The sequence below is a fragment of the Triticum aestivum genome, chromosome 3B, assembly GCF_018294505.1.
Source record: "Triticum aestivum cultivar Chinese Spring chromosome 3B, IWGSC CS RefSeq v2.1, whole genome shotgun sequence".
In the NCBI taxonomy this organism is placed as follows: Eukaryota; Viridiplantae; Streptophyta; class Magnoliopsida; order Poales; family Poaceae; genus Triticum; species Triticum aestivum.
The window spans coordinates 815,108,527-815,180,262 of NC_057801.1; the positions used below are offsets into that span (position 1 = coordinate 815,108,527).

Consider the following 71,736-nt stretch of genomic DNA (forward strand, 5'->3'; position numbering starts at 1 on the left):
CCCTCCTTCCACTTTGGAACAACCCAAACATTCTGTCCAAACTAATAAAATCCATTTTTGGATTTTATTCCATTTATTTCTTTTCCCAAAACAATTCTGTCCTTTATTTTGAGCCTAGGTAATTTGCAAAGCAAGTACCTTAATGCCCTTGAGCTTTGGTATCAAATCAACTCCTCTGGATGGTCCTTGGTAACCACAACCTAGAACCATCAAGATCCACTCTTCTTCTTTTCAAAATTTTCAAATTTCACCCTCTGCAAGTTTGGACCAGATTTGTCAAATTTGGTGAAATTCATATCTCCACTTCTCCAAAAATTCCACCAAATTCAGGCAACCTCTAGTTGCAGTGAGAGACCACTCCACCAAAAATCAGCTCAAGGAGAAACTCCGACATACCAAAATCATTCTGTCGAACACCTGGCCTGCACTGTTTCTTTGCACTTTCAGAGAGATTCAGAAGTTCAAAGAGATTCAGTGTCGTTTTCTTCGTCGGAGTTCAGTCACGCGTCAACACTGCGCCTGGCGCATTGCGCATAGCCCCTCCTCCTTGTCTAGAGCGCCACACACGCACTTGGCCGATTCCTGGCGTCGGCAGCACCCTGGCCCACCCTCGCCGGCGTCTTCTGCAGCGTTGGGACCTCCCGTGGCGACCGACAGGAGGCAACCCTGCGGCACAACGCCGTTCTGCGCCGCCCTTTGCTCTCTAGCCCTCCGCGTGGCTCATGCATGCCAGCGCACCCCCGCAGCACCGTCGCCGTCGTCCGACAAGCACAGGGCGCGCCCTCTACCGCTGACGGGCCTGCGCCGCCCCGTTCTGTCGAAACCAGCCAGCACGCCCGATCCAACCTAGGTTAGATGCTAAACGGAGCCCGTGGACCTCCACGTCGATGATCAACTGCCTAAACCTCCCCAACAAATCGCTGCGCCGCCGTAACCATCGCCGGAGAACTCCGTTCGCGGCCACCACGTCGGATCGCCTATAAAAAGGAGCCCCGAGCTCGCTCTCGTGCACACACCACCACTGCACCTCACCAACACCATGGCAAGCCTCTAGGAGGACCTCGAGGAGGTCTCCTCCCCCGACTCCGGCCGCCCCGTTCCGCCTCGGCCTCCACCTCGATTAACTCCGGTGAGGCCGTCCCCGGCACCCAAACCTTGTCAGCAACCCCCTCAAGCTACCAGAGGTCTAACCCCCTCCTCAATTTGTCCTCCGCAGCACTCTCCGACGAGGCCCACGACCACCCAAACCACCGTCCGCCGGAGCAAGGGCCGCCGTCGACGTGGGGCTCGCCGGTGACCTCTACCACCACCCACCGACACGTAAAGGTGCACTGAACACGGAGGTAACCCCCGATCCCCCTGCCTCACCGTGGATCGCCGCCGGCGACCACCGCGGCTCTCGGGCACCGTCGAGCGCTGCCGCCTCTTTTGAATATTCAAACCTGACGGGTGGAGCCCGCCTGTCAGCCTCTCAGTTCTTTTCTTTTAAACAAACCGTTTTCTGGACTTTTCTGCAGAACCCCCTGGGAGTTTTCTATTTCATTATAGAAAGGTCCCTGAATCAAAACCCTTATATCTTTTAAACAGAATAGTATTTTTGTTTGATTCTTTTTTTGTTCTCTTTAAAATTTTGTCTAGTTGTTTACAGATTTATTTTTAAATTATTTGGATTACTTTTTGTGCAGCCCGCGGTATTTACATTGCGTGCGTATTTTCTTATATCGTAGATACCGGAGGAGGTGACGGAGCCGCGAACTTCACCTAGTTAAACTCCGACTACTCCGAACCAGGCAAGCATGTTTGAACTCTTGATATGATGAGTGTTTGTTGCATGTTTGCATCTAGGAGTTTCATGGCATGTCTATGAACATATCTTTGAATGTTATATTTCATGCACAGAAGTGGAAAGTAAGTTTCGGATGGCCATATGTTGTTGGATACATATTTGCATGGCCATGTGATGGCATGAGGATGGGTAAGATGGCAGTGTTGTGGCATGCCAGTCTTATGCCAGTCTATTTGACTTCAGTGTCATCGTGAATCAAATTCACATTCCCATTCATTTCCTTCCTGTACTGCCACTTGTTTTCCGCAAGGAATACGGCTTAGTAAGTTGCAAACCATTTTCCCTAGTACACATCAAGTAGAGAGGCCGGGATGAGGGTTCCATGGCCCTGGATTAAAGCTCGTCATCCGGTCAGGGGGCATGGGTGTTTCTGGTTGGGACCGAGAGGGGGGACCCCTTAGAGCGCGCGTATAGAAATTTGATCCCATGCTATTCGAGGTTGTGACCTCCACGTCTCAAAGTTTTTCTTGAACATTGTCTAGGGTGATTCCTGGCATCGTGAGGTGGAATGGGTGTGTACTGGTTAAATGTGTTTCTACCGAAATACCATAAACGGAACTAGCCCTTCGTGACTACAGAAATCCGTTGGCTGTGGTCAGTTAGTACAGACTCTGCAGAGTCACAAATTCTTTAAATCATCTTGTACATGTCCAAGTACTGTATTCATCTTATCTTGTCAGATATCAGCCTCAGTGACAAAACTCCGGTGGACTACACATGTGCGAATCTGGTTAAAAGTTTATTCTTGTGGATGGACTAACCTGTTGGTTACCTTTGTCATAAAGCCCTTTCTGTGATGTCGCTCAGACATCCGACTATGGCATACTTGTTATTTACATTTGATATAAGCCCTTTCTGTGTGTCGCTCAGACATCCGACTGTGGCATACTTGTTATTTACATTTGATATAAGCCCTTTCTGTGATGTCGCTCAGACATCCGACTGTGGCATACTTGTTATATACTTTTGTTATCAAGCCCTTTCTGTGACGTCACTCAGATGTCCGACTGTGGCATTTCTTTTACAAGCCCTGTCTGTGATGTCGCTCAGATGTCCGACTGTGGCATTTCTTTTATGAGCCCTTTCTGTGACGTCGCTCAGACGTCCGACTGTGGTATTTCTTTTAAAGCCCTTTATGTGGCGTCGCTAAGACGCCCGACTGCGGCGTTTCTTTTAAGCCCTTTATGTGGTGTCGCTAAGACGCCCGACTGCGACATTTTTTTATAAGCCCTTTATGTGGTGTCTCTTAGACGCCCGACTGCGGCATGAACTTTATTTGTTTACCTTTCGAGGCGTCGCTCCAGACACCCGATCGGTTTTCAGTTATTTATTTATTTATCAAGTCATGCAATAATATTATTATTGGGATGAGCATCATTATTTTTGTTCATGACGCATTCATGCATACATTTATTATGTCTTTTGTCCGAACTGTCTTGCGAGTACTTTCAAAGTACTCACCTGGCTTGTTGATTTGGCCAGATGTTGATGAAGGCGATCTCATGGATGAAGAGTTCGATAGCGAGTCCAATGCCTAGAGGAGTTCCAGTCAGTCCCGTGTGATCCTGCTTTGGTCACTGTATTATATCCGCTTCCACCACCCCAGAAACAAATACATCGAGCCTCACCTCGACACTCGATGAACCGCCAGATAGGAGTCAAGTTATCCACCACCACTTTTATCTCGAGCTAGTAGCATGTCACCACACCCCTGTGTCATAACTGCCCTTATGTAAGATATTGGCGAGTTTGTAATAATTGTTGAGCAGCCTCAGCTCAACCCTGTAATATATTTAATGCTACAGGTCCTCTGTTTATCAAGTATTTGTCTACAAGTGAGGATAACTTTTCCTATACTGGGATCTAAAGATCGATTTTCTCAATAAATATTTTATTGAAAAACCGGTCGTGACAGTTACCCGAGATGGGCTTGCCCTCTGGATCACGCTGGGTCCTTGCTTGTTCCAACGTCATGCTAGGAATGTATCACGTGCCCATGCAAACCAAAGGAAAGCAGATACAACTATTATAGATCCTAGTCCTATTTCCCATCAGAACATAAGGGAGTGGGCTTCCTTTGTAACAGCTCTGTTCTGGTCGTGGCTCACCTCACTGGACCAACGCTTCTGGTCGGAAGCTGGTCGATCGCCTGGTCGGCAACCGGCACAACACCTTTCCCAGTGGGATTTCTGTTGGTTTTCATACTATGCGCAATGAAAGTTTCCAAAAAAGGAGAGCTCTAAAAACAGCATTCTACGGGGAGAATGTGAATTTTTGTATACTTTGACCCCATACTGGCATGAAACTAATCGGAAAAAGGACCTCAAAAACACCCATTTATTAGGGGAATCTGAAAATTGATGGTTTTCGCCCATACTGGCATGAAACTTTCTCTTTTATTGAGCTCAAAAACAGGCAGAGGGAGATCAGAAAAAGTGTCAAATCCAATAGAACAGAGAACGATGGCCCAAACAGAATAGCTTACTTCCTCTATCCGAGTTGGCAATCAATATCAAGATCAGAGCGCGAGAGCAATGAAACAACAAGTCCACCGTCCCTTCACCAGCCAAAGAAAGGAGAAGACTAAGCAGCTCAATAGGGTCTCGAGTACGACTATAGTACCAAAGCTTGGTGCTTCTACCAGTCAAGCAATTACCACGGGTGGATATTCAATAGAAAGCCTACTTGAGTAGGTCAAACAGCGGGGATCTCTCAGTTCCAATGGCTGGATCTCAGAATCGCGTAGATGGGTAGAAGTAATGGGCAAACGCACCTAAGTTAGAGATTTCAACTACTACGGTAGTGATGGGGTGCCTGTTTACCTATGTAGGCCTAGTTCTTTCTATAATGAGCATTCACGTCCGGGGACTTTGATCCAACTTCAGCCGATGGGGAAACGACAAGGGATGCACCAGTATCTGGACAGGTGATGGACCCAGTAGTAAATATTCCTTTGTGGAAGGCTTTGGTTATACCTGGGTAGCAAAGCGAAGTTTCTGGTGGGTAGGTGTCTAAAACAACCCTCTACAAGGAAGCACGCCCGTATCAATCCTTTAATCGGAGACTAGACTAGCGTTAGGAAGGACAAAGGAGACAGACAGAATTTACATCAGAAAAAAGGACTTTTTGAAGTTTGAGTGAGGATAATTGTCTTAAATTTCGGAGAATCGGCTGAAAAAACGCGGAATTGTCTTCGCCTTTGTAAGCGAAAATGTGCAGTAAAGCCTATCTCGCTTTTAGCCTTCATGGTGAATGGCCCACCCTTTCTTTGAACCTTGTCAATGATCGAACGAACTTACAGATATGAACTGAGTGCCATTTGATGAGTAAGATCGAACAAGGGAAAGGGATATGGAAAGGATGAAGTAATGAAAGAGGAAGTCATTGCTAGTAGTAACGACTTGTCACGATCCATTGGTTCATATAGAATCCGTGTCCTAGGTCTATCAAAAAACATTCTTTTCGCTAAGCGTATATAATAAAATAGAGTGAAAGGGTCCACCCCGAAACCAAGGGGTACTAACTAACAGCTGAGTCCTCTCCAAACCGCAGGAGATAGTTGCCCATCATACGGCTCACCAACTTCACTTGCCTCTAAGGGGGGCTCGCTCCAGGCAGGTTCGGATCACTTACTATACATGGCCCTACGAAGGGGTTAGGAGCATTTTCAAGATGGTTCTTTCTTTGTCGAGACGAAAAGGGAACCCATCTTTTCGATTAAAAAATGTGAGTCTGTTTTGCCCACTTTATCCATCCCCCTCTATCAAAATGATCAAAAAGGCATTTCAAATGCTTCTTATTCCCGTGTTTGATCTTATCCATCTCTGCCCCGCTTCCATGTGGGCAGAGACCCCTGTAGAGAATGAAGAGGAGCCAAGGATCTTACTCTCAAGAGTGCTTCAATAGGCTCCACTCTCTCCCCTGAATAAGTCAGGCTCCGTTAGCCTGGGCTAAGATGGGGATAACGAGTCGACGATTGAAGCCCCCAACGTTCTGCCAGACACTGGACAGGGGTAAGCTCTATAAATGTGTAGAGCCAAGTGTGGTGTAGTAGTAGGCACTTCTAGGCCCCTTCCCGGCTACTGGATCACTCCAGTGCTTCGGGTACTATGGATCCTCTGCCATCCATTACAGCAGAGCCGTTTCATGAGCGGTGGGGGCTAAGCGCAGTTCTTTGAATCAAAGGTTTCATGAAATCGAAATCAATTCTTTTTTAGATATCTGGATAGATGGATGGATCTATCTTTCTATTCAGATATCTTTTGCAATCAGCCCCAAATCCTTGATTTGGCCAGGAAACAAAGCACTGCTTTGGGCCCAGGAAGCGAAGGGAATGAGCTCGGCTGCTTCTCCCCCACACTTCTTCATTTCTTCGTGCCCCTTCCGCATGCTCTTCGCGCGCCATTGGCGCTTTGCTCTCCTCTTATTTCTTCATTGGAGGGTTCGGATGGACTTCGTCGTTCTTTCCCAACGAAAATGGAAAGGGATGTATCACATCGAGATGTCGATTCGTTTTCCGCCCCAAATGAGATGGGGAATTAGTCACCTCTGTCCCTTCATCTTTTTGAAAGGAATCGAGGCCCGGCCCGGCTCGCGTCATTCCAACAACCGACGGGGAGCACCTTAGTATACGATCGCGCGCAGTAACTGGGAGTCCTATTACACCTAAGGCCAACTTCCATTCACCAAACCCAGGTTCATCTCGTGTAGTGATTGTGGACTCGTACAAGGATATGGAGTCGACGGTTGATGTATCAGACTCGACCCTGTCTTTCGTAGCATGCATTCCCATCTGTGTTGCAACTGATTCGGTAAGCTACGTGTCCGGTGCACGGAAAACTGCCTTCGGTCTCCCAACCTTACTCATGGAAACCTTCCGGCCACCCAATGACCTATAACGCTAGTCACTACTCCCACTACGGCTAGGAAGTAAGCCCCATAACCCAAAGCGGCAAAGAACAAATAGAATTTGCTACAAAAGCCGGCTAACGGGGGTATTCCCGCGTATGAGAACATTGTAATGGAGAAGGTCATAGCCGAAATAGGATTCGTTTTGGCTAGAGCGCCCAAATCCGCTATATATTTGACACGGGTTTGCCGTAATGCTGGAACTATGGCGAATGCATCTATCGTCATTGATGCATAAATAAATATACCAATTAGTAGTGATTGAATTCCTTCTATGGTTCCACATGAGAAACCAGTACGAATATAACCTACATGTCCAATCGAACTATGAGCTAGAGGTCTTTTGACTTTCATTTGGGCCATGGCGGCCAGTGCTCCTAAGATCATAGAAGCAATGCTGCAGAAAAAGAAGATTTTTTGTAATGTACCCCCATAGGAAGCAACAATAGAAACACGTGACATATTTGCAGAAATAGAGATTTTAGGCGCAATAGAAAGGAATGCTGTCACCGAGGTGGGTGAACCCTCATAGATATCAGGTGCCCACATATATAGAGTCAAAAGAGAGGTTGAGTCCGAGGGAGAGGGGGGTTTTCTTGGGGCTCGAGAGATTGAATAGATAGGGCCCCACAAGTTGTTAATTCGCCGCTGGGGAATTCACACAAAAGGGAAGGACTTATTCTCAACGAAAAAGTGCTCTCTGAACCGAACATGAACATTGTTTTCCATTAGACGACTGTTCACGTAACTCCACTCTCGGCTTGGATTATAGATCCATTTGGTCCGCTCTCGGCCATTCCACACGCTGCCTAGCAGAGACGTGGTTATCTGAAGTGGATTCTCTCTATTGTAGTATATGCCGAACCTGCTGCTCAGTGGGCGGGCACAACAGCTACATGGACCCCTTTCTTTATGTTGTTGCCAGTGCTTTCCCGGGCCGAGCCGGAATTCTTTATTAGAACGCCGACAGGCAAAGCCCGAAGGAAGGCTGCTATCCGCTCGGCCTTCTTCCTTTTTGATGAAAAACAAATCGACATCTCAATCTCCGAAAGTGTTTTCCTTACCCAGCTAATATCCCCCCCTTCGTCGAGCCTTTCCTTTAGTGGTAAGGGATATGCACCTTATCTGAACGTCGGCAGGCATTCCGGAATTCTCCTTTTTTGGCCCCGGGTGAACATAGGCTCAAACATGATTGGAGGGGTCCAAGCTACGCCATGCGTTCAATAAAAAAGCAAGCCTCTAGGAAGCTGCAGGGATTACAAAAAGAGGGTGCTTTCCTGTGTTGCACTGAAAAAAGGACAAAGGAGAAGACGCTCTTCGACTTTCTTTCTTCCTCCCGTGCCCACCTAAGCCCGGCCCGCGTTAGAGGGGAAGATTAGCAAAGCGGAAAAAGACAGAGGGAGGGGGAGCTGCATCTTATTCTCTTCGCGAGAACTTCAGGATCGGAGAAGCATTCGGAAGGGGCGAGGCCTTCTTTTCGTTGGTAGAAGCAGAAATGATCCAATCCATTCAGGGCTTCGGGGAACCCAAAAACGAACTCTGTTTACTTTTTTCATAGATAGATGATATATATAGGAATAATATATACATCCCTTTACTTTAGATGTCTATGTATCTATTTTGGAATCATCTCCCGATTCTCTTTTTTTCTAATTCGCACTGCTCTTTCTCTCTAAATTGCATCAAAGAAAATAGAGAGAGAGAGAGAGAGCAGATGGATCCTATCCCCTATGACGAACACTCATTCCTATCTATTGATAGAAAAGAAAGATCTTCGTCACAGACTTTTTCTTTGTTTTGTTTAGATTGGAGGAATTCCTCATATCCAAGGCAGCTCCCCACAAACACCCCACCCATATGACTATGCCCCCTTTTGAATCGACAGTATAGATTGGGATTCATAGATACTTTCATTCTAAAGACGAATATTAGTCAATAGGCAGGCTTCTTTCAGTAGCAAACATATTCATTTTCACCGGGCTCCGCGCACCTTTGGTACTTCTGGAGGGCAAGCTATTTTATAGTGACTTCTTTCTTAGGGTAGGGCGACGAATACTTCCAATTCCGGAAAGGTCATTGGGTCGCCTTTGGAAGCTAAAGCGAAAGTTGTAGAAAGCCGGGAGAAAAAGCGAAAGCTTGCTCGAAACGTCCTATACCCTAACCCTCGGAAGCGAAGACGCAAAGCGTCACTTTTTTCAAAAGGAAGGAGTTTTTTCTGACTGAATCCATCCATAAAGCCACCAAGGAAACAAAGTTCGTTCCCTTTCATCAAGTGGGGAAGGTAGGCAAACCACTTAAGCTTTGCCTTAGACTGACGGAACAAAGCTAAGAAGTAGGCTGAATGGAAAAATGAAAGGGACAAGGGCGGTCGTCGCTTGGCGCGAAAGCTGCTGGTTCGGTACGGTACTAAAGGTCCTCGGACTTCCAGGCGGTTTTTCTTTTGGGCTGCTGTGAACCCTTGGATCTCGCCAATACAACCTCCTATGGTTTTCGTTACCGAGATATCTTTTCTTTTTTCCCAGGGATTTTTTGGGTAATCAGCTCCCATGCTGCAAACGGTCAAATCTGAACCTTGTCGCTCTTCTTTCCTCGTGGGTAGGAAGCACACCAGCAGGGTGCGTTGCGTGATTCCACTGTGTTTTTTGCACTTGACTGGGTGGACAATTGACCGGAAGATAACTTCGATTCGCCTGGCCAGCAGGCGTGCGGCGTGCTTATCTTGTGTGACAACACTACAGAGCGAGTAGCTCTTCTAGTCGGGCAGCTGTGTGACAACACTCCTGAGAAAGTGGCGCTTTTGTGTAACATGCTATGGTCTCAATGCCCTTACGAGGTAGTGATGAGTTTCACGCACTCTAAGCTCGGCCCGCGCGCAGTTAGGAGGATTGGTCGCTATATGAGCGATACCACCCACCCTACCCTACTACCTATAGGGGGCCGTCCGTCCTACAGCCGCTCGAAAAGGAACTGCAGTAATCTTGAATAGGAATCCTACAGCGATAAAAAGAATCCCCATAAAAATACCACTAGATCAAGCACCAGTGATTTCGTATCCGTTCAAAATCTTGGCTAATTGATCGAAGTGGGTAGCTCCAGTAGACCCATAGATCATGGAACAAATAGGGTGGGTAGGCGCAACCACCACACTACACGTATAGACGCGAACCCCCCTCCTTACCGTACGTGCGACTCTCACCGCATACGGCTCGCACAAAGACTCCAAAATCCATCCCGAGCTTTTTATTCCACCTCTCCCTCCTCTCCAATCCTCGACCAAACTAGCCTTCCCCAGCAAGAAAATGTATCCACTTTAGCAACAAAGCGATCATCCCTTGCTTGTTCTTGAGCGCGCAAGGCGCTCAAGACGGTGATTCTTGCTTAAAAAAGGGCTAAAGCACTCCAGCTTCGAAGCTGGAGTTTGCAACATCAAAACTACAGGTTTTAGCCCTCCTGCTGGGTGGGCACTTCCTTCGTCTATCGTATGTCTCGCTTGGCTTCATTCCGAACCAAGGAGGCATGATGGCGGGCGCGTGCGTGTGCCGACTGCAGATACTACAAGTCGACGCCGGAAGCGACTCGCTTCTATTCTCGATTGGATATAGATGGGGAATCTCTATAGATCGTCTTTTTTCGACAACCTCTCTAAAACGCATACGAGAAAATTGCACTTCACGGCACGACAAAAAAAAATACTTCGCTCGGTTGGCCCTCCTAGGCTTCCGCCTACTTTCTCTTCTCTTAAGTCTACAACAAGTGGGAGAGGCAGGATTCGAACCTACGTAGAAAACCTTCAACAGATTTACAGTCTGTCGCTTTTGACCGCTCGGCCACTCTCCCCTTCTCGGGGATACGCCCTCCTCAAACAAAGGGTTCCTGAATAAGAAGGATGGCGGCCTTTGTTCTTAATTTAAGAAGAGCAGATGAAACTATTGGATTTGCTAGAGTTCCGGGAGAATAAATAAGGTCATTTAGTAAGTTCATAACAATCCATTTATGTAAAGCAAGGGGCAAAGCTTCTACGACAGCTTCCCCCTCATTGACATCGTCGGCCTTCCCCAGCTCCCCTCCTTCGTCGCTTCTGGCTAAGCATCTTTCGGCAGAGGAAAGGAGGCGACTAGTCGCTTCTGGCGAAGCAGCGAGTTCATGAGCAAGTGAATGAACGAGCAGCGAGTGAAGTGCAACAGTCGTAAGTAAGGCTCGCCATGTTCCTAAAAGGAGTGACCATCTTTTCTTCCCTTCTACTGACACTGAGCGAGCAGCAAGCATAGGCAATAGTTTCCGCAGGGGTGGGGCGCAAGCAAGCGTTTTCAGGCTGCGCTAGCTAGCGTACTCTTCTGCTATCAATGAAACCGAAAGAAAAAACCAGTGCCCTTTCGTATAGATCGAGACGCAGTACTTTTTATTTACTTCTTCCATACTAGGAAGAATGGAAGGAAATCCTTCGATAACACTTCTTCCTTATTTGAAGAAATGATATCCGACGCCCGTGGAAACTCTTTCATTTCAAAAAAGTTCTTCTTCTTAAGAAGCAAATAGCATTTCCTATTGATTTGTCCCCTGGACTAGACGTATGTAGATTCGGAATTATCTGTCACTACACTGTTCCCAAGAACTAGCAAAATCGAAATAGCGAAATTCTTGGGTCATCTCAATGGGTTTAGAAACCACACGTTTCTCTGGATCATCATAGCGTACTTCCACATATCCACTCAGAGGAAAGTCTTTTTGTAATGGATGACCCTCGAAACCATAATCTGTTGATATACGGCGTAAATCCGGATGATTGATGGAAGAAACACCAGACATATCCCATACTTCTCGCTCCCACCGGCCGGCTGATGGAAATAGATTGACTACTGGAGATATTCGTGTTACTTCGTCTGCACTTGTTTGTACACGAATGTGTGAGTTATACCGAGTACTCAGTAAATTATGGACAACTTCAAATCTTTGTTTTTGAGAGGGATGATCCACTCTGCAAATATCGATCGAAACTTGAACCCTTGTATAGGTATGCCATTTTAGAAAGCACAACAATGGAAATGGGTAGTCAGTATTGGTATAAGATCTATTCCCATGTTCCGATCTTTTCATGTTATGTACCCATTTCTTGGGTAAAATCTCCCAACTATATTGGAAAATGGATTGGTTATCCATAAATGAAAATAGAGAAAGCTTTATTTTGGTTCCGCTTCTTACTCTAAGCAGAAAGACTTGTTGGAAATCGCCGGTTGGGTTGGTCCGACCAAGAAAGGCATGGGAGTGGAGAGGCAGAAGTGAAAGACTGGCTACCAATAAAGATCCAAAACACTTTTTAGAGTTATGTATCCAGGATCGGCTGCATGCTCTAGTGTTGAATCTGGTATAGAACCCAGGATGCTTGGTTACAATTCCGAATCCGCTAAACCATCGCTCAGGGAAAAGTATTATACAGAGCATTAGTACTTATTCTGATCCTTTCCTTATATTTAGATTCTAGTAGTTTATTCCAGTCGTATTCATATCCTTACTGCGGTTTTTTAAGGGTAACAAATAAAAGTATGCATGTTCTATTTTATTGTTCCGAGACATATGATGATAGCATTGAGAATGAGAAATCTTTGAAAAATGCACGTATTATTAAGGAGTTCTGGAATGATTACTATGCTAAGCTATTGGATATTGACAAAACGAAAAAGACTTCTAATGTTGATATGTATCAGGATGATGTTAGAAAGTTGTTGATTAATGAAAAGAAGAATCAAAATGGTGTGTTTTTCGATACTGAATTAATATATTTACAGAATCAAACTGCAAATTGCACAATGAAGTTCGATGAGGATAATCTATTTAAAGTAACTCCTAACATAGTAAAGTTCTTGATTAATAAAGATCAGCCTAACGCTAAGCAATATCTAAAGGGTTGCCTACCAAGTAGCTTACCTATGCTTAAGATGTTTGGTATCTATACGCTTGAGGCTATCATGATTCATGTACTAGGCTTGGTATTCAACACTCTTCAGGAATCATCCGCAGTTAAGGCAGCTAGATTTATAGATCAACTTAATTCAACTGTACGAGAACAAGCAAGGTTTCTACAATACAAAGCACCAGGTAGTGGTAAGGTGGAAGCAGTACTCACTAGTAAGGTAGAATCAGTTAAGGATGTTGTTCAGCCCAAAGGTGCTAGCAAAAAAGAGAAAAAGAAAAAATGCAGTGTCATTATGATATCGGGAAATACTTGCTCCAATTCATGATTCAAAGAAATGTTCTACATATATCAACAAATAGGGGAGTAACAAAAGAAGATCCAGTGCTGGTTCTTAAGAAAGGTCAAGGGTATATAGAGAATTCTTGTTATGTTATGTGCAATTTGAACATAAATCTGCTCCCTATCAAACTCAATCTTCCGATGCTTTGCAAACCCTTGGATTGGCAACCAGCAGAGAGGGGGTCTGATCTTGATACATTATCGAATCTGATAGGAGGTTACTTATGCAAACCCACGGGGGATATCTAGAATCACTTTGGGCTATTAACTTCCCATGACTTAAACCACTTCTATATAAAGTTACATAAAAAAGAATACAAGCAGATGTGTGATATTTTGAATGGGCTTCAGTCTCAAGCGTTTGAAATAAACAAAAGGCTCTTGAGATTTCTGGAAAAGAATCATCAATGTTTAGTTGAGTGTGGGCTTCTTTTACCAAATGCTCTGGCTCGCGCGAATCCGACAGAAGCCTCAGACATATTGAGGAAGTGCTACTTCAATAACATCAAAGGTGTTAAGAATGCTTGTAGCTATAACATACTGTTAAATAAATTATGAAAACAGGTGAGCAGGCTAGTTATGAAGATTTTGTAATAAGACTTGTGTCAGCATACGAAGGTTATCAATTCTATTTGCCAGCATTCGTGGACTTCCGTGGTAGAATCTACCGTTCAGGTGTATTGCATTTTCATGAGGGTGATTTGTCAAAAAGTTTATTACTCTTTTCTGCCGATCATCCTCAACCTCAAGCACAAAACCACCTGCCGGAAAAAAAGAATCTCAGTCAACACTTAGCATGTGCTGCAGCCTTTAAGTATCCAAAGTTCTCGAACTTAGATGATGCCTCCAATGGTATAACGAACACCAGACTGAAATGTTTACTTCGGACAAGTTTCATTCAATTTGCTGCGCAAGCTAGTGATCCATTTTTTTCATAGCCAAGATCCTTTCTCAGGATGAAGGAGTGAGTAATTATCATCAGGTTCCAGTGACCCAAGATGCGAGTGCGAGTGCATATCAAATTATGAGTTATCTCTTGCTTAACTTTGAAATGGGTAGGAGAACGAATCTTCTTCCATCTTAAGACGGTCAAATCCAAGATGTGTATATGTGCTTGCGGGATGAGCTTAATAAATTGTTTTTTACCAGATTGAATAATGTTAGTAGTAGTAATTAGAAGAAAAAACTCATAGATTCTATGTTAACCAGAAAGTTCGTCAAAGGATTGTTTATGCCATCTCCACAGGGGTCCGTCCGGTTCTTCCTCAAATGGGTTGCCTCAATCTTTATCAAAGTTTTGGTATCTAGCTTATCCAGCTACAGTATAGTATACTCCTTCCTTGCTCGATAGAGCTTTTTGAATCCGCTTCAACTAAATGCATAAAATAGAGTAATTTCTTCAAAAGCCAGTTTCTTTCGAGAAGGCAGGAGGCCCATAGCGAGTTACAATAGTGCCAGTTCTTGTACGGAAGGCCGTAATTCCGGTAACCTCGACTGCTCTAAGAATGATCCGGGCTAGCCGGGCACATCACATCAAAGTTAGGTCATTTGTCAAAAACATCGCAAGTAGCTCAGTTGGTTTGCTAAGGGAGCTATTCTCTCACTTAAACCACTTCCATATTAGGTATTCTATCTCGTCTTAAAGTTCCCCCGCATTACCCATAACTTACCACCTCTATCTCCGGAACTCAAATCGCAAAATGACAATGCTTTCGATAGTCTGTACTAAATTACTTTGTACGAATGCACATCTCGGCCGTCGGGTAGCTGATCACCATTTCAAAGTCTATATTCGTGGTTCAAGAAATGGAATTGCTATTCTCGATTCAGACAAGACACTGATTTGTTTACGAAACACTCTTCATTTTATAGGATCTCCCAATCGTCAAAAAGGTCGTTCCTTCTTTTTAAAGACCAATCATTTATTTATTTATGAGATAACGAAAGAAATGGCGAGCTATTTAAGAAGCTATTTAAGAAATGTGAATTCTGATTGTTTCGATGATTCTCAATGGAAGATCGGGTCGTTTTTGACCAATTCTTTTGCAAATAAAAAAAATTCCGTTCAAGAAAGAAGAAGATCAATTTTGGGTTGAACCAACAACCTGATTGTGTGGTTATTCTGAATGCAGATAGAAAGTCTTCGGTCATACTGGAAGCTAATCGATCACAAATACCTATTCCATCCTTAGTTGATTCTACGATCCCATGGGAATCCTATAAAAGAATCACTTATCCCATCCCAACGAATGATCCTATATAGCTCGTATATCTATTTCGTCATTCGATCATGAAAACAGTGACTCTTGAACAGAATGCAATTAGTAGAGAAGCGCAATCTCTCAGAGTCACTTTGAGTACGGGGAAGTCCGCAGGAGGGATGAGATCCGCCTGCTACTCCACCTCCTCTTCTTCCCCAATAGACGAAGAAGAAAATAGGGCCAAGGCGCTATTGGAGATGCGCAAAAAATATCCATCGGGAGATGGCGCTGACGCTGACGCTAACGCTCGCAAGGCGGTTTTGCAGGCAATTTCACAAAATAGTTTTTTTTCGTTGAGCTCATAACCCGGTTTGGGCCGATTGACTCTGAGAGCGATCGAGGGGTCGCGGGCTCACACCTTGCTTTTGCGCATAGGATCAAAGAGATCCTAGAATTTCATGGAAAGAGCAGCGGCTCTCTGAAAGACCTCATTGATCTGAAATTGGATTTGGAAGACGCCTCTAAAAGAGAGTAGATTCTACTTCCATATTTTTCCTCCAAAAAAGAGGCAAAGTCCTAGCGTGATACAAAAAGAAATAATGGACAAGGGCGGGGAATGATAGGTTCATAGATGTGGAGTAATCAGTTCTTCATTTGAAGAGTTAGTTGGCTGGCCTACCGGCCCGCAGATGTAGAGAGGTTGCCCCCACCATCCTCTTGAACTGCGAAATCAAAGTGATTCCTGTTGATGGAAGAAAGGCTAATTTCGTTTGATCCGATCCGCCTATGCCAGTTCGAGTCGGGCGAGTCGCTATCATCTGTTGCCCTAACTTTTTCTATTAGCTCATCTTGTCCGTAGTGATATTTTGGAGAAGGAGCAATTACCGGAGTGAGAAAGGTAGAAAGAAGCAATCACGAAAGCTAGTGCTAGTTGTGGCTTTTTGTACTAATCTTGTTTGTTCGGTAGCTCACATCAGCAGCTTTAAAAGGAATAGAAAACGAGGCTTTTTCCACCACACCAGGGGCGGGCATTACGCTCAAGCAGGGGAAGTCAATTTGACTGCTGCTCGAGAACCTGTTTGAACAAGAAGAAGTAGCATGGCTCCAGCGGGGTAGAGCCAATTGGCTACACATGGTGACCGAAATACAAATTTTTTCCACCACTTTGAGGCGAAAGAGGGGTTGAAGCGGACATGTCGAAATGACAGCATCGAAGATATCTATATACACAGCATTGCGTAGATAGATCAGCTGACTTGCACAGAAAGACCCCTATTGTTTAGTAATTTGGCGCCCCATCTTTAGATTGACTGTTGTCAACTAATCTTTTCAAAATAGCATAATCTGAACACATAGCTGAACACATAGTTTAAGTAGAAACTGTTAAAGCTCCCTGGTCTCGAAACGGCCGGCTTTGGTTCAGCTCTCGGGGCTACCTTACACACTAATAAAATCGTCAGCTTCCTTCCCCACTCATCGCCCTCACTTTAAGACAAAAAATCCAATTCGATTGAAAGATCGGAATCATACCTCCAGCGGGCAAGGTCGGCTCAAGAAATGGAAGTTGTGAGATGGAAAGAAAACCACGAAAAAAGAACTGAATTAGGGATCAATCCATACACAGCTTGCCTTCTCCCCTTCCCCATAGTAAGCCAGCCAATAGAATAGTACCCTAACTTAAGAAGTTCTCTTAGCTAGCGCATGTCCATTAATGTGACCACCGCATGCTCCTGCATGAGTTTCATGAATGGTTTGTTTTCGAATCCTATCTCTCTGGGGAAAGGTATCTTTTTTCAATTCGAACAACGGTATCCCTACCTGGCAAACTATCCTCGTTTTCGAAGTCCCTTGTTTTGTCCTCTGCTGTAGTATTCCGGTTAGTAGACGGCTTCCTTCATCGGAAATCTAGCCAGTGCTTTCCATTAGGTGTGCAACGAAGGATAGCCTTGCTTTTCTTCTGATTCTGATTCAGTCCAAAGATAGAGACAAAAGAAAGGTAATTATTGAATCGGACTTGGCTTCTTTTTCGGCATGGGCAAAGGTTTGGCAATTCCACCATTAGCAAAGGTTTAATTGGTTGACGGTATCCTTGGCGAAAGGCACCTGGTGAGAGTAGCTGCTGCTGCTGCTGTGCTACCTCCAACTATGAAGTTCAGCACATGAACAATACAGAGTACTCATTCGCTGGGATCATTCGCTGGGATGGGATAAGTGATTCTTTTATAGGATTCCCATGGGATCGTAGAATCAACTAAGGATGGAATAGGTATTTGTGATCGATCAGCTTCCAGTATGACCGAAGACTTTCTATCTGCATTCAGAATAACCACACAATCAGGTTGTTGGTTCAACCCAAAATTGATCTTCTTCTTTCTTGAACAGAATTTTTTTATTTGCAAAAGAATTGGTCAAAAACGCCCCGATCTTCCATTGAGAATCATCGAAAAAATGAGAATTCACATTTCTTAAATAGCTTCTTAAATAGCTCGCCATTTCTTCCATTATCTCATAAATAAATAAATGATTGGTCTTTAAAAAGAAGGAACGGCCTTTTTGACGACTGGGAGATCCTATAAAATGAAGAGCATTTCGTAAACAAATCAGTGTCTTGTCTGAATCGAGAATAGAAATTCCATTTCTTGAACCACAAATATAGACTTTGAAATGGTGATCAGCTACCCGACGGCCGAGATGTGCATTCGTACAAAGTAATTTAATACAGACTATCGAAAGCATTGTCATTTTGCGATTTGAGTTCCAGAGATACAGGTGGTAAGTTATGGGTAATGCGGGGGAACTTTAAGACGGTGGTTCCTATGACTCAACAAAGAAGAAAAGGAAACAACGAAACAACACAGTCTTCGCGCTCCTTAGTCTTCACTCAATGTCTTCTCATGTCATAGTCTTCAATATGAATATCTTCACATACCACCATTGTCGTCAATGTCTTCATACATTTTTAGGGGTCATCTCTGGTAGGTAAACCGAATCAATGAGGGACACTACCTGCGTTATCCTGCAATTCTCACAAACGCATTAGTCCCTCAACCAACTTTGTCGTCAATACTCCAAAACCAACTAGGGGTGTCACTAGATGCACTTACAATCTCCCCTTTTTTGGTGATTGATGACAAACTGGTTGAAGTTTTGAACGGGGATAAAGTATGTGAAATTATAAAGGATAGGTTATTGTCTTCATAAGTGGCAAGGGCTCCCCCTGAAGATGTGCATATAAGTAATTTGCTTTTGGAATGCAAATGCACATGGCAGGTTGTAATTGTGGAGATCCTCTTCAACTTATGAAGATAATTCATCATGCATGAAATGATATAACTAAGAGAGTGACATGCATAATGAAAAATGGACATTCGCAGAATGATCTAAGTGCGGAAGTTATCATCGCACATGGAAAAGCAAATAAGTAGCAGACGACCATCGAGTTTAAGTGTTACAACTCGAGGAACGAAATGTATCAAAAGCAAGGGTTGTAATCACTAGGCAAAATATAAAGCAACCACCCATATGAACCTGCTTCGAGACTATCAAACTCATATGCTTCTCCCCCTTTTGTCAGTAATGACCAAAAAGGTTTGAAGACATAGAGCATCTACTCATCCTAATGAGGAGTAGGTGAAGCATCAGGGTTGTCGTTGTTGGTTGGCGGCGCAGACGAACTGGGTGCAGTGTCGATGCATGCAGAAGTAGGGGGCGGTGAAGTAGCATCGACTTCATCATCGATCAATTTGACATTCACATTTGCCGCGGAGGAAGAATAGTCAGAGTCTTCAAGGGATGGAGTTCGACGTAGGACAGCATTCCGTGGAGGAGTGGAGTCAAACTTGAATCTTTCAGTGAAGCCATCGTCTTGAAGATCTGCTTCAGCACAGAGCAGTGTCAAACTCTTCCATGATCACCGACAGGTCTCGTGAGTGACAAAGGCATTCTTGGTGGCAAAGGTTTAATTGGTTGACGGTATCCTTGGCGAAAGGCACCTGTTGAGAGTAGCTGCTGCTGCTGTGCTACCTCCAACTATGAAGTTCAGCACATGAACAATACATAGTACTCATTCGCTAGGATCATTCGTTGGGATGGGATAAGTGATTCTTTTATAGGATTCCCATGGGATCGTAGAATCAACTAAGGATGGAATAGGTATTTGTGATCGATCAGCTTCCAGTATAACCAAAGACTTTCTATCTGCATTCAGAATAACCACACAATCAGGTTGTTGGTTCAACCCAAAATTGATCTTCTTCTTTCTTGAACGGAATTTTTTTATTTGCAAAAGAATTGGTCAAAAACGCCCCGATCTTCCATTGAGAATCATCGAAAAAATGAGAATTCACATTTCTTAAATAGCTTCTTAAATAGCTCGCCATTTCTTCCGTTATCTCATAAATAAATAAATGATTGGTCTTTAAAAAGAAGGAACGACCTTTTTGACGACTGGGAGATCCTATAAAATGAAGAGCATTTCGTAAACAAATCAGTGTCTTCTCTGAATCGAGAATAGAAATTCCATTTCTTGAACCACAAATATAGACTTTGAAATGGTGATCAGCTACCCGACGGCCGAGATGTGCATTCGTACAAAGTAATTTAATACAGACTATCGAAAGCATTGTCATTTTGCGATTTGAGTTCCAGAGATACAGGTGGTAAGTTATGGGTAATGCGGGGGAACTTTAAGACGGTGGTTCCTATGACTCAATAAAGAAGAAAAGGAAACAACGAAACAACATAGTCTTCGCGCTCCTTAGTCTTCACTCAATGTTTTCTCATGTCATAGTCTTCAATATGAATATCTTCACATACCACCATTGTCGTCAATGTCTTCATACATTTTTAGGGGTCATCTCTGGTAGGTAAACCGGATCAATGAGGGACACTACCTGCGTTATCCTGCAATTCTCACAAACGCATTAGTCCCTCAACCAACTTTGTCGTCAATACTCCAAAACCAACTAGGGGTGTCACTAAATGCACTTACAATCTCCCCCTTTTTGGTGATTGATGACAAACTGGTTGAAGTTTTGAACGGGGATAAAGTATGTGAAATTATAAAGGATAGGTTATTGTCTTCATAAGTGGCAAGGGCTCCCCCTGAAGATGTGCATACAAGTAATTTGCTTTTGGAATGCAAATGCACATGGCAGGTTGTACTTGTAGAGATCCTCTTCAACTTATGAAGATAATTCATCATGCATGAAATGATATAACTAAGAGAGTGACATGCATAATGAAAAATGGACATTCGCAGAATGATCTAAGTGCGGAAGTTATCATCGCACATGGAAAAACAAATAAGTAGCAGACGACCATCGAGTTTAAGTGTTACAACTCGAGGAACGAAATGTATCAAAAGCAAGGGTTGTAATCACTAGGCAAAATATAAAGCAACCACCCATATGAACCCGCTTCAAGACTATCAAACTCATATGCTTCTCCCCCTTTTGTCAATAATGACCAAAAAGGTTTGAAGACATAGAGCATCTACTCGTCCTCATGAGGAGTAGGTGAAGCATCAGGGTTGTCATTGTTGGTTGGCGGCGCAGACGAACTTGGTGCAGTGTCGATGCGTGCAGAAGTAGGGGGCGGTGAAGTAGCATCGTCTTCATCATCGATCACTTTGACATTCACAGTTGCCGCGGAGGAAGAATAGTCAGAGTCTTCAAGGGATGGAGTTCGACGTTGGACATCATTCAATGGAGGAGTGGAGTCAAACTTGAATCTTTCAGTGAAGCCATCGTCTTGAAGATCTGCTTCAGCACTGAGTAGTGTCAAACTCTTCCATGATCGCCGACAGGTCTCGTGAGTGACAAAGGCATTCTTGGTGGCAAAGGTTTAATTGGTTGACGGTATCCTTGGCGAAAGGCACCTGTTGAGAGTAGCTGCTGCTGCTGTGCTACCTCCAACTACGAAGTTCAGCACATGAACAATACAGAGTACTCATTCGCTAGGATCATTCGTTGGGATGGGATAAGTGATTCTTTTATAGGATTCCCATGGGATCGTAGAATCAACTAAGGATGGAATAGGTATTTGTGATCGATCAGCTTCCAGTATGACCGAAGACTTTCTATCTGCATTTAGAATAACCACACAATCAGGTTGTTGGTTCAACCCAAAATTGATCTTCTTCTTTCTTGAACGGAATTTTTTTTATTTGCAAAAGAATTGGTCAAAAACGCCCCGATCTTCCATTGAGAATCATCGAAAAAATGAGAATTCACATTTATCAAATAGCTTCTTAAATAGCTCGCCATTTCTTCCGTTATCTCTTAAATAAATAAATGATTGGTCTTTAAAAAGAAGGAACGGCCTTTTTGACGACTGGGAGATCCTATAAAATGAAGAGCATTTCGTAAACAAATCAGTGTCTTGTCTGAATCGAGAATAGAAATTCCATTTCTTGAACCACAAATATAGACTTTGAAATGGTGATCAGCTACCCGACGGTCGAGATGTGCATTCGTACAAAGTAATTTAATACAGACTATCGAAAGCATTGTCATTTTACGATTTGAGTTCCAGAGATACAGGTGGTAAGTTATGGGTAATGCGGGGGAACTTTAAGACGGTGGTTCCTATGACTCAACAAAGAAGAAAAGGAAACAACGAAACAACACAGTCTTCGCGCTCCTTAGTCTTCACTCAATGTCTTCTCATGTCATAGTCTTTAATATGAATATCTTCACATACCACCATTGTCGTCAATGTCTTCATACATTTTTAGGAGTCATCTCTGGTAGGTAAACCGAATCAATGAGGGACACTACCTGCGTTATCTTGCAATTCTCACAAACGCATTAGTCCCTCAACCAACTTTGTCATCAATACTCCAAAACCAACTAGGGGTGTCACTGGATGCACTTACAATCTCCCCCTTTTTGGTGATTGATGACAAACTGGTTGAAGTTTTGAACGGGGATAAAGTATGTGAAATTATAAAGGATAGGTTATTGTCTTCATAAGTGGCAAGGGCTCCCCCTGAAGATGTGCATATAAGTAATTTGCTTTTCGAATGCAAATGCACATGGCAGGTTGTACTTGTGGAGATCCTCTTCAACTTATGAAGATAATTCATCATGCATGAAATGATATAACTAAGAGAGTGACATGCATAATGAAAAATGGACATTCGCAGAATGATCTAAGTGCGGAAGTTATCATCGCACATGGAAAAGCAAATAAGTAGCAGACGACCATCGAGTTTAAGTGTTACAACTCGAGGAACGAAATCTATCAAAAGCAAGAGTTGTAATCACTAGGCAAAATATAAAGCAACCACCCATATGAACCCGCTTCAAGACTATCAAACTCATATGCTTCTCCCCCTTTTGTCAGTAATGACCAAAAAGGTTTGAAGACATAGAGCATCTACTCGTCCTCATGAGGAGTAGGTGAAGCATCAGGGTTGTCGTTGTTGGTTGGCGGCGCAGACGAACTTGGTGCAGTGTCGATGCGTGCAGAAGTAGGGGGCGGTGAAGTAGCATCGTCTTCATCATCGATCACTTTGACATTCACAGTTGCCGCGGAGGAAGAATAGTCAGAGTCTTCAAGGGATGGAGTTCGACGTAGGACAGCATTCCATGGAGGAGTGGAGTCAAACTTGAATCTTTCAGTGAAGCCATCGTCTTGAAGATCTACTTCAGCACTGAGCAGTGTCAAACTCTTCCATGATCGCCGACAGGTCTCGTGAGTGACAAAGGCATTCTTGGTGGCAAGATTTTGAATGCGATTGACGTACACCAAGAGGCTTTGCATCTGTCGCTTGAGCCAAAAGTGATGCTTGTCTTGTTTCTGTTGAAGTGCCACAAGAAGTTCTCGGTCATTTAGGACGCGAGAGCGCTTCTTAGGCCTTTGGGCAATTGTGCTCTCAGTAGCTTCAGTTGGCGCACAATGAGGCAGACGAGTGTTCCCAGCCATTGGATAGACACGAGTTACTGCTTGCACTCCTTCCATGGGCTGAGTGAAGCTTTGGTGTTCAGCATTTTGAAGACAAAGAGGCTTCTTGGCAGGCTCAGGGTATATGGCTTCAACTGACATATCAACCTCTGGTAGAAAGATCAGATGATTGCGAGCAGAGGCTGATAGTTGATAGCAGAGTGTAGCTTGATGAGGCGCATGACCCATGGAGCATAGAATTTCAGGCCAAAAAGGTCAGATCCAGACGCAGCCAGTTGCCAGAGGAAGAATTCTTGTGTATTGAAGCTAATGCCATTGAGGATGTAAAAGACCAATGTCTTCATGGCTCCTTCAAGTTTTGCAGCTGATGAATGCCCTTTGATAGGCCATAGAGTCCGCCTGATGATGTGATATATTGTGCGAGGCAGATACTCAAGGTCATCAACAAAGAACTCCTTTGGGTATTCAGCGTCACATGGCAGAGGCTTCATCATGCTCAACATCTGGCTCATGTTAGGTTCTAGCTTATGGAAGATGATCTCCAGTGCATTGCGGTGGAGTTGACAATCAGGTTCGAACAGCTCTCCGGGAGTGGGTAGGCCTGTAAGCTCAATGATGTCAAGAGCTTTGGCTTCATGATGAACATTTCCTGTCATCCACTCGAGAACACATGTCTTTGTATCCCTATTGTAGCCGCGAATGTGGAGGGTAGCATAGAATTGAAGCAAAAGTTCCTCATTCCAATGTTCTTTGTCTGTCACAAAGCTGAGCAGACCTGCATCACGAAAGCAGTCAAGTGCTTCTTCTAAGCATGGCAGTCCAGCAATGGCTTCAGTGTCGAGGCGCATATGAGGGAAAAGGCGCCCTTGATCATACATAACGTAGGAGTAATAGCTTCACTGATGATGGCTCCAGAAACGATCAGATGATATTCTTGGCCTTGAGTAGGGGTTCATTGCGCTGTCAAAGAAGGTATTGTGGCTTTTGAAGCCATTTGCATTGAAGGACCCTGTAGAGGTGGTAGTACCTGGGAACCTTGGCAGTCTTGGCTTTGGTTTCTGGACCTGAGTCCTATGCTCAATATGATAATCAAACTGAGGACCAGAGACATTAGGCGGAGGGACCAGAACGGGCCATTTGACAGTGATTAGCTGGCCATGGTTGTATGCTTGCTCAATTGTATGGGTCCTTGGTGGTGGAACAGGAGCAGTGGCAACAACAGAGGCTTCAGGCTGCACAACACAAGCTTCAGGAGAAGTTGCAGCATTGGCTTCTGGCATATTGGTTGGTGCAGGCTCCACACTTGCTTCAGCCTTGACTCCGTCATTGGCTTCATTTGTGTTGGTGGTGGCAGCCTCAAGATTTTCAACCTCCACTTGATGAGCTGGAGGGTCTGGCACTGGCACGTTTACTTCAGGAACAGCTTCTTCAGTAATGGGGGGAGTAGGGACACGTTCTTCTTCTTGTTCATCATCGGCTGATGCAGCCGGATTGTCTTTAGCAGCTTTGGCTTCAGACACGGAGACATTCACAGTCGGAGTGGCTTCTGGAAACACTTGACGTGCAACAGATTGGTGGTGCACCTCTCCTTCTGGAATGCTCGAAAGAGGGACTTGAGGCCTTGGTCCTTTGCGAAGCCTTTGTAATACTGGTGACGCCTTTGGAGATGGAGTTGGCTGGGCCTCATCCTCTTCTTCTTGCACAGGTGGTGTGACTTGTTGTTGTTGGGGAGTACTCGGGGAGTCTTGTTGTTGTGGGCGATCAGCCCATGATGCATCCTGAGCAATTGGCGTCAGAGGACGACCAATGCTGATGAGTTCGCTGTTCGTTAGAACAGGCGATGATACCAAGTTGTGTTCGATCTGAGGAAGAACTTCATCATCTTCAACATTGTCATGGTGACCAATGTCTTCAGCAGCGATGGGATCAATTGCTGGAATGTCTTCAGCTTCATAAGGCTCTGTGGAAGCAGGCTCATGAACAATCATCCGTCATTCTTGGTGTTCAGATGCAGGGCGAACCATTGAGATAGGTTCAACAACTAAGGGCTCTGTGGGAGCAGCCCGATTCTTCTTGGTTTTGTGCTTCTTCTTGGAGGGAGCAACATCAGAGGCTTTTGAGCTTTTCCTTTTTCTGGCTTCAGCCTCGGCAGCCCTCGTCTTCTTCAGTTCTGAAGTGGTTGACATGACCTTTGGCTTCAAGCTAGTCATGCTGCTTGGGAAGACTATGCGAGGTTCATCCTACCTTGAAGGTGCAGATTGGACAGTTGATAGCTTCTTCTTCTTTGAAGCCATTCTGGGGTCAATGCCAGGACGACCAAGAGCCTTGCGCTTCTCAGCCTCATTGTAGGCTAGCACACACTTGTCAGCCAGACTCTTCATGCACTCACGAGAGCCTCTAGCTTCTTCGCGCTTCTTGTGAAAGGCTTCTTTGAGCTCATGCAGCATGATCTTGAAGTTTTTGACATCTTGCACGCTGAGCTTGGCCACATGCTTCTTGAACTGAGCTTTCTCATAGTCGATCTTGTGCTTCAGTTCAACGATGCGCTGAGCAACAGCTAGCTCAGAAGCAATGGCGCCATTGAAGGAGACGCTGAGGCCAATGGGATGTCGCAGATCATCAAAGCTGAGATTTGGGGTGTCAAACCACTCATCAATGAAGTTATGGATGATTGCCACATGAAAGAGAGGCAAATCATTGAAGATCTCTGCTTCTTCCTTGCTCTTGATCAGTTGCTCAAGAGCATCATCTGCAAGACCTTCATCGCTGGACAGATCAATGTGCTCTTCTCGCAAAATGGCAGTAGGAGTCAATGTCTGATCAGTATTCTTGACGATTTTCTTTTTCTTCTCCGTCTTCTTGGAGATGCGTGATAAATCTTCAGACTGCACACTGTCTTCAGGAGGTGCAGTGATCAGTCGCTTCGCACGTGAAGCTTTTGGAGGAGCAGCTGATCGTGAAGCCTTAGTCTTCTTTAGCTTCCGCGGCTTTGGAGGAGGAGCTGGGGCTTCATCAGTGTCAGCATCATTATCAGAATGATCCATTTTGGCACCTTGGACCAAGATGTAAGTGATGAGGCCATCAAGGTTGGAAAAGGGGCCGATGACATTGGGTTCTGCATCACGTGAGCCGTCAGCACGGGGAGCAGAGGGACCAGGGTTGAAGTCTAATCCCAATGACTTCTTGTTTTCCTTGGCCGATGCCTTTGCATGCTGGAAGTTGCGCTTGAAGAGATTATCGTCACGACACCAGAGCAATGATGATGGGTTGGCATTTTCAGGCTGAGGTCCATGGACCATACAAGGATAGAAACCCTGTGCAATAGCTTCAGCTCTGTTCTTGGGTGGAAGGCCTCGATAGATAATATCACCCCAAGGACTTTTGATAGCATTCTTCTCAGCGTATTCCTGGGTCACGAACTTGTATTTGAACCATTGTTCAGCCCAATATCGTCGAATCCATTGGATTCGTGTCTTGCGCTGATTATAATCCTCTTCAGGATCTGTCTTGTAAAGGTCTGCGAGGTCATCAGGCAAATCTTTTGATGTTCCCCCTCGACGCTGTCTGCCGCCCTTCCTTACTGATTTCTCTGCATCCATGAACTTCAAACTCAATGGCTTCAATACGTTCAAAGGCTTCAAAGGCTTTCGCTTGCTGGACAAATAGGAACTGGCTTCGGGAGAGTTAATGTGTTGCTGTAAGAATTCTGCAAACGAATGCAGACTATGAGAACCAAGGGATTCTCCCATGGACATGTACCTGTGACAGCATTAGAGATGTGAGGGAAGGGGAAGAGGTCATATGCATTCTCATAAGATTTTGAAGATAAATCAGTTTGAAGACATTGACCTCATGTTGCGAAGACATTCACTTATATGTTGAGAGTTGGTTCCAGATTTGTACGAATCCGTGAATAAGTACAAGTGAGGAATCTAACTAGATATGAAGCTTAAGTGAATATACTAGGCAGTATGAGATGCAGACAGAATAGATCTAACATTGTATAGGCAGAAACCAATTTTGGTAAATAGGATGAATCATTAAGGATCAAAAAGATGGTAAAAATAGAGTTGTATTTACCACATGAAGAACTGCTAGATGGGATGAATAGGAGACCGAGCAGTTCAATCCACCGTGCCCTAACTTGGCGACGGAGGACACCTACGGCAGCGGTGGAGAGGACGATGTCCGTGGCCGGCATGAGGACAGCGCCGGAGAAGTCGCGGCAGCTAAGCGCTTAATCGCCGGTGTCGTCGAGAGCTAGTGGTGGCGCTAGGGTTTTGACGAGGTGGAGAGGTGGAAGAAGGTTTTCTTTACCGGAGGGGACATATATTTATAAGGAAGTGTGCGGCATAGTGCAATTACGCAGGTGCCCCTGGCGGTTCACATCTGAGGGGCACGTGGCAAGCATGCAACATACTCAGAGTTGTCCCACGTTCCCACGCCTGCCAGGTTTGTCGGATGGTTGTTCAGGCTTCTCCGGATTTCAAACAATAAGGATGAATCATTTAAAAAGACTTAATGTTTGTCTCTGTGTCTTCTGCTGACAAGGATGTAGAGAAGACATTCGACAGTTTCAATAGAATCCATATGATTTGGACAGATAGAGTTTGAGATAGAAAGCATAGAGAGATTAGGGTCCGATCACATTCACTTATTTCAATCAGAAGGCGTAGGAAGACAAAGCTATAAGTGAATGATGTAGAGGATAGAACACTAGTATATATATATCAGAAGGTAATCAAATCAACATATGAAGTAAATCATGAAGATAAGTTGAAATTTGAAGACAAACCAAATGCGAAAACATTGCAAAAATAACGCCATGAGTGAAACACTTCAAACCAAGAAATTTGGTGGTGGCGTTACCCGCCGTATAGGAAGTATTAGACCCAGACACGACGCACAATTATCGTGGCGCTCCGAAGTCAAATTCCACGTTAATGTATTCACACTCAGAATGTAAGTCTTCATTGATTGAAGATATACTTTACTTCGTGTGTTGCACATCTAAGTCATCAACATGCATAAGTGTTAGGATGTGTGCTGATCACAGGACATTTGAGGATTCCAAGATATTTAGCTCACATCGTAACTTGCAAAACCTTTTCTCATCCAAGGGCTTTGTGAAGATATCTGCCAGTTGCTCTTCAGTGTTGACGTGAATGATGTCAATATCTTTCTTCATGACATGATCTCTGAGAAAGTGATGATGAATTTCAATGTGCTTTGTCTTCGAGTGCTGGACTGGATTGTTGGCAGTCTTGATGGCGCTTTCATTGTCGCAGAAGAGAGGTACTTGTTTCAGATTGACGCCATAGTCCTTGAGAGTTTGCTTCATCCATAGAAGCTGAGCGCAGCAAGATCCAGCAGCAATGTATTCAGATTCAGCAGTTGAGAGTGATACACAGTTTTGCTTCTTTGAAGACCAACAAACAAGTGATCGTCCCAGAAAGTGACATGTGCCTGATGTAGACTTGCGATCCACCTTGTCTCCAGCATAATCAGCATCCGAGAATCCAACTAGATCAAATCTTGAGCCCTTTGGATACCATAATCCGAGTGTTGGGGTGTAAGCCAAATATCGAAGAATTCGCTTCACAGCTAAGTGATGCGATTCCTTTGGTGCCACTTGGAATCGAGCACACATGCAAACACTGAGCATAATATCTGGCCTAGATGCACATAGGTAAAGTAAGGAACCAATCATGGAGCGGTATACCTTTTGATCGAACTCTTTACCATTGTCGTCGGGACCCAGATGGTGTTTGGCTGGCATTGGCGTCGTGTAACCTTTGCAATCTTGCATTCCAAACTTCTTCAGACAGTCTTTGAGATATTTTTCTTAAGATATGAAGATGCCATTCCTTTGCTGACGAATTTGAAGACCAAGGAAGAACTTCATCTCACCCATCATGGACATCTGATATTGCTCTTGCATCATGTATCCAAACTCATCACTATACTTCTGGTTGGTGCAGCCGAAGATAACGTCATCCACATATATTTGGCACACAAACAGTTCACCATCATATGTCTTCGTGAAGAGTGTGGGATCGAGGGATCCAGGTTTGAAGCATTTGCTCTTCAGGAAGTCTTTGATCGTATCATACCAAGCACGAGGAGCTTGTTTGAGGCCATATAGTGCTTTGTTTAGCTTGTACACCATGTCAGGATGTTTTGGATCTTCAAAGCCAGGTGGTTGAGCAACGTACACTTCTTCTTCAATCTTGCCGTTGTGGAATGCACTCTTCACATCCATTTGATATAGTAAGATGTTGTGGTGGTTAGCATAGGCTAGCAGTATGCGAATAGCTTCAAGCCTAGCCACAGGAGCAAATGTTTCATCGAAGTCAATTCCTTCAACTTGAGTATATCCTTGAGCCTCAAGACGTGCTTTGTTTCTGATGACTTGACCATGCTCATCTTGCTTGTTTTGATATATCCATTTTGTGCCAATAATGTTATGCTTGCGAGGGTCAGGACGCTTGACTAGTTCCCAAACATTGTTCAGCTTGAACTGTTGAAGTTCTTCTTGCATAGCTTGAATCCATTCGGGTTCCATAAAGGCTTCAACAACTTTCTTGGGTTCTGATATTGACACAAATGAAAAGTGCCCACAGAAATTTGCTAACTGTGTTGCTCTTGAGCGAGTAAGTGGACCAGGTGCATTGATGCTATCAATTATCTTCTCAATTTGTACTTCATTTGCAACACGAGGATGAACTGGACGAAGACCTTGCTCTTGCTGACCATTGTCATCATTGGGAGGATTGTCTTCGGTCTGAACGTTGTCTTCAGGTTGGTTTGGTGCAGAAATGATAAGTTCCTCTTCAGGCTGTGCTTCAGAAGGCATGATTTCACCAGTTCCCATCAGCTTGATAGATTCGCTGGGCGGAGCTTCATCTAGTGTACTTGGCAGGATCTCTCTTTGTGAACCATTGGTTTCATCAAATCGCACGTCCATAGTTTCAACGATTTTGTAGAGATAGAGGTTGAAGACTCTGTAAGAATGCGAGTCCTTTCCGTAACCGAGCATGAAGCCTTCGTGAGCTTTAGGTGCAAATTTTGACTTGTGATGGGGATCCTTGATCCAGCACCTAGCACCAAATACTCTGAAGTAGCTGACATTTGGCTTCTTGCCAGTAAGGAGCTCATAGGATGTTTTGTTCAGAAGCTTATGGATGTAAACACGGCTAATGATGTGACATGTTGTATCAATAGCTTCAGGCCAGAACTTTCTTCGTGTCTTGTACTCGTCGAGCATTGTTTGAGCCATCTCAATGAGCGTTCTGTTCTTGCGCTCTACGATGCCATTTTGCTGAGGTGTGTATGGAGCAGAAAACTCATGAGTGATTCCCATTGTATCCAGATAAAGATCAATGTCGGTGTCAAAACCGGTGGATCTCGGGTAGGGGGTCCCAAGCAGTGCGTCTTAGGATCAATGGTAACAAGAGACAAGGGACACGATGTTTTACCCAGGTTCGGGCCCTCTTGATGGAGGTAAAACCCTACGTCCTGCTTGATTGATATTGATGATGTGGGTATTACAAGAGTAGATCTACCACGAGATCAAGGAGGCTAAACCCTAGAAGCTAGCCTATGGTATGATTGTTGTTGTATATGTCTATCGACTAGCCTGGCCCCGGTTTATATAATGCACCAGAGGCCTAGGATAACAAGAGTCCTAGCCGAATACGCCGGTGGGGGAGGAGTCCTTGTCTTGATCGCCAAGTCTTGTTGATTCTTCCTTGTATGCGGCAGCTGTCCGGACTGGCCCATGAGTATACGGCCATGGGGGTCCTCGGCCCAATCCAGCTGATCCGGAGACGACGCGTTGAGTACCCCCTAGTCCAGGACACCGTAAATCAAGCCCGATGTTCTTGAACTCAGTGCCTTGTCACTTCTGATATGCTTGATCTTGACGCCATAATTGTTCATGGCTCGATTGGCGAAGCGTCTGAAGACATCTTGCACTTCAGTCTTGTAGAGAATTATGTGCACCCATGTATATCTTGAGTAGTCATCAACAATGACAAAGCCATAGAGACAAGCTGTTGTTGTCAAGGTAGAGTAGTGAGTAGGGCCAAATAAGTCCATGTGTAACAGCTCGAAGGGTTGAGATGTCGTCATGATTGTCTTCGAGGGGTGCTTTGCCCTAGTCATCTTTCCAGCTTCACAGGCACCACACAAATAATCCTTCTTGAACTTGACACCCTTGATGCCTATGACATGCTTCTTCTTGACGAGTGTGTGTAAGTTCCTCATGCCAGCATGCCCCAGCCTCCGATGCTAGAGCCAGCATTCTGAAGCTTTTGCAAGAAGACATACGGCAAGCTGTGGACCTGCTGAGAAATCTACCATGTATAGATCATCTTTCCGATACCCTTCAAAGACTAGAGACTTGTCAGATTCCATTAGTACAAGGCAACGATATTTTCCGAATAGCACAATCATGTTCAAGTCACAAAGCATTGACACAGACATTAAGTTGAACCCAAGGGATTCAACAAGCATCACTTTATCCATGTGTTGATCCTTTGAGATTGCAACTTTACCTAGACCCAATACCTTGCTTTTACTAATGTCAGCAAATGTGATGTGACTCTTGTCTGATGGACATAAGGTTGAGTCCATGAGAAGACTTCGATCACCAGTCATATGATTAGTGCATCCGCTGTCCATAATCCATTCTGAAGCATTTGGTGTCATACCCTACAGTGCAGTTAGGAGGATAGGCTTCACAAAGAGTGTTGTGAAGCATAAGCATTTGACGCACACAAGGATTATCACAGCTTAGATCAAGGTTAGAACTCATAGTATGACTGGTAAGCGATTCACATGTGAAATACATAGTAAGACCATTTTATCATGCGTCCCTTAATGTGTTTTAGGTCCCCAGCAATAGTATCGGACGCCTTTGATAGCAGGCTGGAGACCTTATTCTGCAAAAGAAAGTTAATTCTTCTTCACCACCCACATCTTCAGGGGTGGCTTAGAAGCAATGAGTCTAAGTGCAGCATCTGAGAACTTCGGCTTTGGAGCCCTAGCAAATAGCCTTGCAGGAGATGAATGATACTCATATGAATAAGCAGAAAAGTTCTTAGTTCTATGAACATAGCTGTTTGAAGACACACGCTCATATTCATAAGTTTGAGTACAATTTCCCTGCAAAACATTGACGTTAGGGTGACTCAGGTGAGTCCTGTATCTGTATGAAGACTCAGGTGAGTCCTGTATCTGTATGAAGCCTTTGGACCATATGACGCTGTAGGTCTGGGGTTTGTCTTCTTCCCTGGTGGTGTCATGATCACATTCACTGGAAGATTCTCAAGACAGCTTTTGGGAACCCAGATCTTCTTCATAGGTGGTCCATTCCTGCAGTTAGTACCAATATACCTGGCAAACACTTCACCATTCTGATTTTTGAACAGTTTATAGTTTGCATCAAAGGATTCATCAACGATAATAGGATTAGCACAGGTAAAGCCAGATAAGGTGGATGGATCCACTGAAGGTTCCTTTGCAGCAACCCATGCGGTTTTGGGATACTGCTCAGGCTTCCAGTAGGAACCATCAACATTCATTTTCCTCTCGAACCCAACACCCTCTTTCCTAGGGTTTCGGTTCAGAATCTGCTTTTTGAGGACATCGCAAAGTGTCTGATGTCCTTTCAGACTTTTATACATCCCTGTTTCAAGCAATGTCTTCAACCTAGCATTTTCATCAGCAATAGTAGTGATATCCCCCGTGGAGGGGTTAGTTACCACATCAGTAGTTGAAGACAATGCAACAATAGCAGCAGTGGTAGCGTTATCACGCTCAATGCATTTTAGACATGGTGGTTCAAATCCATCCTGTGTAACGCGGATTTGTTGAGCAAGTAATGAATCGCGCTCCTTCTGAAGATCTCCATAGTCCACTCTTATCTTTTCAAGATCTTGCTTTCTTTGCAGACATTCAGAAGAAAGCTTCTCGCGATCAGACAACAGAGCATTATGTTCATCTTGAAGGGCGTCAAACTTGGAATGAAGTCTCTGAAGACTCTCAGCCAATGCTTTTGACTGATCCATTTCTTCACCCAACATATCATGGCTCTTACTAAGCATGTTTTGAACCTTTTCCAAGGCTCTTTGTTGTTTAGTGGCAAGGGAAGCAAGTTTGACATAGCTGGGGCCAAATTCATCACCTGATTCATCATCACTAGTTTCAGAGAGGTAGCATTCAGTTACCTTAGCACCCCCTGCCATGAGGCATGGTGAAGATGAAGATGATTCAGGTGGAAAGGTCATCTCTTTAAGAGACTCCTTGTAGTCCTCAAACCAAGGATCATGACGATTAAGATGACCTTCATAGACCTCAGAAAGCCGGTCCTAGATTAGCTTCGCGTGATTGAGGTGCATGACGTTCCTGAACTGATTTCGGGACAGACAGGAGCAGATGACATCCTTCGCTGTGAGGTTCAGTAGAGTGTACTTGCGAATGTCATCAGCCTCCGCCATCTTGCATAGATCGGTAAGACCAATCTCAGTGACGGTCCACAGTTCGCTATCCATAGCCATGAGTCGCTTATTCATCATGGCCTTCCACCGAGGATACTCATGACCGTCAAAGGTGGGGCAAGATACATTCCTCAATCCTGCAGTCAACATAGCTAAACTCCAGGTGGTTAAACCGAATCACACAGAACAAGGGAGTACATTGCTCTGATACCAATTGAAAGTGCTAGTTATCGACTAGAGGGGGGGTGAATAGGCGATTTTTATCAAAGTCTTCAAAATGTGGAAGTTTCGAAGACAAACAATAGAAATGACCTAACTGATATGCAGCGGAAGATAAACTACAACAAGCAAACCATAGTCAAGTATGCAATAATGTGAAAGTACAAAGACTAATATCAGCTTGGTAGTAAGGATCAGGATGGAAGATAGTATGAAGCAAACCAACGATAGTAGTCAAGCAATGAAGTCAAACAGGTACGACAAATATGCAATGACTTCACAAAGACAAACTCAAAGTAAAGGGAGGGAGAGGATAGAACCAGTCACTTGTTGAAGACACAGGATTTGTTGGACCAGTTCCAGTTGCTGTGACAACTGTACGTCTGGTTAGGGAGGCTTAGATTCAACTCAGAAGACCGCGTCTTCACCTTGTTCCCCTTGAGCTAAGGACACACAGTCCTCGCCCAATCACTCTGGTAAGTATTCAAGGTAGACTTCCGAACCTTCACAGACTTCGTTCACCGGCGATCCACAATGACTCTTGGATGCTCAGAACACGACGCCTAACCGGCTGGAGGATACACAGTCCTCAAGTGTAATAAGTCTTCAAGTCACTCAGACAGAAAGACTTCAGTGATGCCTAACACTCTTTGGCTCTGGGTGTTTGGGCTTTGTCCTCGCAAGGATTTATCTCTCTCAAAGGCTTCGAGGTGGTTTGCTCTCAAACGACAAAAGTCGTGAACTAACTCTGAGCAGCCATCAATTTATGGTGTAGGGGGTGGGCTATTTATAGCCACAAGGCAACCCGACCTGATATGTCCGAAATGACCCTGGGTCACTAAGGAACTGACACGTGTTCCAATGGTCAGATTTTAAACACACACGACAACTTTACTTGGGCTACAAGCAAAGATGACTCATCCAGCTCTGGATAAGATTTGCTCTCATTGTATTCTCTCGAAGAAATAGGATTTGGGTTGAGCATCACTTCAGTCATTCTGACTTTGTTCACTTGGACCCCACTTAACAGTATGGTGGTTCCTATGACTCAACAAAGAAGAAAAGGAAACAACGAAACAACACAGTCTTCGCACTCCATAGTCTTCACTCAATGTCTTCTCATGTCATAGTCTTCAATATGAATATCTTCACATACCACCATTGTTGTCAATGTCTTCATACATTTTTAGGGGTCATCTCCGGTAGGTAAACCGAATCAATGAGGGACACTACCTGCGTTATCCTGCAATTCTCACAAACGCATTAGTCCCTCAACCAACTTTGTCGTCAATACTCCAAAACCAACTAGGGGTGGCACTAGATGCACTTACAAGTTCAGGTTCCGGCTCAAGTTCAGGTTCTGGAGTAAAAGCTTGAGCTCGATGATTGTTCACCGCTTCCGGTGTGACAAGAAGATTTTCTGCAAGCAAATCAAACAACAGAGGCGCAGGCAAAATAATAATCTCAATGTGTTTCTTATTGAACCTAAGTTTATACAAGATCATCTTTTCTTCATTGTCAACAACAAACTTGTGTGCTACCATGCTCTTGTAATCTAAAGTGTGAGGAGGCAATTTATCTCCTCTTTCTCATGGTGCCTAATGGGTATCTGAAAATGTCTAGCAAGACGTGCAGCATAGATACCTCCAAATATGGGGCCTTTTGTACGATTCAGGTCTAGACGTTTAGCAACGATGGCGCCCATACTAAAAGTATTGTCTCCAAGCAAAGCATGTTGAAGAATGATAATATCGGGAATGCTCAAGTTTCCACTATTTCCACGACCAATCAAGCATCTACTAGCAAATATGGCAAAGTAGCGTAAAACAGAAAAGTGTATGCTAGAGACTTTTGCCTCAGAGCCCTTCTTTAGCTCCTCTACAGCAATGGTATTAACAAAGCCACCCACATCTTCACGATGGGGTTCCTCTAATTCTCCCTCATAAGGTATCCTACATACCGTGCAAAAATGACATAAAGACATTTCTTTGAATTCATCATATAAATGAAATGATACTGCAGGCGGTGACTTCTTAGGATAATAATAAAAGTTTTGCATGAAAGTATTGGTAAGTAAGAGATACTGATCGATTCGGTCGTTGATGAAATAGGTGAGGCCTGCAGTCTCGATCAAAGAATAAAAGTCTTTATGAAATCCAGCTTCTTTCAAGAAATCCTCACATGGCCATTCACACGACCGTACTTCCGCTAAGCGAGGAAGATTATACTTGGCTTTTTCCTTCTCTTTGGCTTGTTTTTTCTGAGAGCTTTGGCTAGAAGAGACCCTCAAAAGCTTCCTTAACATTTTCTGAAAATTTCTGAAATTTTAGTAACTTCAAAATAAAAGTGAATAAAACTAAACAAGACTGATAGCAACTACTCCTACAAGTGCCTAGAGCCTATATCATGCATTGGAATTGCTTGGGACCTCATAAATTTAACATGTGAGCTCAAGAACATGGTCACCTATGCAGCAAAATTTTGCAATGAATAAAGCACTAGAACAAAAACTAATTGGACCAATGGAGGAGTCACATACCAAGCAACAATCTCCCAAAGCAGTTTTGTGAATAGAACTTTGAGCTAGGAGATCGAAAATCGCAGCAAAATGAGCTAGAACTCGTGCTTGAGCTGGATGGGGATTTTTTTTGGGTAGAAGATGAAGTGTGTGGGAGCTGGCATAAGTGGAGGGGGGCCACCAAGGGCCCACGAGACAGGGGGCGCGCCCTCCACTCTCGTGGCCTGGTGCTTGCCCCTCCTGCAGTGATTTTAGTGCCTAAAATCCTCAAATATTCCAGAAAAAATCATACTAAATTTGCAGGACATTTGGAGCACTTTTATTTTTGGACTATTTTTTTTATTGCACGGATAATTCAAAAAACAGACAGAAAATACTATTTTTGCTTTATTTATTCTAAATAACAGAAAGTAAAAAGTGGGTACAGAAGGTTGTGCCTTCTAGTTTCATCCATCTCGTGATCATCAAAATGAATCCACTAACAAGGTTGATCAAGTCTTGTTAACAAACTCATTCTGAATAACACGGAACTGGAGAAATTTCGAATAACATGAAGTTACCTCAATGGGGATATGAAAATACCCAACAATAAGAATATCATACTTTTTCTTGACAGTAGGGAGAGGAAATTCAAAACCTCCAATAATAATAGTTGGAACTTTTCCAATAGAATTGATGATATGAATTTGAGATTGTTTCCTTGGAAAGTGTATCGTATGCTCATTACCATTTATATGAAAAGTGACATTGCCTTTGTTGCAATCAATAAAAGCCCCTGCAGTATTAAGGAAAGGTCTACCAAGGATAATAGACATACTATCGTCCTCGGGAATATCAAGAATAACAAAGTCCGTTAAGATAGTGACATTTGCAACCACAACAGGCACATCCTCACAAATACTGACAGGTATAGCAGTTGATTTATCAGCCATTTGCAAAGATATTTCAGTAGGTGTCAACTTATTCAATTCATGTCTACGATATAAAGAGAGAGGCATAACACTAACACCGGCTCCAAGATCACATAAAGCAGTTCTAACATAATTTCTTTTAATGGAGCATGGTATAGTTGGTACCCCGGGATCTCCAAGTTTCTTTAGTATTCCACCCTTAAAAGTGTAATTAGCAAGCATGGTGGAAATTTCAACTTCCAGTATCTTTCTTTTATTTGTAATGATATCCTTCATATACTTAGCATAAGGATTTACTTTGAGCATATCAGTTAAGCACATACGTAAGAAAATAGGTCTAATCATTTCGGCAAAGCGCTCAAAAAATCCTCATCATCCTTTGACTTGGATGGTTTAGGAGGAAAGGGCATGGGTTTCTGAACCCATGGTTCTCTTTCTCTACCGTGCTTCCTAGCAACAAAATCTCTCTTATCATAACGTTGATTCTTTGATTGTGGGTTATCAAGATCAATAGCAGGTTCAATCTCTACATCATTGTTTTTGCTAGGTTGAGCATCAACATGAACATTATCATTAACATTATCACTAGGTTCATGTTCATCACCTGATTGAGTTTCAGCATCAGAAATAGAAATATCATTCGGATTCTCAGGTGTGTCTACAACAGGTTCACTAGAAGCATGCAAAGTCCTATCATCTTTCTTTTTCTTCTTTTTAGAAGAACTAGGTGCCCCTAAATTATTTCTCTGAGAATCTTGCTTGATTCTCTTAGGGTGGCCTTCAGGATACAAAGGTTCCTGAGTCATTCTAGTTCTAGTAGCCACTCTAACAGCAAAGTCATTTTTATTATTTAATTCATCTAGCAAATCATTTTGAGCTTTAAGTACTTGCTCAGCTTGAGTAGCAACCATAGAAGCATATTTGCTAATGAGTGAAGTTCACCTTTAACTCTAGCCATATTATCGCTTACACGTCCTATCTCGAAAGCATTATTCTTTAACTCTCTACCAACATAAGCATTAAAACTTTCTTGTCTAGCCATAAAGTCATCAAATTCATCTAAGCATGGGCTATGAAGTTTAGTAGAGGGGATTTCAACTTTATCGTATCTATAGAGAGAATTTACCTTTACTACCTGTGTCGGGTTATCAAGACAATGTGGTTCTTCAACAGGCGGTATATTAAGACCATGTATTTCTTCATTAGGTGGTAAATTCTTAACATCTTCAACTTTAATACCTTTTTCTTTCATTGATTTCTTTGCCTCTTGCATATCTTCAGGACTGAGAAATAAAACACCTCTCCTAGTCGGAGTGGGTTTAGGAATAGGCTCAGGAGTTGGCTCAATTGGTTCAGGACTTGCTTCAGGAATTGGCTCAGGAAGAGTCCAATTATTTTCATTAGTCAACATATTATTCAATAATATTTCAGCTTCGTCGACGGTTCTTTCGCTGAAAACACAACCAGCACAACTATCCAAGTAGTCCTTGGAAGCATCGGTTAGTCTATTATAAAAGATATCAAGTATTTCATTTTTCTTAAGAGGATTATCAGGCAAAGCATTAAGTAACCGGAGAAGCCTCCCCCAAGCTTGTGGGAGATTCTCTTCTTTGATTTGCAAAAAAAAAAATATTTCCCGCAAGGCAGCTTGTTTCTTATGAGCAGGGAAATATTTAGCAGAGAAGTAATAAATCATATCCTGGGGACTACGCACACAACCAGGAGCAAGAGAATTATACCAAGTCTTAGCATCACCCTTTAATGAGAACGGAAATATCTTAAGGATATAAAAATAGCGAGACTTCTCATCATTGGTAAACAGGGTAGCTATATCATTCAACTTGGTAAGATGTGCCATAACAGTTTCAGATTCAAGGCCATAAAAAGGATCAGATTCAACTAAAGTAATAATCTCAGGATCAACATAGAATTCATAATCCTTATCAGGAACACAGATAGGTGAAGTAGCTAAAGCAGGGTCAGGTTTCATTCTAGCATTAAGAGACTGCTGCTTTCATTTAACTAATAATTTCTTAAGATCATATCTATCATTGCAAGCAAAGATTTCCCTAGCAGCTTCTTCATTCATAACATAACCCTTAGGAACAACAGGTAATACATAATCATTGGGAGAACCTTCATCATCACTATAATCAATAATAGCATCGTCAATATTTTCATTCCCCCTAACTCTAGCAAGTTGTTCATCAAGAAATTCACCTAATGGCAAAGTAGTTCACGCACAGAAGTAGTTTCATCATGCATAGCAGAAGTGGCATCATCAATAACACGCGACATATCAGAATTCATAGCAGTAGCAGGTTTAGGTGTCGCAAGCCTACTAATAACAGAAGGAGAATCTAGTGCAGAGCTAGATGGCAGTTCCTTACCTCCCCTCGTAGTTGAGGGCAAAATAGTAGTTCAATCGTCTTTCATGTTCTTCATAGTGATCAACAGATATAAATCCCAAGTGACTCAGAGAATAGAGCTATGCTCCCCGACAACGGAGCCAGAAATTAGTTTTGATAACCCACAAGTGTAGGGGATCGCAACAGCTTTTGAGGGTAAAGTATTCAACCCAAATTTATTGATTCGACACAAGGGGAGCCAAAGAATATTCTTGAGTATTAGCAGCTGAGTTGTCAATTCAACCACACCTGGATAACTTAGTATCTGCAGCAAAGTGTTTAGTAGCAAAAGTGGTATGATAATAATGGTAACAGTAGCAACAGTAAAGATAATTGTTTTGGGGTTTTTGTAGTAGTTGTAACAGTAGCAACGGAAAAGTAAATAAGCAAAGAACAATATATGAAAAGCTCGTAGGCAATGGATCAATGATGGATAATTATGCCGAATGCGATTCCTCATGTAATAGTTATAACATAGGGTGACACAGAACTAGCTCCAGTTCATCAATGTAATGTAGGCATGTATTCCGTAAATAGTCATACGTGCTTATGGAAAATAACTTGCATGACATCTTTTGTCCTACCCTCCCGTGGCAGCGGGGTCCTAGCGGAAACTAAGGGATATTAAGGTCTCCTTTTAATAGAGAACCGGAACAAAGCATTAGCACATAGTGAATACATGAACTCCTCAAACTACGGTCATCACCGAGAAGTATCCCGATTATTGTCACTTCGGGGTTGTCGGGTCATAACACATAATAGGTGACTATAGACTTGCAAGATAGGATCAAGAACACACATATATTCATGAAAACATAATAGGTTCAGATCTGAAATCATGGCACTCGGGCCCTAGTGACAAGCATTAAGCATAGCAAAGTCATAGCAACATCAATCTCAGAACATAGTGGATACTAGGGATCAAACCCTAACAAAACTAACTTGATTACATGGTAAATCTCATCCAACCCATCACCGTCCAGCAAGCCTACGATGGAATTACTCACGCGCGGCGGTGAGCATCATGAAATTGGTGATGGAGGATGGTTGATGATGACGACGGCGACGAATCCCCCTCTCCGGAGCCCTGAACGGACTCCAGATCAGCCCTCCCGAGAGAGATTAGGGCTTGGCGGCGGCTCCGTGTCGTAAAACGCGATGAAACTTTCTCTCTGATTTTTTCTCCCTGAACGTGAATATATGGAGTTGGAGTTGAGGTCGGTGGAGGTCCATGGGGCCCACGAGATAGGAGGGCGCGCCCTACAGGGGGGGCTGTCTCGTGGACAGGCCTTGGGCCCCCTGGTGTATTTCTTTCGCCCAGAAATTCTCATTAATTCCAAAATGTGCCTCCGTGGATTTTCAGGACATTCCAAGAACTTTTCTTTTCTACACATAAAACAACATCATGGCAGTTCTACTGAAAACAACGTCAGTCCGGGTTAGTTTCATTCAAATCATGCAAGTTAGAGTCCAAAACAAGGGCAAAAGTGTTTGGAAAAGTATATACATTGGAGACGTATCACAAACCTTGGGGGTTACTTCTGCGTTATGCTTATGTTGCTATGTTATGCTCGTAGACGGTGATTAGTTGAGTGTATCCATGACAGATGTGAGAGTTGTTAATTAATGGTTAACTTAAGGTGGCTAATTAAATACACAACTGGGTGGATTGATTGAGGCATCCTGGAGCACCCAGTGCTTGTCTGGGCACCTGGAGCAATCCAGCGATGTCATGGGATATCCCGGAGTACCCGTGTGATCATCCTATGGTTTGCCACCCAGGCTCAAAGGGATCATAAGATTATTCATGGTAGAAACTTCCGTGTGCAGCCACATGCTATTATGGGCTCTGGCATAGTTGAGTAAGTTATGGGAAACCTTTCCATGATGGGCTAGCAGATGTAGGGGATTGTAGGTGTACCGACCTATCTATCGGTTAAGGGGACCTCTTCGGAAAGACTGTGTCTCGGTCATCTGTTTCTCAAACATCATGCAGTGCAAGAAATACAATAGAGCAGATCGAGTCTTGTGGGGAAAAGTGCACAAACCTCTGCAGAGTGTACAAACTAATCATGGTTAGTCGTGTCCCCGGTTATGGACATCTTGAGTATCTGGTACTTGAATTATTGATTTGATCTTATCACTCTTAATTAATTTTGTTGGGTTGTTAATACTGTTTAATTGGGATTGAGTTGGAGGAACCTTCTCAATATTTTGTCAACCAACTTTGTAGAAAATATATTCCTTTGCAGTAGGGAAAAATTGGCTTTACGCAAAAATGATAACCATAGAGCCTCCACCAACCATATATGCATGTAGAGTTAGATTTTACCTTGTTCATTGCTCTACAGTGTTATTTTGTCAGCATATTCCATGTGCTGACCCATTTTCGGGCTGCAACGTATCATGTTGCAGACTTTTCAGACGAAGAATAAGGTGCACTAGGTCGTTGTCGTGCACTCAGCTATGCCGTTGGAGTTGATGGACTCATTTACCTTCGAAACTTCCGCTATCATCTTAGTTAGATGGCATTAAGCCATATTATTGTAATAAGCTCTCTTTTGAGACATTTGATGTAATAAGTGTGTGATTGAAACTCTGTTATAAATCCTTCAAGTACTGTGTGTGTCAGCATTACCGATCCAGGGATGACACTTATACACAGAGATTTGACCGTCTGAGGTCGGATCGCTACATTGGGCCAAATCACTAGATTTGTCGATCTGAAGTATATCACAAACTCACGTGGAGGGGTGGTCCCCGTAAATTGGCTCTCAACACACGAGTAGAGTATGTGAGAGAATCAAATATGCAAGATACAAAAAAATTGATGGCTATTGGAGGGACAAGAAGCTTTCCAGGTATGCTTGGTTCAATTAATTGCAAGCATTATCAAACGGAAGAACTGCCCCAAAGATATGCGCAAGATGTACCAGGGTCACATAAAAAAAGACACCATCATACTCGAAACGGTGGCATCAAAGGGCTTGTGGATTTGACTTGCTTTCTTTTACTAGATACCCCATATAAAGAAGGTATATAATAGTCCTTTTCAATATATCCCATATAAAGAAGGTATTAATTAAGATTGCATCCACATTTTTTTAAAAAAATTACTCCCTCCGTCTTTGAAAGAGTGTACTTCCAATTTTGTTGAATAGTCGAACTTTTTATGTTTGACCGTATTTATACAATAATACACCAACATTTATGCCATCAAATTAGTAGCATTAGATTCATGATAAAATATATTTTCATCATACTCCTATTTGGTTTCACAAATATTGATATATTTTTGCACAAACTCGGTGAATTTTTGAAATAGTTTGACTCTTCAACAAAGTTGGAAGTACACCATTTCAAAGACGGGGGGAGTAACATGCAAGATGATAGTATATTTAAAGGACTGTGGTAACGTCTAGTCGACTGGACGTTAAGCAACAGACAGATCCGCACGATCATTTCTATATTACTCCCGCGACCTCCCATGCATGCATGCATGCTTTTCTGTGTGTGTTTCCACCAATCCTTATTTAATTAGAATCTCCTAATTACATGCATGCAGAAAAAATGAAACTGATGATGTCAGCAGATTCTTTTTGGAGACTAAAAATTCAAAATGTTTTGTACCTAAAACCATCGGCCGTATTAAAAAAATGTCTTCACATAAAAGATTCATCGCGACGAAGCCTTCGAAAGTAGATCCCATGTTGGTATGTTCCGATGACTTTTTTTGGGTAAAAAGTTACCACGCATGTGCTACGTAAGTTATCACGACATTGACACAGAGTTACCAAGATGTTTTCATAGGAAATACCGGGTATAAAAAGATGGTCTTCCAACTTTTCTTCTCATGTGCACATGCATATACGCACTAGATGACAAAACTATGATGTTATCCTAAATTCTCCCTGTTTCTAAAATTCAAAATGTTTTGTAGCTCAAACTGCCGCTTTGATCGAAAAATTGTTTTCACATAAAAGATTCATCAGGACGAGATTTTCGAAATTAGATCCCATGTTAGTATGTTCCAACGACTTTTTCAGATAAAATTTTATCACGCATGTGCTACGCAAGTTATCATGTTGTTTACACAGAAATTACTGAGGCATAAAAAATAATTTCTTTGACCTTCTCCCCACATGCACATGCACATGCCCTAGAGAACGGAAAATGCTAATATCGAGGAGGATTCAACCAAAAATTAAAAAAATAAAATATTTTGTAACTCAAACATCCGCTCTGGTACAAAAACCATTTTCACATAAAATCGTTGTGACAAGGCCTTCGAAACTAGATCTCATGTTGGTATATTTCGACAATTTCTTTCGGTCAAAAGGTTATCAAGCCTAAACTAACTAAGTTTATCAACTTTGTTGTGTGTATATTACCATGATATTCACACACGAATTACTGAAGGGTGTTTTTCAACAAGTCCCTCCCCCTCTCGGTCAAAATTTATCACACCTGGACTAAGTAAGTTATCAACTTAGTTGTGTGTATATTTTCAACAACTTTTTTCATGGTCAGAATTATCGTCGTGTTTGTACATAAGTTATCAGGTCCGGGAGCCTGTGTTACCATGTTATTTACACAGTATGTTTTCAATAACTTTTTTCCATGAGTCAAAAGTTATCATGGTGTTTATACATAAGTTATCAGGTTTGGGAGCCTATGTTACCATGTTATTTATAGAGTATGTTTTCAATAACCTTTTTCCACAGATCAAAAGTTATCGTGGTGTTTGTACCTAAATTATTAGGCCCGGAAAGCGTATATTATCACGCTTTTGCATAGAGGTTATCAATGGTATGTTTTCAAGAACTTTTTCCATGGGTCAAAGTTATTGTGGTGTTTGTATCTAAGTTATCAGGGTCCGGGAGCCTATATTATCATGCTATTTACACAAAAAGCTATTGGTTGTATGTTTTTAATATCTTTTTCTCCGGGTCAAAATTATCATGGTGTTTGTCCGAGGGCGTATATTATCATGCTATTACTTAGAAGTTATTAGTGGTATGTTTTAATTTCAACAACTTTTTTTCACGGGTCAAAGTTATCATGGTGTTCATACCTAAATTGTTAGGTCAGGGGACGTATCTTACCATGCTATTACTTAGAAGTTATCGGTGATATGTCTTCAACAACTTTTTCTCACGGGTCAAAATTATCATGGTGTTTGCATCTAAATTATCAGGTCCGGGAGCCAATATTATCATGCTATTTACACAAACAATTGCCGAGGTACGTTTTCAACGTTTTTTTGTAACCAAATAATGGGTAAGTGGGTCTACAATAATCATGTTTCTATAACATATACAACTTGGTAACTATAAAAATAACCATGTTGATAACTACAACCCAGTGACTACATAATTGTTATGTTGGAACTACATAGTCTTCCCTCCTATGATGACCCCTCTCTCACCAAATTACTACGAAGACTAGCAGAGTGCCCGTGCGTTGCTACGGGCTATGATATATATAAATGAATTGAACAAATGATTAGGGTCGTCTCCAAGTCCGACGCTCATTTCTCTCTTGTACGCCTGACCATGTTCGGACATGAAACGGTTGCCTAGCGGGCTTCTCAAAATTCAACCGTCTGGACAGTCCATCCTACCCCAAATCCAGACCATGTGTGTGAGAGGAATATGGTGGTCCGCCATGTTATATTCAACACACTGGCCCAACACAAAAAAACCCCATCCCACGATGGGCCCTTCTCTTTTTTAGTGGACCCTCCTCTTCTTGCTCGGTATCCTGCTGTAGCGGGACATTGCTAGCTAGAACCCTCTCCTTTAAAACCACACGATGCCCATATCATCTTCCCCATGACACCCTATCTCCTTCACGCCATATTTCCCCATGGACCACCAAGGAGGAGTATCCAACCGCCCTGAACCCCCCTGCCCCTCTTCGTGTCGATTCACCACCGCCTGTTAGGTATATATGCATATATCGGTTGTAGAAATGGATGTTAAATGCATTTTTAAATGTTATAAATAATTCCAAAAAAATTATCGTCTACATCTCTGCAAAAATATGTGCGCGACACAAACTTTTGTAAAAATACATCATTTTATTTTGCCTCCACAAAAAAGACAAATTTCAATGGTTGAAAATAGTGTTCCATGAGATAGTTTTTTGTCTTTTTTGCACACGAAAAAAAAATCCTTCTAAACTTTTGGCGCACACATAGAATGTGAAGCTGTACATGTGCAACAATTTTCAGTTTTTTTTAACTTAAAAAGGTGTCTTTCGAAGTGGGTGCCATTCGTTCTTAGCATGCCGACCGGCAGCCCCCGGGTAAACTACCATGTCCCCAAGCTTCCCCTCTCCTTCTTTTCTCTCCTCCCCATGCACCATAGCCTCTCGCCGCCGCTATCGGGCATGCACCATTGATCTCGAGTTCTCAACTTGGCGTTGGCAGCGTTCTAGCTGCGGGTTTCACTGCCATGGCAGCGACCGTTTTAGCACAACACACATGCAGGCCATCAACTGGGGAAAATGGTTGATTGGGTGTGAACTTCGGATCGTGCGAGAATCGCTCAGCCGTGATTTCTGCGTGAGATTTAATAGCCTCTGCCTATAATCACGCACCATGATCCTACGCTGTCGTTTTCTCTGTTGAAGCATATGTTCAGGTCCACCTGCCGCCACGTGATTCTCTGTCTCCCATTGCTCTCTCCTAACAACCTTTCCTTATCGTCTGCGTCTTTATCGCGAGTAAAGGATTAGCAAGGTCAGCTCAGGAGTTAGTTGGGTTATTGGCCGCACCTGCATGTGTATATCTTGTATAAATGTATACCTCTATAGCTGAATATGACTGCTTTCAGTCGTGTTGGTGTGTTCACTTTCTGCACTTCTATTCAGACGAACAGGAAATAGGAAGTACAAGAGAAACATGGCTTGATCCGAAAATCACGGCACCATTTGACAACAAACTGAATGTCATGTTTTTTTCATGGTTAATTCGCTAATTATAGCAAGGCCCGGACACAAAAAAACATGGGCTCATGAAAAAAACTGCTACGGAAGGTTCATGGCTAACAGCCGCGCACTTGCCGCGGCACATCACCGACCTCATCGCTGGCGCTCCCGCATGTCCACCACCTCGCCACAGCACCCGCACACGCAGCCCACCTCGCCGCTGCCCCAGCACGTTGACGCCGGTGGTGGTTGGCCGGTCCAAATGGTGGCTCGATGAGGGACCGAACCAACCCGGACCGTGTCGCCTTGGTAGCGTCGCCGAGTTCCAGGGTGGTCACCCGGGGACCGATGGTGAAGACGGCGGGCAGGACGAAGGGCAGCTTCTTGGAGCTCTACCAATACCCACGCCTTCTTCACCAGCGTTAAGTCCTCGATGCCCCAACCGGTGATGGCCAGGTACTACGACGCGTACGCGGCGATGAAGCTCGCCGTTGACTGTTCTGCCGGCTGTACCGTTAGGTTTGCTTTCCTTCTTACCTACATAGGGCATAGGAGTATTGACCGATCAAAGGAAATAAATAGAACATGTTAGTACATATAGCAAAAATGCCCATGCGATGCAACGGACCTATCAAACTTGTTTTACGTGATCTCGGTTTATGTAATCAATTAATTACGTGATCTCTGTTGTATGTTCTTTCTCTATTCCAAAATTCCACTCATGCGAGTAAGAAGTATTTCACTGTCTTATACAAGTAGTTCGGTGCATACATATGCTACTTGTTCGTAATTGCAACCTGAATAGAGTAAAAAAAATCGGTTCGGTGCATGGATGGATTGATGGGAACACACTGTCTAATGAAAAGGATAAGAATCACATTGGCATGCATATGTATTTGAAATTTTAAAAATATAGCATCTACATCTGTGCATCATGAGGAACAATTACAGCAAAAAAAATTGATCCAGTCAAGTGTATCTTTGGATATTTCATTATCCACTTAGGACATATTAGTTTTACTTCCCACGTGGTGCACATCATCCTGATCCATGGGTGTGCCTCGGCCCTTACATTGCAAATGTTATTATTGCAGGAAGAGCACACATTCATAAGCTAACGGTTTCACAATGCGTTCTTGCTGATAGTAATTGAACCAAATGAAATGATGGACAAGCAGATTGATTAAGAAACTCTAGGTAATACTTCATGCCGTAAGCATTGGCTCAAAAAGTCAATTTGTAAGTAACAAAAAAAAGTCCTAGAAGAATAGTTCTACCTAAATAAAGTTCACTGCTGCACATGAGCAGATCCACACAAAGCAGAGAGGGGCGTGGAGCAGGCCGGTAACCAGGGGAAGGAGCAGAGTAGAAGATTTACACCGCCATCTCCACTGGATATGGTGTCTCCGCCGCATCTGTGGAGGCGTCGCGGCTCCGCCTCGGATGGTGCTCGTGGCTATGGTGAAGAGGAGGGGTGACGCATGGGCGAAGAGGCAGGCGGTGCTTGTGGCCAAAAAAGTGGGCCGTTCGAGCTGCGGGAGGGAGGAGGGGATCGCCGGGAGGCGGCGAGATCGGTGGGCGGCGGCGGCGGCGTCCAGGTAGGGAAGTCGAGGTAGGACGCTGTGTTTTTTAGGGGAATTGCTTGTGAAAATAACGTGCGACGACGACTTAGCGAGCGGATCCCCTTAAAAAAGACATAGCGAGCAGATTCCCTTAAAACTGGTAGGAATGGATACGATTGATGACGTTGATAAATAGTGGTGAATGTTGGCCTAATTTACTATCATCATGCATGGAAATGAATCATCAAGAAAAAGAATACTTCCTATTACTACACTCATAGGAAGCTTCCTAATCTCTGCTACCAAACAGTTTCTGCCCAAACAAGGAAGGAAAGTTATGGACGTGATTCGGAAGGAAACAAACGTTATGAAGATTAATTAATTTAGATTTGATCTTTAGAGATTGATTGTGATTGATTCTTTTACATAAAGACATTACTAAATAATTTGCGTCAGTATGGAAAGTTCTGATCCGTTCAGTTTTTTTCGTTGTGTGAGAGGGTGAAGTGAAAATAAACCGATGAAGTGGGGGAGGCGACGAAAAAAATCTATGACGGTTAACCTACGAAAAAAAACCGGACGAAAGTGGTGGGACGAAAATTGACCGGCGGAGACTACCAACTGCTCCATTAGGAGTAGAGATTTGCTTGGATTCTACCATGATACGACGCGCCACCTTTTCTTTGCCAACATCTCCCACCTGTCCAAGTGCAACTCATGTAGAATCCTCTTTGATCCCATCACCAACATTGTTCTCGGCATAATCGGAGTGCTCGCGGGGATGCCTACTTCCATAAGAAGTGAACCACAAAATGATTCATGAGTGAAAGAAAAACCGGAAATGCATTCTCTATAGAAGTATAACAAAATCCAAGTAGTACCAATTCCTAACAAAAGAAAAACAAATGAAGGGCTGCACCATAGCAGTGGCCTACACGCAGTAATCGCGTATCTAATGTATTAGCCCAGTTCCAAATAGAACATGTGGTTGGCTGAGATGGTCACCAGGTACAGTCAAACTCAAAAGCGCGTCTGCAGGTACAGGGTTCGATTCCTGTTGGCGTATTTTTTTTTAAAAAAATGAGCCAACGACCGACGATGATGAAAGCGTGTGTGCCTGTCGCTAACGACCAGTCGGCAGAAATTTAGCTTTCTCGATATTTGAAACCTACACATCTTTTCTGAGATTTTTTTTATTGATGGGTGGCATAGAGGGTAATTCGTGGCAACTTCAGGGATATTTTCATGACGTACCGCCAGAAGCAATAGTCCCTTTATTATACGTCATCGAAATTGCCCCCAAATCTGTAAAATATTATAAATCGATGTCACCTATAAGTGATTAAAATGGGTCACACAGGGAATCCCTGGCTGGGCCGGCCCATGCAATAGGAACATTCATATACCATGCTCTGCGCGTTGGGAGAAGACACAACGCGCCAGTTTGGGCCGGCCCATGTCCGGACGGCCTGTTTCTTGAATTTCCTTTCTTATTTTTCGTTTTGCTTTTTTGTCATCATTTTTTCTATTTTAAATAATCTGGGACTTAAAAAAGTTCCAATTTTTTATTAAATGAGAATTTATAAAAAATGTTTAATAATTCATAAATATTTGTGGATTCGGAAAATGTTCATGATTTTTAAAAAATGTTTGCCTATTCAAAAAATCTTCAGAAAATAAAAAATGTTCATGCTTTTTTAAAATGTTGGTGTATCAGAAAATCTTAATGAAACTAAACAAAATTTCGCCAATTCAAAAAATGTTCATGAATTTAAAATATCCTGAAAATTCATAAACTGTCCACGACAAAATAGTTTATTGATTCATAAATTATTCATGATTCAATAAATGATCATGCATTTCAAAAACTGTTCGTGAATTTCAAAAATTGTTTCACCAATTTCCAAAAAAATGTTCGTCAATTATAGAAATGTTCGCTTATTCAAGAAAATTGTTTTGAAAAATGTTCATTTTTTGAAAAAATGTTTGAAGATTGTATAAAATGTTCATAAATTAAAAAAATATTCATGATTTAATAAAATGCTTGAAAATCTGTGAAAATGTTTACGAGTTTCAAAAATTATTCAGGGTTTCACAAAATTGGGAGTTATAATATATTTCAGTGATGCAGCAAAACGTGTTCATGGCCATTGAAGATTATAATTTTTTTCTCTCGTTGCAACGCATGAGCCGTTTTGCTAGTAGATATAGATATAGATATATGGACGCTCCTAAATATGGAAAACAATGTCTTTCAACCGGCTAAGGGACACGCAGCGTTCGCCGCCTGATTAGCCGCCGAAGCGATCTTGATTGAGTGCTCACGCTAGCCACAAGTCCCATGGAGTCATTTTTTTTGCGACAAGCATATTGCTTTCAAAGGTTTCAACAACAAAGGTCCGATTTCATGAAAAAAATACCGACGATGAAGAAAATTTCTTCTGCAACATGGTTCTTATTTTAAAAACATAGCCCCGCTTGCAGAGCCGGAGGAGCGGCCAGCGTTAGAAAGCGTACGAGGCCAAGCATCACAAACACGATGTTGTTTCAGAAACATAGCTTCGGTTGCAGAAATCGCCGTAGGTGTGCCCGGTGCGAGAGCTTGTCACCGTCGTGCCGGAGTGGAGACAACTGCTCGAGGTGTTGGGTCAAAGGAGGCACGGCAACTCCGGCGCTCAGGCCATGGCGGGGCAGCGGTGCTGTCTCGACAGATCTTTGCAACAAGGGCCTTGTTGCATAGCCCCCGAGCGCAACAAGCTAGCTGTTGTAAAGGTCCTCGGTTGGCTAGGCGGTTGATCGGACGGCTGTTTACGACTGCCGAGCCGGTCGGTTTAGTCGGTTTATCATCTAGCGGACGCATAGCACTGCCCTCTAAGAGCATCTCCAGCCGCGCTCCCAACAAGGCTCCCAGACGATTTTTCGGCCGCCGGCGCCAAAAAATCGGCCCAGTCGCGTCCCCAAGGACCCAGTTTTCGCCGGCTCGGCCGAAATTGGCGCCGGCGGACCCAACCCGAACCCGGGGCGCTCGGGGGCGCCGGGCGAATCTTTTTTGGCGCGAAAGAGCCGCGGGCCCTCCTTGCCAGTGACTCGCCTCTCTTCTCGCCGCTTCGTCGTTCTCATTGCCTCGTTTCCCGCGGCGAATCAATGCCAAAGCTGCGCGCGCTACCGCGCCGGTCAGCCTCCATTGATGTCTCACGGGCGGCGCAGTGAAGGCCGGGCGACGTGCGTCCCCTCGCCCGCCACGCGTAACGCGGCGGCCACGGGCGCCTCCGCCTATATAAGCCGACCCCAGCGCGCCGGAGACACGCACCTCCACCGCCGAGGCGCCATTTCTCCCCTTCCTCCCTCCCCTCCTCCCATCGTCAGTTCAAAAGAATGGCCGAGCGCTTCCCAGGCGACGGCGCGGCGGCGAACGGCTTCGGCCGCTGCCATCTTCCTAAGGACGAGGCTCGCCTCCTTTTCGAGGCCGAGTACCCGGTCCCGCCGGACATGCGGGTGCCCGGGTCGTGGAGGATCAGCTCCGCCGGCATGCCGGTGCCACCACCACCCACCGGGGCGGCGTGGCGTGCGGAGATCGCACGTATCCGCGCGTCCCTGCCGCGGGCGGCGAGGAAAGGCCCGCGGTACACCCCTGACAGCCCGCTCTGGGAGCCCTACTTTCGCCGCCGCCACGCCGAACAGCTCGAGGCGATGAATGGCGTCGTACCCTCCGGCAGGCTCAACTCCGAGGTGCGGCGCCGGTGGTGGGGCGTGCCGGCCGCACGCTGGAGGCCGTCCTCAAGTACATCGAGGGCGGCAACACGCCGCGCCTCGAGTACCCCGCTCCCCCGTCCTTCTCTCGCCGACGTGGGAGCTCGTGGACGCCGTGGTGCATGGAGCGGCCCGAGGCGTCCTCCTCCTCGTCCGGCTCTCCCTATCTCTGCCCCGTCAAGCCGGAACCCCAGGACACGCCTGTCAGCGGGCACACCCGCAGCTCCGGCGTCCGCATTGGCGACTCCACCCCCCTCTGGCTGCTTCGTCCTCGTCGAGCCCAAGCCGGAGCCCGGCCTCCCCGCGGAGTACGTGGAGATAGCCTGGCGCGGCTTCTCCGACGAGGACGCCCTACAGTGGGCGCGGGACGACTACCTCCGCGACGAGATGGTCCGGCAGCGCCGGGCCCTGGAGGAGATAGAAGCCCGCAAACGTGGGTGTGAGGACGAGCACGACGTCGTGATCCTCGACAGCGACGACGACGAGGACGCCCCCGGACCGTCCAACCCTGCCGCGCCAACCGGGGAAGGGATGCAGCAGGGACGGCGGCGGCAGAGGCGGCGGCAACGACGACGACACGCGGTTCTACAGCCTCCTCGGCATGTAGAACTGCAAGGGCGGGCGGCGGGCGGCGAGGAGCGGTGAGGGAGACGGCGAGGAGCAGCCTAGTAGTTTTTTTTCCTTTTTTGTAAAATATATTTAAATTTGGACGAACTCACCGAAGTTTGCGTTGAATTTACGCCGTGCTTGTGCCGTGTTTAAAATTTTCAAAAAATACATGGGCGCCGCGACTGGGGGGCATCACGCCCCCAGCGCGCGGTTTAGCGCCGGTGCGCCCCCAGGGGCGATTTTTAGCACCTCCTGGGGGGCCAACGGCTGGAGATGCTCTAAATATTCCACTGAATTTGTGCAAGAGATGAAAAACATTCCGTTTAGAAAACCCTTCGATTTGCAGCAAATTTACGTTGGCCTGCCACCGAGTGCCAAGTGCCCCCAAACACACAAGAGCCCGCACGCTCTGCTTCTCCCTTCAATCTCTCGACAAGTGGCTACCTAGGGTTTCACGCCGCCGCCGCCCGCCGCCGCCGCCCGCCTCCCACCGCCGACGCCCACCGCCGCCCCTCCCCGAACCCCGACCACGTCCTCTGCCACCTACCGTCTCGATAAGTGCCTAGGGTTTCACGCCGCTGCCGTCGCCGTCGCCGTCGCCACCCACCTCCCGCCGCCGCTGCCTCCCACCCACCCGACCCCGTCCTCTGCTGGCTACAGTCGCCTCCCGCCACGTCCCCTACACCAGCAGAACGACGCTGCCGCCCAGCTCGCCTCGCCGTCATATCGTTCGATCGAGATGCTGCCCGTCCAGATTGGCCAACTGGCCGATGATGGAGATGAGGCAAACAAGGCGTGGACAGGGGAGAAGAGGCGCCGCAAGCACCTGCCCCCATCATCTTCCGATGCTCCTGACACTGCCCAAGACCAAGACCATGGAGACCCAATTTCTCATGCCACAGACATGGAGGACACCATCCAAGGGGCCCAAGATCGGATTCCTCATGCGACAGACATGGAGCTGCTGCTCAGAACAGATTCGGCACAAGAAGAAAGCTACGGGCCGGACTCCCTTATCAGCGAGGAAGACCATGGAGACATGGAGGGCACCATCCAAGGGTGCCAAGATCCGATTTCTCACGCGACAGACATGGTGCTGCTGCTCAGAACAGATTCGGCACAAGAAGAAATCTTCGGGCCGGACGTCCTTATCAGGGAGGAAGACCATGGGGACATGGAGGATACCATCCTAGGGGGTCAAGATCCTTTTCTTCATGCGACAGACATGGAGCTGCTGCCCAAAACAGATTCAGCACAAGAAACAAGCCAGGATTGCTTCGGGCCAGACTTCCTCATCAGCGAGGAGGACGAAACCCGTTTTGCCCAACGTTTGCGTTCCAACATTCCTCTTCCTTGTATTGACCTGCCACTTTATATTACATGGGAGGAAGAAGACAAGATAGAAGCGCGCCTTGCACGCCTTCGCATCGCTTATTACAAGGTACCTACATGCTGTATCAATCAGTCACCGCTCATTTCAATTCACGTATGTCTTAAAATTTGTACTTGTGTGCCATAGTAGCAAATCCAGTCCTCTGGTTTGATATGTGTGGATGATTTTATCTCATGTTTTTATCATCTGTGTGTAGGCTTTGAAGCCGGAGTGCGCACGTGAACTTGAGCTTAAGGAACCAGAAGAATACACTGATGATGAACTTGGTGAGGAGTTGTACTTTTAGCGGTTAGAGGAGGATGAAAGTTTTGAGTGGTTCGTACATCCTGATGACACCTATAAAGCTGGATTGAATGACTACCAACGGATTGCCCCTCGTAATTTTGTAAGTGTACTGTCTATATCAACATCTAGTCATCCAGTTGACTACCTTGGTTATCATAATCATAGGTGTTCAGAAACCATTTCAACACACACCGCAAAATTCAGCAATCAATGAGGTAGTTCATTTTGCTTCATCGACCCCAACCACAGCTGCAACGTTAGTATAAAAAATTGAGCCATGGGTTTGTGGTACGAGTTGAAACTGTTTTCGAACAGCTTATTCTTAACATGGATGATAGTACTTGCAATGTTGGATTTGAAAAGGTTTGCCAGTTTTTTGTGTTCATTCAAACTTCGGACAAGTCTAGGTGTGATTTTAATGAGTGACCCCTTAAAATTGGTTGTTTCTTAGCCATTTCATATGTAACCTTAACTAGGAGTGAAGTGCTAGGAAGTGTATCCCACTTGGTTCTTGACCCTCCTTGATTGCCTTGGTTTTAAAGCTGAGGTTCGGTATTAGATAATAAAAATAGCATGATTTCTATTACCTTGTGTGTTTTCACAAACATTGCTATCTTCAAACTTCTTATCTCTTTGATTTCGTGCTTGTAACTTTGGCTGCTGACATTAGTTGACGTTTGAATTGCTTCTGAGTTATATCATGACGGTGTCTCAGTGGATTGACTTGTTAAAGATCACTTGATTATATATGGTACTATTTCTAGCAAGCCTGACTTTACTAGGAAAAAATGTGGATCCTTAGTCAGTTACTTCTGTAGACAAAAGTATGTCATCTCACTTCAATGTAGCCATTGTGGGACTTTTGTTTCTTTTCTGACGTTTCATCTAATTCTTGTTCTTTTTTTTGTAGCTGCCTTATAGCGGTCGGAACCTGTACCGCTATCACGACGAGTACCGCTCACGTTATCATACATATAAAATTGATGATGTTTATGTCAAGTACTATGCAGAAATTTCAGAGAAAATCAAGGTATGCATTATGTGATCAAGCTGTTGGAATTAAAAATACTATGAGTGGCTGGATCGTTTTTAAAGTGATACACTTCTATCTTGCAACAGTGGATTACAGAGTATTTGCATCTGGACCGCAGGATGAAGGATGTAAGTATGCCCCCCCCAGGAAATCATGAAATTAGTCCATATACATACACATGATGATTAACTTCTTTTCACTTCAGTGGATAGACAAGGATACTAGAGCATGGAGGCAAGCATTGAAGATTGCAACTGGCATTCCTCATATGACTGTTCGTTTAGCTGCTTTTGCTTATAATGTAAGTTATCTTGTCTTTTGCTAATTGAGGTGTTGATCGCTGGTATTACTCACAATCTGGTCAATTTGATTCAGGAGTACATTCTTGAGATGGATAAGGATGCGTCCCTCAAGGACATAGGTCTTCTCTATTTTGAGATCTGGAGGCGTGTCGCTAAGAAAAATGTTGTTATCCTACTACATCAAACATTTGTGTAATAGACATGCTTTGTGATTATTCGTAGTTCTTACGGCTTCACAAATATGTCAGTTAAGTTACATGGAAGCTGTGAAGGAAGTATATGAAATGGACAAGTTCGATGTACACAAAAGGAGACTACATGGTGAACTGAAAGGGGTTCCTGTCATTGCAACAATAAAAGAATACGTAAGTTGATGTCTTAATTTGGGGCTGTTGTGCAGATTTGTATTGCCTGTTATTTTCTCTTTTTTTCTGTCTAGTTGCATGATCTGAGTGCTTACTACCCTATAATGAATTTTCCTCGGGTTCATGCTTCACTTTTCAATTCTAGTCCTCACTAGCCATGAAATATGATATAGTAAAAGTGCTGAAACATGTGTTCCATATGCTAAGCATGCTTGGCTGAGTAAACTAGTTCTGATTTTTTTTCTTCTCTTAACTGGACAAGAACGATTCTGTGTTATGACATGCATACACATCCTTCTGAATTCTGGTAATTCTCCTTGCAATACTGTGAATTTATGTTGTCAAAAAGAAATATGCAACATATTGCCAATGTCTAATTTCATCTGTTTATCTTTCCAGATGCACTACGTTGTCCGAGAGGGTGGCATTGATGCGAAGGTAAGTAGGGTACTGTAGATTTGACATGGTGATACATATTTAGCTGCAATATGTTGCTGATATTGATATGGCCTTTGTGTAGACCGATGAGGATAAAGCTCGGGTTGTGTTTATGACGGTATCTCTCAGTATGGTATTGTCTTGATGAATCCTCTTTTTTTGTTTTGAGAAAAAAATCCTCTATGAATTTATATGTGGTCATGATTGTCGTTTTTATATAAATTTATATGTGGTCATGATTGTCGTTTTAATATATATGGTTCTCTTGTTCAGCATAAAGCAATGAACATGGCACAGTACGCTCAGAAGAAGTTGGATTTAGCAGATAAGCTGAAGTTGGACAAAGAGGTATGCTAATAACTCTATTTATTGTCAGAGTATAAGGTTGCATCCCGAGAATTAAGGGGAAATAAAAACAGAAACTTATGTGCGCGCACTTTGCAGGGTGGAGTTGTTCTATGGGAAAGACCCTTCGAGTTCTGAGTAAGGGAAAGACTAGAGTTGTCCTTTTGGCCTGAAATGAGCTGTTATCTCATACTGTATGACAGAGCGAGACATGATGTATGTAAACAGCCTAGCAGTCTGAAATCACGGATTATTGGTTTGTGATAGTTATAGTCTGGTTTTCCGTTAATTAACCAGCCAACTCTCTTGCACCCCGTTTGTATGTCTGTATTTGATCCTGGTAATGGATTTGGTATTCCAAAAATACAGATTCAGCTGTTTGGGTTGTAACTGGAAACAATAGTCTGAAATCTTTTCGATACAGGCGCTGAATCTCTTGTATGGAAAGAGCCCTCCCATGATATAGAGGCTAGCCCCTCCGATTTCGCTGGAATCAGCCTCCCCCGCAAAAGAAAACGATTCAATGCTATCTATTCCCTCGCCCGCACGACCCTCACCCATGTGAGAGGAAACAGAAGCAGCGCCCAGGGAAGCGACGACGACGCCCAAGTAGCTTCCCTCGCGGCCGTCCTCCTCCTCCCGTACTCCGGCAGCCGTCCGCCCCGCTGGTCCTCCACTCTTCCCGTGCGGTAGCCCACCTTGCCGGCCCTACTCCTCCCCCTTCTTTGCCCGTGGCCGCCATGGCCTTGGCCCAGCCGTCCGCCACCACTATGCCTCCCCGACCAGTCCTTCTCTTCTGCCCGAGCTCCGACATCCCTCCCATGCTCCGACGCCCCTCCTCATCTGCCTTGTGTGCACCCCATCTCCTCCCATGCTCCAACGCCCCTCTTCTTCCCCTTCACTATCTCTACTCCTCTTTGTCGGGCATGCAAGCTCTCATTCCCTGCCTCTCATCCTCTTCCCAGCAAGCAATTAGCTTTGTTCTCTGTTTTTGTAATTTTCTATGCAAATTTTGCTAATCCTAGTTATATGTGGAACTATGGAACATCTATTTAAACTATACATGTTCTGCTTTGTTGCTGTAAACTATTTTTTATTTGTTTTTTCCGTCAATATTATGTGATGTTGTCTTGGATTTCCATGATATTTGATGAATTTTGTTGCCATACAATCATCCAAATATAGTCACACATTATATAACTTGTGGTTTGATGTCTATACTGATGTTGCCATGCAATTCCATAGTTTGACATCCAAACATGATTCCGTACTGAAATCTGAGTAGGATTCCGTGAGCCAACTCAACTGACACCCAGACGACCAAATTCGTATTCATGTCTATGACAGTTTCCTCGCTGAATTGGAACTCAAACCAATTCAAAATACGTAGGCGTCGAATGCAGACACCCAAATACAGCGATGCTTAATTAATGCATGAGGTAAATCTTTTGCCCCTGTTTTTTTAAACCTTGTATCCACAACGCTGCACCTCTGAATACAGCACAATATACATACTTGAGGCTTAATTAACGCGATCATGGTATGCCGCGATCATGCCATGTCACTGAAGTACTCCCTCTGGAAAGAAATATAAGAGCTAGCGTCTAAATCACTAGAGTAGTACATGGACTTGGACAGCCCAACAAGCACAAATACACATGTCAACCTATCCTGATCCGGGCTTGTGAAGTGCCACATATAAGATGTGCCAGATACGAGGCGACCAAACTTCAATCTGATGTATCAGTCCATCTGTACTCCCTCCAAGACTAGCCTGTAGGTACGTTTAACAAAACAACATCCAACTGAATTATTAGTATCCAATATCTTGTCACTCAAGCTCCTACTTCAACTTAAAGAGGACTTTGTTCACCATTTGGATAGTATATACTCCCTCCGTAAGGAAATATAAGAGTGTTTAGATCACTAAAATAGTGATCTAAATGCTCTTATATTTCTTTACAGAGGGAGTAGTTAATACTGTAAATATTTCAATTTAAATGAATACAGAGGCACAGACACATGAATAACAACTTAAATCGCTCGCTCACCTTAATATTGTTTGGCAATTTTTTGAAGTGCTTGTAGCTGTGCCTGCATAGTTTCACATAGTCATTCGGAAAGTCCTTGTCATACATCACCTTCTTCTCTCGACCCCGAAGAATTAACTGCGACAGCAACCACGGAGTTCTTCCATCATCTTCCACAGGCCACCTCAATTCAGACTTGTTGATCCTACCAGACACTTGCTGGGAGTACGCGTAGGATTCCATGAGAAACCCACCTTTCTTCGTATTGTCCCACTGGTCCGGGTGGCCCTCCAAAAGAGCTTGGACATTTTTTGTCAGAATCCCAATACAAGAGATGAAGTCTCTACTTCCCTGGTTTGGATTGACATTATGGCGTTCAAAGCACTCTGTAGCAATCTCCCTTACAGTTGTCCAAGTCTTCACCACCTGAGCTGGAATCCTGTTTTCAACTACAATAAACCAAAATAAATAAATAAAGCAAAATGAACTTTGCTAGCACTTGTATCATTGCACAACACTCCTATATTTTAAGAAAAAGGGCACTTGAACAAACCCTGCACCCACATGGGTTTTCTTTTCTTTTGCATTGTAACAAACCCAATTTATATGCACATTACCAATTTTTGTGCAAATATATACAGGTTTATGTCGTGTGCAAACAACTTGTAGTTACTGGCTTTATCTGTTCATCGTTGTCTTTCTCCGCACAGGACTAACATTTACCTGTACAAACCCAATACAGTACTTGCACATGGAAAATGCACATCTGCACCTATTTGGGTCTACTCCAGTAATTTCCCCACACCTTTTCTACTACAAGAACTGTGCAGGAACTGTAGAAAAACATGGATTGTGGCAATACTACAAAAATATACTTGTACACAATTTGGTGCTAAAACATGACCATATGTGTCCTACAAAAGGCCAATGTCAGCAAAGCTTTGTTACAGAGGCTGCTGCAAGCCTAGTATCAAAATGAACATATGTATCCTAACAAAAAGAGCAAAATGCGCATGTTTTGAATAGCTATCATACTATCCATCGTTTAGGTCGCACGCACCAATTTAATTGTTTTGCGTAGCACGAAATATTCAAGTTTACATCTTAGAGTTGTTTCAAACATAAATCGATGACTTTTCGTAACGAGGCGCACATGAGCAAATTGTGTCATCCTATATCTATCTATTCAAAACCTGAAAACCAAACTTTTATGTTTATTTTAATATGTAGTGAACTCAGGTATCAAACATCCACGCATATAGGGAGTTTTCTGTTTTAAGGACTTACCCTTAAGTATCAACACCTGCAGCTTAGGTGTCTTATCAGGAAGCAGCTTGATGTAGAGCTCTTTCATTGAGAATTCTTCCTTTGCAACGGTACCTCGGGGATACTTGCGCTTAGCAAGAATACTTTCCACCAGACTTGCAAGTTGGCTACATAGGACAACAAGAAGAAAGTTAAAAACTGTGTGAAAAAACAGAGGGCATATATATGTTGCAGAGTGTAAAGCAAAACGTACATGATCATATTTCTGAGGATGGGCAGCATGGTGCCATCAGCGAACAGTTCTATGGGTTCCCTCTTGTTCAACCATTTGCTGAAGGACCCATCCACTTCAGAGATGATCACACACTCTGATTTGACGTAATTTTCAACTTGGATAGCAGCAGGATGCGCCAAAGCTCTGACAAAATGGTAGTCTGAAGCCCAATCCTTGGAACTTGCAGCACCCCTCTTGATAAACCTGTTGAATTGATTGGGGCCAACTTTGTACGAGCACTTGAGGAACTTCATTTCACTGTTGTCGAAATCCATAGGCTTCTCATCATAGCCTACCAATATAATGTTCTCTTTGATTGTCCTCGAATTGCGATAAAAATCCTTAATGACTTGAACTAATGTAAAAGTAAAACAAAGTGAATTGGTTAATTTAGCATTCAGCTGTTCTAGCTAGTAGAGTGCAGTAAATTAACAAAGGGCACTTAGATCTTGGGGCATCAGTATTACTAGAGTTTTACTTCATTTTATACATACATACATACATAACAACAAACATATATAATCAACGTCAAAATTCATGATAAATTTGCTGACCTAGTAGCAGGAAATTGAATCAATTTCAACAAGATAATGCCAAAAATAATCCCACTGATCTTTATATGGACGCCTTCATCTAAACTGTAGTGATGTGAGTGTGTTTCTCCTCTGCACTCGTGAGAGAGCAGAGTACCCAGTTTATACTAGTCGTAAAAGTAGCAATACAACACTAGTAGAGCTAAACTGTTGGACATGGAGCTCAAGCCCCCTTACTGCTCTGTAGACGAGACGACAGACAGCCGATTTGACATGACGCTCAAGCCCCCTTACTGCTCTGTAGACGAGACGACAGACAGCCGATTTGACATGACGCTCGGTCCAAACTCGGCGTGCGGCGAGGCCGGAGCAGTTGCTAATGGCCGGGGTCGTAAAGTCGACAACTTTAGGCGAGAAAATCGCCGCCGGTTCCCACCACATGAGACCGGCGCGAGAAATCGCTAATGACCGGGGCCGTAATAAAGACGACAACTTTAGGTAATCGCCGGCGGCCGGCGGCGGCGTTCGAGAACGAGAAGAGACAATGTTGCCAAGGCCCGCCGCCAGTCACATGTTCAACCTCGCCTCTCGTACCCTGCAGGCTGCAGCCCCTTGCCGCGCGCTGCTCGGCCATGGCGCAACGGTGTTCGCGGCCGGTGATGATCCACGGCAGCGGGTCGCAAATACTGCAAGAAAGCAAGAACAAGTAGTGGTTTACCTATTGCCAGATCCGGCGGCGGGGGCGCGAGATGAGGGTTGGTGGCGGTCGCCATTGAAGTGGGGCTGCAGACGCGGCCGGAGAAAAAGAGTTTCCGGTCACACAGGCCTCTTTAGGGAAATACCATTAATTTGGTCTATTGACCGGTCTCCGCCCTCTCGTTCCAATTTCAAACGGTTTTGCTAAATCATTAGGCCACATCATATTTTAGCTTCCTCCTCATCCACGTCCCTCGTATCCGAACCCCAAACCTATGCAACGCTATGTATAAGCACCATCAACATGCCGGATCACCATTGCACCGCCGGACAAAAGGACCATAGTTCGTACTAGTTCATTGTCGGACACTGCAAATGCAATACTACTCCCTCCGTCCGGAATTACTTGTCATCAAAATGGATGAAAATTGATGTATGTAGAACTAAAATACATCTAGATACATTTCAATGATAAGTATTTTCGGATGGAGGGAAAACAAAAATAAAACATAAATAAACGGGGAAGGGCGGAGGAAATCACCATTTCCTCGCCCGTCCCTTCCCCTTCCGGTCGTCGGCACGCCTGTGCCCCTCCACCATGTAGGCGTCGTTGGAGGTGGAGGTGGAGCCGCCCGTCAGGTCGGAGTTAGAGCTACACCTTTGGCCCGCAAGCCTAAGGAGTAGGCGGCTGCTCCTTCGCATGGTGGGCCGCCTTCGCCTTAGCCGCCGCCTCCTTGTTTGCCTCGTGCTTCGGCAACTTGATGGCTAGTAAGTGTGCCTTGGTATTCTTGCGGCGGAGGCGCCGCGCATCGTCTCTGCCCTTGTGAGGAGCGTGGCCTCAGGATCGATCAGCGCGCGGTAAGCACCTCGCCCGCCGCTGCCCTCTCCCTCGCCCACTGTCGCTCGCTCCGGGCTACTTGTGCCTTGGACTCAGGCGTCCTCGTGTGCGCCAGCGCTTGCACGGGCACGAGGAACCAACAGAGGCCGGGTACCAGTTCCGGAGCAGAGAGTGGTGGTGGGCCGCGTACTTGAAAGAGCGGAGCGGCTGGAGCTGTACACCGGGCGGGGCGGGCAGGCGACATCGCCGGCGGTGCGTCGACGAGCAATGGGCACTAACGAAGTACCTTCAAGCACTCACCTCCCCGGCAACGGCGCCAACAAGAGCTTGATGTCTACTACACAACTTATTTTTGTAGACTCGTGTTGGGCCTCCAAGTGCAGAGTTTTGTAGGATAGTAGCAATTTTCCCTCAAGTGGATGACCTAAGATTTATCAATCCCTGTGAGGTGTAGGATGAACATGGTCTCTCTCAAACAACCCTGCAATAAAATACAAGAAATCTCTTGCGTCCCCAACACACCCAATACAATGGCAAATTGTATGGGTGCACTAGTTCGGCGAAGAAACGGTGATACAAGTTTAGTATGGATGGTAGATATAGGTTTCTATAATCGGAAAATAAAAACAACAAGGTAGCAAGTGATTGAAGGAAATATGCCCTAGAGGCAATAATAAAGTTGTTATTTATATTTTCTTATGTCATGATCAATATCTATTATTCATGCTAGAACTGTATTAACCGGAAACTTGATACATGTGTGAATACATAGACAAAACAGAGTGTCCCTAGTATGCCTCTACTTGACTAGCTCGTTGATCAAAGATGGTTATGTTTCCTGACCATAGACATGTGTTGTCATTTGATGAACGGGATCACATCATTAGAGAATGATGTGATGGACAAGACCCATACGTTAGCTTAGCATAATGATCGTTTAGTTTTATTGCTATTGCTTTTTTCATGACTTATACATGTTCCTATGACTATGAGATTATGCAACTCCCGAATACCGGAGGAACACCTTATGTGCTATCAAACGTCATAACGTAACTGGGTGATTATAAAGACGCTCTATAGGTGTCTCCAAAGGTGTTTGTTGAGTTGGCATAAATCGAGATTAGGATTTGTCACTCCAAGTATCGGAGAGGTATCTCTGGGCCCTCTCGGTAATGCACATCACTATAAGCCTTGCAAGCAGTGTGACTAATAAGTTAGTTACGGGATGATGCATTACGGAACGAGTAAAGAGACTTGCCGGTAACGAGATTGAACTAGGTTTGGTGATACCGACGATCGAATATCGGGCAAGTAACATACCGATGACAAAGGGAATAACGTATGTTGTTATGCGGTTTGACCGATAAAGATCTTCGTAGAATATGTAGGAGCCAATATGAGTGTCGGTGTCAAAACCGGCAGATCTCGGGTAGGGTGTGCCGAATTGTGCGTCTAGGCGGATGGTAACAGGAGACAAGGGACACGATGTTTTTACCCAGGTTCGGGCCCTCTCGATGGAGGTAAAACCCTACTCCTGCTTGATTAATATTGATGATATGGGTAATACAAGAGTAGATCTACCACGAGATCAGAGAGGCTAAACCCTAGAAGCTAGCCTATGATATGATTGTTTTTCGTCCTACGGACTAAAACCCTCCGGTTTATATAGACACCGGAGAGGGCTAGGGTTACACGGAGTCGGTTACAATGGGAGGAGATCTAAATATCCGTATCGCCAAGCTTGCCTTCCATGCCAAAGAAAGTCCCATCCGGACACGGGACGAAGTCTTCAATCTTGTATCTTCATAGTCCAGGAGTCCGGCCAAAGGTTATAGTCCGGCTATCCGAGCACCCCCTAATCCGGGACTCCCTCAATAACCCCCGAACCAGGCTTCAATGACGATGAGTCCGGCGGGAAGATTTGTCTTCGGCATTGCAAGGCGGGTTCTTCTCCAAATTCCACATACCTGTTGAATAGTGTCCGGCTTCTGGTGAATGTTGCGCTCCTTGACTTCTGCGCCCAATAATGGCCATCTTCCACGTGTCAAACGAATGCGAAAAGCCAGGGTGTTGTTTCATTTCCCCCCTAGCTGCGCAAATGAGCTGCCTATAAAAGAGACGGGGATTTAGATCCGTAGCACACCATCTTACCTTCGCGAGCATTTATCGGAGCGCATTCGACGGAGATCCATTCCATCATGGCCAGTCGACGCAGCTCCTCCTCTTGCCCCCCAGCCCTCAGCCTGGAGATTGGGAGAGATGCTCCGTCCCGCACAGCGAGCTAGTGGCGCTCCAAGCCAAGGGGTTTCTCCCTCCAGCCTACATGGTCCCGGTTCGAGCCGGGCTTGCCACCTATAATGGTGGAGAGCAAGCGGAGAGCGTCCCCAATCCCTCCAAAGGAGAGCGGGTATGCCTTGTCCCTTATTTGATAAGAGGGCTCGGATTTCCAATTCATCCATTTCTCCGGGGGCTCCTGGAGTTCTACGGCCTCCAGTTGCACAATCTTACGCCTGCCTCCATATTGCATATTGCGGGCTTCGTAGCCCTTTGCGAGCTGTTTTTGGGCATCGAGGCTCATTTCGCGTTGTGGAAGAAGTTGTTCTGCCTTGTGCCCCGTTCTCAGGAGGGGTCGATATATCAAGTGGGCGGAGCCGAACTATGGCGCATCGCCGGGACCGGATATCTATCCGGAACCCCGAAGAAAGCATCCGAAGACTGGCCTTCAGAATGGTTTTATATAGAAGATGTTCCCCTGCCAGACCCTGTTCGGATTGGCCTCCCTGAGTTCAATAATGCTCCTTAGAAGAAGCGCCTAAGCTGGCGTCCACGGAGCCCTCAGAAGGAAAATGACAAGGACGTCCTTTACCTAATGAGCCGGATAAGGTTGTTAGCTCATTCCGGACTGACCATGATCGAGGTCATCGCCATATGCATTATGCGGGCGGTGCAGCCGCTTCAGTATAGAGGCCACCCCATGTGGGATTTCAACGGGGAGGACGACGCCACCCGGTGCGGCCGTAAGGGGCCGGAATCGGTTACCGCTCTAATAAAGATCTTGTCCGCTTTGTACAAGGGAGAAGAGGAGGAATTCCTCCGCGTCAACCCACGGGGCGGATTTTCTATGTACAATCCTCCAAGCTGGGTAAGCGGACACTTTCACTCGCCCATCCGTTTCATATTCCCATAGTCAAGTATTCAGTCTAGCAATTTCAACGCAGGAGCTACGCCAGGCTATAAAGGAGATAAACAGCCCTCCTCCACAACCCGAGGACCCGGAACGGTCCTTCGACCCGGACTCCCAAGAGGACCCGGACTTATCTGTGGAGCTGATCGATGGGGTGTTTCATCAATTGAGCAAGAACAACACCTTAGTGGCCATTACGGCCGATTATCCCGGACTACTTCCAGCCTCACAAGTAACCGAGACCGAAGTCCTAGTACTTTTAAGATGATCCATCCGTGCTTATTTTGATCACCGTATACCAATGTCATTTTTGCAGGGGAAGTCCTTGAGGCGGAGGGCCGAGCCTGCGGTGGCTAGCCAACAAGGGGCAGCAAGGCCCAGCAGGCTGAAAAGAAGTGCGGTCCGGATTGAGACGCCGGCACGACGGTATGGCGTGCCAATCTATTCCCAGGTTTTACTCCCTCAAGGCATACTAACGCTCGTGCTCTCTTCGGGAAAAAGAGCGCTCGCCGGACTATATCCGAAGAGGTTGCCAATCGCGCCTCCACCAGCCAGGCTCCAAGGCCGGGTCCGGAAGCGGAGGCGAACACGAGGCATGCACCGGACGCTCCTCCGACAGAGGATGCGGACGGGCTGTCTGCCACCAATTCCGAGGTGGAGAGTGCCATGAACCACAGGCGTCGCCGGACAGTTCTTCGTGACGCTTGTTTCTCCCAAGAGGCATTGGATGCCTTCAATACGGGAGATGCGTACCTCCGTGCCGCTCGAAATGGTCTAGCCAGAGCCACAGAGCAGTATGTAAAAGACATACGGGTGAGAAAATTTGATGGTTATATATGTCAGTAGCCCCCGAGACTTGAAACAGTTAGAATAACTGATTTAAGGATCATTTGTTATGCAGGATCTTACAGAAAAGGATACCCAACTGTCCCAGGAGCTGGAAGAGTGCAAAGCCCAACTTGAGGCCGCACTAGCCGTGGCAGGGGAGGCCAAGGAGACCCCCTCTAGTAATATACGCTTTGAAAGATAAGTATGTTGTGAAGTGCGGCATGTTTGCAAATCTGACAATAACATTGCAGATGGCACCGGAGTGGATCCGGACAAGCAACAACTCTTGCGCCGGTTAAAGGCCGGTGAGAGCGTGCTTACGAGGGTGAGGCAAGAGAAGAATAATCTCCAAGATGCCAACACCCAGCTAGAACTACTAGGAAAAGGGCTATAGATAGGATTGATACTAATGGCGCACCAGGTAAGTAGTGCGCCACTACTATATACTAATGACACACCGGTTGGAGGTGCGCCACTAGTATTGATTTTTTTTCCATTTTTCCATACACTCTAATAGCGCATGGTGCCAAAGTGCGCCATTACTAGTTCTAACAAGTAATGGCGCACCTTGTAAGCAGTGCGCCATTAGTATATAATTTTTTTTTACTTTTTTGCAAAACTGCTAATGGCGCACCGTGTATATTTTCATGGACACTTTTTGATTTCGATCTCGATCCCACCCGCACCCTCCCCCGCTAGCTCCACCGCCGCCGACGACCCACCGCAACCCTCCCCCGCTCCACCGCCGCCGACGAGCACCCGGCCCCCCCGCACCCTCCCCCGCTCCACCGCCGCCAACGGGCACCCCCCGCACCCTCCCCCGCTAGCTCCACCGCCGCCGCCGACCCACCGCAACCCTCCCCCGCTCCACCGCCGCCGACGAGCACCCGGCCCCCCCGCACCCTCCCCCGCTCCACCGCCGCCAACGGGCACCCCCCGCACCCTCCCCCGCTAGCTCCACCGCCGCCGACGACCCACCGCAACCCTCCCCCGCTCCACCGCCGACGAGCACCCGGCCCCCCGCACCCTCCCCCGCTCCACCGCCGCCAACGGGCACCCCCCGCACCTTCCCCCCGCTCCACCGCCGCCGCCGATGATATTTTCAATTAACAAATTTGAACATATTTTCTAAATAATTATTGTTGTTTTTATAAAAAAATATTACTGTTATGATTTAAACAAGTTTGAACATATTTAAACACAAATAAATATCAAACAGGATTTAAAATGCATAAAAAAAATATTGGGGAGCCTGGGAATCGAACCCAGGACCTTCTGGTGTGTGTGCTGCGTACTGACCAGTCGGGCTAGTGGGCGGGTTCTTTTTGATCTCGATCTCGATCCCACCCGCACCCTCCCCCGCTAGCTCCACCGCCGCCGACGACCCACCGCAACCCTCCCCGCTCCACCACCGCCAACGAGCACCCGGCCCCCCGCACCCTCCCCCGCTCCACCGCCGCCAACGGGCACCCCCCGCACCTCCCCCCCGCTCCACCGCCGCCGCCGATGATATTTTCAATTAACAAATTTGAACATATTTTCTAAATAATTATTACTGTTTTTATAAAAAAATATTACTGTTATGATTTAAACAAGTTTGAACATATTTAAACACAAATAAATATCAAACAGGATTTAAAATGCATAAAAAAATATTGGGGAGCCTGGGAATCAAACCCAGGACCTCCTGATGTGTGTGCTGCATACTGACCAGTCGGGCTAGTGGGCGGGTTCTGTTGTAGATAGGGTTAGGTGGTATATATGTCGGGCTAGATTAAATTACTTATGGCGCACCCTCCGGTGGTGCGCCATTGCTATGGATGTACTTATGGCGCACCTCTGGGTGGTGCGCCATTGCTAAGCCTCCCCCACACTAAAATCCCCAATCCCCAATCTACAGTCTAATCCCTCCCCTGCCTCACCCGCCGTCCCCGGCCGTACGTGCACCCGACCACCCTCCGCCGCCGACCACCTCCCTCACTGTCCCCCCTCCGCCCACGCCCGCGCCCTCGCCGCCCCCGCGCCCTCGCCGCCCCCCTCCCCCCGCGGCCCCGCCTACGCCCCCCTCCCTCCCGAGCGCGACAGCTAGGGTTCCTAGCCGCCGCCACCGCTGCTGGCCCGCCGTCGCGGGCGTGCCCAGCCGGCCGAACCCTCCGCTGCCCCGCCTCCGGTACAGGCCCCTCCAGCCACGAAGCTGCGCCCCTGCCCGCCTCCTCCTCTCTTCTCCCGCGACCTCCCCCCTACCCCCTCTCAACCGCCCCGTCCCCTCAGCGCCGCCCGCCATCTCCCCGAACCCTAGCTCCGCCGGCGTTGGGGACGACCACCTCGTCGGCCTCACCAAGCCGCAGGCCCTCAAGCCCCACGCCGTCCTCGGCCTCGCCCTCTCCACCGGCGGAGCCCCTTCCTCCACCCCTGCAGCGTAGCAGCAGCAGTAAACAGCCAGGTAAGATGATGATGCATTTTCATTCAGTAGGTAAAGTTGACCATGCTAAGCATAGGGATTGAGGTTGAGCCTGGTGCTCACTATGCAACATCAGTATTCTCAGAATCCTTTTACAATGTAAAAGGAAGAATGAAACTCAACTTCTACCCTTGTTGCCCCTGATTGTTTCAACACTGTAACAAACTAATTCTGATTTCATAAATGAATGAAGCGTGATTGGACTGTAGGCTATGCATTTGAGAGTGACAAGAACAGTACAGTTACAGTAAACTATCATATTGGAGCAAAGTCAACTAGTGCACATCATGCTTATACATACACAAGTACATAACAGTTTAGGACAGATATAGGCCGTAGAATGAAATAACTTAAATTATATTATTTGTTCCCAAATTTCCATACCTAGTCTCTCTAGTGGTCTTCTCTTCTTAATGAGCGGCTATATTATTGTGATGAAGATGGTAGTCCAGCGAAATCAAATATGAGACTAAAAGAGGAATGGAAACTTGTATGACAACTTAACTGAAGTAAACAGCAGTAAATAGCCAAATACTTGAAACTATTATCTGGTAGGAGATTTATTTTAACAAGATAGAAGAAAACACCCAAGATGATAGGTAATAATACATTCATGTCTAAGACCATCGAGTGGTTGAACCGTATGCGGTGTGCCTATATATGCCTGTATATATTGCCCGTGATTTGCCTAAGACACGACGAAATCACCATATGTGACTGAAAATATGGAGAGGAACCAGAGGCTTCTTGAGAGCAACCAGACAAACATTAAGTGAAATTAATTAGATTGTGTGTATAGTAGTACTACTAGTTTTTGCTGGTGAACCATACAACATTAAGTGAAATTAAGTAGAAATTATAGTAGTTTCAGTTTCACACATCAAGTTTCAGTTTCACAACCAGCTCAACACTAGCTACATACTGCTGCCCAATACTAGCTCTTTAGAGGGTATACTGCTTTCTTTTCTTATCTTAAAACATGCTACAAGGGGCAAAGCATGGATGGTTGCCTTTCGGGTGCATCATCCCACAAACCCGGCCCGGCTGATTGTCTTTCGGGTGCGAATCAGCCACGCGACATGTTTGATCGATCGTGCCGATCCTTGTGCTTGCTGGGTTGGATATGGATGATGACTAGATGCCAGCTGCGCGCTTCTTCTTCTGGTCTGACCTGCACTGCCATTAATTAGTGTTAACTGTACTAGTATAATCAACTTCAGAGAGTGTCACACTCAGTTCAGCATCTGGCAGACCAAGTGGCACTATCAACTTGTCTTTATCTCCATTTTTCTTGAGCACACACCTATCATGTATCATGTATGTAGTAGCAACATGCTGATGGGGAGGTGTAGCAGGATCATGACAAAATGTGCTGCTATCTTATTCCAAGATGCACATTTTCTCTCAAATTGACATGTTCTTAATATGGACTCTGTTTGATGATAGAGGTGTAGCAGGATCATGACAAAATCAGCTGTTATCTTATTCCAAGATGCACATTTCCTCTGAAACTGACTGAATTGTTCTTAATTTTGCAGGTAGAGGGCAAGATAATTTGTTGGTTGTTTGCTGTCATGTTGTTATTACTTCCATTAGGGCATCTGTTGGTTCATTAACCTTTCTAACATCTGCATATTTCAGGTTTCCGAGGAGGTAAAGGAAGTGAAGTTCAGACAGTGCAGCAGCAGCAACACCTTCAAGGTGATAAATATGTTCCTATTTATCTTTTTTTACTCAAGTTCTTCAGTACATCATATAATATAGAGAAGTGCAGATCAAGTGGTGCAATCATATACATCTGCCACTTAAGTCATCCTTCCCTTTAAGCAGAGTGATGCCTTTCGATGTCACACAATAATGTTTGTTGCAAGAACATTCTACTCTTAGTGTTCATTTGTTTACTGCATAAAAATATATAGTTTTGCTGCTGTTATGCCTGTATTCACTGCTGCTGCTGCTGTACTTGTGATGATGTTGTAGGTACCCTGAGAGGCCCTTGAGTTTGCCGGAATGTCGATTAACTTCCGTTCCGGCAAATTCGGGTACTCCATATGTCCTATTTTCAGCAAAGGTAATGCTGAAATTTTCCGTGAATTTTAGCATTACTTTGCTAAAAATAGGACATATGGGGTACTTGCGACTAATGCATGTTATCATGCATGTTTTATGATCTGTTGTAAGGGTACTAATTGGTCTCTTCTGCTGCTTATCAGAGATGGCGGGAAGCAGCCACCGTCGATCTGCGACACCGCAGTACGAGTTGGATGCTTCCGAGTTCTTCACTATCATACTTGAGGCTTCAGTATCATCCATGACGCAGGTATATAAAACGAGAGATCTCCCCTTCACCCATCTCATTATGATATCTGTTGTTTGCTACATTACTCATTGTCCCAAACTACAGAGGCTGCCTGACAGTTTTATGAACATGCTGATGGGTGAAGATCCGCCAAATAATGTGAAGCTGCGACAGGCCGGCAGCGGGTTTCGCAGGCAGTGGGATGTGCAGTTGGTGATCAAGAAGGGCCACATGTACTTGTCTCGTGGGTGGGAGAAGTTCTACCGTGCCTACGACCTGCAGCTGGGGTACTTCCTTCTCTTCAGGTACGACGACGACGCCAACATGCTCATCGTGAAGGTGTTCAACAAGACTATGTGTCGCATGCGCTACGCTGCCGACGATGATGCCGGTACGTTCTGCCTCTTCTTATTCCTCTACATTTGGCTTTGTCTCACATTGATTGTTAACGGTCATTGTTGCATTTTGGACAGGTAATGGGAGCAGCAGCAGCGACACTGGCTACAGCCAAAGCAGCAGCGACTATGGCTGTAGCGAAAGCAGCAGTGATTCTGGCTGTAGCGAAAGCAACAGCGATTCTGGCAGCAGCATAGACAACAAGAAGGATGATCCGGACTGGAGTGCGGGAGAAGAGGAGCAGA

At 44.8% G+C, this 71,736-nt stretch overlaps 3 protein-coding genes, 1 non-coding gene and 5 pseudogenes across 4 annotated transcripts; 2 read left to right on the plus strand and 7 right to left on the minus strand.

Moving 5' to 3' along the window:
- Positions 1–6,540: 6,540 nt before the first annotated feature.
- On the minus strand, positions 6,541–7,440 carry LOC123072617 (NADH-ubiquinone oxidoreductase chain 2-like). The gene has a single exon (XM_044496206.1). The coding sequence runs from the start codon at positions 7,301–7,303 to the stop codon at positions 6,710–6,712; it is 594 nt and encodes a 197-aa protein (XP_044352141.1). The 5' UTR covers positions 7,304–7,440; the 3' UTR covers positions 6,541–6,709.
- Positions 7,441–10,508: 3,068 nt separating this feature from the next.
- Positions 10,509–10,591, minus strand: TRNAY-GUA (transfer RNA tyrosine (anticodon GUA)). Its single transcript has one exon. It is a non-coding gene; the product is annotated as a tRNA-Tyr (tRNA).
- A 747-nt stretch (positions 10,592–11,338) lies between these two features.
- On the minus strand, positions 11,339–11,947 carry LOC123067984 (NADH dehydrogenase [ubiquinone] iron-sulfur protein 3-like). The gene has a single exon (XM_044490528.1). It carries the CDS (start codon positions 11,909–11,911, stop codon positions 11,339–11,341), a length of 573 nt encoding a protein of 190 aa, XP_044346463.1. The 5' UTR covers positions 11,912–11,947.
- A 2,660-nt stretch (positions 11,948–14,607) lies between these two features.
- Positions 14,608–15,785, plus strand: LOC123072616 (ribosomal protein S2, mitochondrial-like; annotated as a pseudogene).
- A 1,597-nt stretch (positions 15,786–17,382) lies between these two features.
- On the minus strand, positions 17,383–17,962 carry LOC123067986 (ribosomal protein S2, mitochondrial-like; annotated as a pseudogene).
- A 1,306-nt stretch (positions 17,963–19,268) lies between these two features.
- Positions 19,269–19,886, minus strand: LOC123067987 (ribosomal protein S2, mitochondrial-like; annotated as a pseudogene).
- Positions 19,887–21,154: 1,268 nt separating this feature from the next.
- LOC123067988 (ribosomal protein S2, mitochondrial-like) lies at positions 21,155–21,720 on the minus strand (annotated as a pseudogene).
- Positions 21,721–53,264: 31,544 nt separating this feature from the next.
- Positions 53,265–57,379, plus strand: LOC123067989 (uncharacterized; annotated as a pseudogene).
- A 799-nt stretch (positions 57,380–58,178) lies between these two features.
- LOC123066800 (uncharacterized) lies at positions 58,179–61,618 on the minus strand. Its single transcript, XM_044489808.1, has 5 exons — positions 61,508–61,618; positions 60,236–60,611; positions 60,004–60,149; positions 58,738–59,165; positions 58,179–58,460 (listed from the first exon to the last, which is right to left on the minus strand). Exons 1-5 carry the CDS (start codon positions 61,560–61,562, stop codon positions 58,353–58,355), a joined length of 1,113 nt encoding a protein of 370 aa, XP_044345743.1. The 5' UTR covers positions 61,563–61,618; the 3' UTR covers positions 58,179–58,352.
- Positions 61,619–71,736: the final 10,118 nt, after the last annotated feature.

What these genes read in the sequence shown, in the direction of transcription:
- LOC123072617 (XM_044496206.1), bottom strand. Translation starts at nt 7,303, where the DNA reads ATGTGGGCACCTGATATCTATGAGGGTTCACCCACCTCGGTGACAGCA.
- LOC123067984 (XM_044490528.1), bottom strand. Translation starts at nt 11,911, where the DNA reads ATGGATAACCAATCCATTTTCCAATATAGTTGGGAGATTTTACCCAAG.
- LOC123066800 (XM_044489808.1), bottom strand. Translation starts at nt 61,562, where the DNA reads ATGGCGACCGCCACCAACCCTCATCTCGCGCCCCCGCCGCCGGATCTG. An exon ending in GCCGCCGGATCTGGCAATAG is followed by an intron (nt 60,612 to 61,507) that starts GTAAACCACTAC and finishes CTTTTACATTAG; the next exon opens with TTCAAGTCATTAAGGATTTT. An exon ending in GCAGGTGTTGATACTTAAGG is followed by an intron (nt 59,166 to 60,003) that starts GTAAGTCCTTAA and finishes GGTTTATTGTAG; the next exon opens with TTGAAAACAGGATTCCAGCT.